A 68,289-nucleotide genomic window follows, 5' to 3' on the forward strand; every position below is an offset into this window, starting at 1 on the left:
TGTCTTGGCAAGGTGTCCTTTGATTAAAAAAAAAAAAAAAAAGGGCCTCCATCCCAATGGGTCTAACTGTGTAAATGAAGTGAGAGTACATCATACGCATGTAAAGAACAAAGACAAAGGGAGGTGTTTTTTTTTTTTTCCCCAGACAAAGACCTTGAATAAGAACACAAGGCCTTGTATTCAATCGCCTGCACTTCAAATATGCCAATCCCCCAAGTAGAAGTCAAAGAAAACTCTCCTTGTCCTAAAGCATCACTGTCTGTTCACACAGCGAGCAACATGGTTGATGGGTCGATTGTTGGCGGTGTGCGAGCCTCCGATTGCATCCATCTCATGCAGCTACAAGTTTTGAACAGGCGAATTATGAATATTTCACAGCTTTGGTGTTGCCTTTCATAACATCATTAGACAACAGAGGAACCCTCACATGGATTTGCTAGAGCATAAAAAGCCTCTTTTTTTTTTACTAAATAAATCAATTTCTTTCACACTGTAAAAGTCTTAGCTCTGAATTTGTGCATCTTCGTCTTGTGTTTATTCTGTCAGTGACACAGAATGAAACTGGATGATTTGCTTTCTTAAAATGTCTGGCCACAGGGGAGTTGGGTCAAACCTGCAGGTGGAACTTGTTCATTGATTTGAGTGCAGAGTTGGTGGTTAGTTTGACCAACATATTGAAGGCTGCAGAAGCAACTGAGCAGATAGATGACACTGGTGGAACTGCATGGAATCTTTTAATGTGGTATAAATGTGTTGACTTTAGCACAGCTTTGTGCTGGAGGTAAAGTGATGACAAGGAAAATAAAATTAAAATAAAATAAAATTCTCCTTCAGCTGGGAATGCAGGAATGCAAGGATGCCTCTAATGTTTCTTCCCCTGGAGTGAACAGAAAGAGGCAAATCAGCAAAAAGGTATTTTCTGATATCAGCAGCAGATAATAAATGCCAGTGTTTTCTGATCACATCCTTTATTTTTGTTGCTCGTAGGGCATCATGGGATGATTTTATTTGTTCTAAATCTAGGCTCTAGTCAAAGCTAAATTGAGAAAAACCATCAGCTTTTGTACATATTTGTGCGTAATGCGTAAAAATTGTGGACATTTTTAGCATACAAGAAGCAGAAGTTTCGATGGACTTGACAAAGTTTTGTATACTTCATATTAAACTTGATTCATATAATCATGAAAAGAAGTGAAATCAGACTGTGTAGCTTTAAAGATCATAAAAATATTCAAATAATTGTCATGACTGTGCCTTGTACTTGCAAGGTCATTTACAAAGTAACACAAGTAGTTCTATCAGGACTGTCAGGCCTGATGGGCTGAAACGTCTGCTGTAATTATTCTTCGCCATTTCACACTTTTTGAGCACCGTTTTGCACCATGTCTTATTAAAGGAACTTGTTTTGCTATCTCTCCCTGATTTCCTTTCTTGAGGCTTTTCATGCCCTTGCCAATCAGTGTGCAGGTTCTTCTGTCGCCTCTCTTGTATGATTCATCTGAACCTTCACACCTGACGCAACTAGCAGCTATTTTGGCAAGACAGGCGCAGTATGAAACCCTCCTATCCAACCTTTCAAAACATAATTTTCAGGAGTTAACATATAGCTAGCTAGCAAGCCTTTATGTAGCATTAATCCAAAATAAACAGAAAAAAACGTAGCACTTACCAACAATGGATGCAACCGTTCTCCAAGCATCGATTTTTAGATGTTTATTCCTGTAGTCTTTCAAATAAAAGCTGTAGAGAACTGGGAAGCTTTGAATGCCTGTAAGCAACTTCTCGTCCATTCTCCACTTGCCAGGTGGAACTAAGCAAAATCACATCAGTAGGGAAACAAGAAAACATGGAGATCTGATTGGCAGCTGACGGCCGCTGACCATGAAAAGTTCAGCCGTGTCCAACTTTTCTCAGCCGACAAGCTTTCTGACGTCTATCATCGGAGTTTCTTGGGTCGCTCAACTCTATAGGAAATATGGACCTGCAGTGACTTGTTGATTGTGCTGCTTGCAGTCTGAACACACAGTTCACAGACACAGACTCTCCTGGCAGTATCAAATTCAAAGCATCCACTTCTTCAAGGTGTTTCTGACGACTTCAAGTGGCCTTCTGTCATGAAGAAGTGTAGATTCCAAACATGAACATGAGGCAACAAGCTAGTCGAGTCTCAATTCTCTGAGGTTCATCATCACAGATCACAGCTCTATATGCATAATTTACAGGCTATCCAGGCTAGAAGGAAATGTCCTATGGAAAGATGTGTTAAAGTACAGAAATAGTTCCCCATCTACGTTGGATAAAATGTTTCAAAGCTGAATACAGTGGATCAGAGGGTGAAATTCTACTCTTTTTTTTTTAGCCTCACAAGCCAGAAAACCTTGCTAGTTGATGTGTTCAGCTCTCAAGATAATACGGCTCACAAGGCTACCACTATTACACAAAATCCAAATTAGTAATTTCAGAAGCATTTTGTGAGAGTGTATGGATGGTGGATGGTGCTACTATGGCTAAAAGATTTCTGAATGAGGCACAAGATGTGATGGTGATGACAACATCACCAATGTGCAGCCAGGAACTAGCCGCACCACATTAGGAAAGTGGTGTCTACTGCTTTTGTTGCCAAATGGATCAACAAAAACTGCACTGGCCAAGAGTGCAATTTTGTAGCGTCCACTTCCATAGATGGAAATAATGATTTTTCTTCTGGCAAGCTGCAGGAGCCTTGTTTTTTTTATTCTCTGCTTTAGTGTTTTTGGACTGCACTGCCCTGAGATCAGAACTTTGACGTCTTTTTCCTTGAATTTTCTGTTTCTGTAAAAAGTTTGAGTTTCTGTAGGTGGCGCTCTTTTCTTTGTCTGGTCAGCCATGGTGGCTACCGCTGCTCATTCCAACTACCCAGTTCGTCTTCTGTTTATTCTAAACAAACCACTGTTGCTGCTGCTGGAAACGTAAAACGCATCACTGCCTGTGCATCGGAGGATTTTTCCCGGATTTTTCCCGGATTTTTCCCAGAAGAGACCTACCCGACATCGAGAGGCGCAGCAACTAACGATTATTTTCGTTGTCGATTAATCTGTCGATTATTTTCTCAATTAATCGATTAGTTGTTTGGTCTATAAAATGTCAGAAAATGGTGAAAAATGTCGATCAGTGTTTCCCAAAGCCCAAGATGATGTCCTCAAATGTCTTGTTTTGTCCACAACCCAAAGATATTCAGTTTACTGTCATAGAGGAGTAAAGAAACCAGAAAATATTCACATTTAACATTTCAGGTTTTCACATATTTCAGGTTTTCACATATTTAAGAATCTGAGAATTTTGACTTATTTTTCTTAAAAAATTACTCAAACCGATTAATCGATTATCAAAATAGTTGGCGATTGATTTAATAGTTGATAACTAATTGATTAATCGTTCGCTCTATTCAGAACAGTAAATGTAAAACCTTTTATAAATTGGGTCCGGGCTGAATCACCATTGTGTCAATCGGGAACAGAGAGTACAATTTATTTATATGAAAATGTTGCAGATAAGTTGCTTTTTGTGCAAGCTAGAAGGCCCTGGAGGGTGAGTCAGAGTTCAAGCAATGAAGAAATACGAGCCAAACCCTGGCCATTACCAGCAGACTCAGACTAGCACTTCCTCTAAGAGAAAGAATGATCAAGGCTGTCTCACAGATTCTTCTCCACTGCTCTATTCAGAACAAATCTTTACCGTCAGTTTCTGGAGAGAGTACTATAGTGGCGGACCATATGAAACAAAGCATCCTGTCAAGTAGTCTTCTGCACTTTCTTTACCTTCTGACTGGCAGCTCATGCTCAGTCACCAGCAGACCCAGACAGAATGTACACAAGTTTACACAATTTCATGTGGCATGTTTGGCTGTGTTTTGTTTTGTTGTTTTTTTTGCTTCTAAAGCATACTACCTCTAATGCTAACATAAAAAAACCATGATTTGTATATATGAATGTAAATGTTCTAGGGGTCAGCAGGATTGGCTCCCGAAGAAGAAGATGGGGTGGCAGTCTGTGCCCTTTTTGCTTCTCATACAAAACCTCTAGAGATCAAAGTTATTTTTGAGACCGATTTATTATTAGATGGTACACCGTGGAAAGTGATAGGAAAGTTGGCAGAGGAAGACGGCGGGTTTGACATTCAACAAAAGGTCATGGCCTGGACCACCTAATGTGCTGCAAGTACATGGTACATGCCCTTAGCCTGCTGCGCTTGCAGGACGCCCAGGACAAAAGTTGCATTTCTGAGTGAGCAGGTCCTCATTAGTATGCAGAAAGACACATGTGGCCCAGATGGATTGTAGAGGCAATTATATTAATACTGAATCAACTGCTCATTCTCCTCCATTTTCTGCTGGGACGAAAAGGCTGTCAGAGAAAACTACTGCAACAGAGTAGAGATCAAAGGATGAAATGGAGTCTTGTGATGTGGCGATTGATGTTCCTGCCACTCACGGCTTATGTGCCCTCGCTGGCCAAGGATGAAATCCCACCAAGACTATCTCTGCAATGGCCTGCTCTATTTAACAAACAAACAAACACATAAACAAATAAATAACCGAACACCCTTCACACCTATTCAGTTACACATATTCACACCTTGGAGCTGCCCGGCGCTACTACAGCTTTCCACTGATGAATGCTTTGCTCAAAGGCACTTTAATGGTAAAGATTGTCTAGTTCACGTCCCCAGCCAAGTTTTTTCACAGTTGGGAATTCCAAACACAAGCTCTTTTCCATTAGCAGTAGGCCACTGCCTTTCCAGCTGTTTAAAATATACATATACATACATACATACTGAATGAGGGGAGAGTGAAGCCAACAAAAATAAAAAAGCAAAAAGGGATGGCAGAATTTTTGCTCTCCTAAGCCTCTCTGGATTAAGCTGAGTTGTCCTGAGTTTCAATCTTGCTGCTGAGATGGAAGAAAATATCTGTGGCAATAATAGCCGATATCAAACTGACAGTAAAAATTCTGCATGGCAGTTTCAGGTTTGCCCCTCCAGGCAGTAGCATGTTGAATAGGCTAAACAAGAGACTCACAAAAATGGCAATGTTAAAAGACTCATCTTTATACTTTAAACATTAAAAATTCTACATTAAAATATTTGCAGATCATAATCACATTTTTCTTTGGCATTCTGCTTAAGATTTAGTAGGCTATTTGTGGATTCTTAATTGGAGAGGGGATTTTGTATTTACTGGCATTCACAGAATTAATTACGCATCAAGTGTTTAATTAGGCTACAGCTGTATGCCTATTGCAATTACAAATTGATGCAGTACGGTGAAAAAGAAGAACATCTGGCTTGCAAAGTTAATTTACTACAAGCCACAGCAAATGCGCCGTTTCGGGGTGGTTTTCCTGTCAGTTCCTGGAACAATGTGGAATACACAGGACGCGCTAATTGCCTCTTCCTTTGTCAGGTATAGATGCTCAGCCAGAGCAGGAAATTGATCGAGATATCGCCTCTCATCCCGTAGAAAAGAGAGGGTCGGGCGGAGGGGGAGAGGGAAACAAACATCAGTTACCTTTTAAATTAGGTGAGTCCATTAGTTAATTGGGTTAGGACCACGTGGAGCAACGCGAGACTACACCCAAGTAACAATAGCCGAACATTTGTGCTGAAATGCTTTTGAGAAAAAGTTATTACCTTACCTTTTCGGTGAAAGATGAGGAGTGATGCGCTTCCTTACTGCCGACTATTACACGATGAACCGCAACACAGGTAAGTCAAAGCATTAATTTAGTTGATGCTGTAGAAAGGAGATCACTGTAGTCGCGTGCATGTGGAAAAAGCCGCACAAAGAGACGGATTTCTGCGCGTGACTGCTGTCCCTGTCCAGCGCCTCTGACAGCAGCAGAGCGGGGATGTGCAGCCAAGTCCCCGGCACGTATCAGCCCGGATCTGATGCTCAACTCTCTGTTTTTCTCCTTTCTTTTAGATCGTATGTGCTGTCACTGTCATGTGATCATTCCCCACCGTCCAATGCTCTCTCCGCCAGTGCTCCACACACACCACGTTACAATGCTGCAGCTCACTTATCGCTTTTCAACAGCTGAAAAAAAAAAAAAAAAAAAAAACGTACACAATCGCCCTACATAATTTACACATAATTGGTTACTCTGAACGCACAGCAAGCAAACACTAATTGCGATGAAAGTGGGGGATTTTAGACACCTGCCTCATTTTCACACTATTCACAGTAGCCTATCCTCTCTCTCTCTCTCTCTCTCTCTCTCTCTCTCTCTCTCTCTCTCTCTCTCCCTCTCTCCCTCGCACAATACTGTTTACACATTTATCATTTGGGAGATCCTCTCAAGAGCGCAGTATAACACTGTTATTCAGCAGGACTTTTTCTTAGAGGTAGTGTTCATTGATTTAGAAGAAAGAGCCAAGACCAACAAACTGAAAACCTCATTCATCCCAGTCTGGTCTGACCTATCTTCCACTTCGCTGTAGCTGGCTGGAGGAAAACAAGCCTTTTGTGATACAGACACACACTTTTTCTCCATCCTTGTAACATCAGCTTGATGTAACGGGTCTATCTTAAACACTATGCATCCCCTTCTAAAAGGCTCGTCCATCTTTTGTATGACTTTATGTCCATCAGCGATTGGTGTTTGGTTCTGTGTCCCTTCAGGCAGTGCTGATGTATGGCATTTGCTGTCTGAGGCTGTGTGAGGCTTTAAAATTGACATGGGACCCAGATATGTGCAGGCCCTTTACCGTCCTATAATGTCCTCCAGTCTGTTTTGTTTTTGTTTTGTTTTTTCTTGTGTAGAAAATTTTGCTTTGCCATCATCTTCAAGTCAGGGTAGGAAAATGTGACAATACGTATCATGGGGCCAGAAAAATGAATCGTGATATTAGCTACATTTTATTCTGCTGTAGTAATCACAAACGAGATGCCTTGCCCATCACAGTTTCACAAGCTCTCCATCGAAAGTTTATTATTTGCACTTTGTAATGACATTTTTATATTGTTGTTTACATTCTAGCAAGCCTGTGCCATTGCTAAAAACATATGTGGCTCAGATGTCATTGAACTTTTATTAATTACATTGTATCGTGGTGGTATCAAATCGTATCATGAGATAAGCATTTCATCCCATCCCTACTGCTTAAACTAGGGCACTGTCTCTCCATCCCACAGTATTATTTTCAGTGTGACAGCTTTGTTGAACCCCCATCCCACGTCTCAGCTGACTAGATAAAAAAAAATCAGAGGATGAAACACTACAAGGGAGGAGATTGTCAGTCATTTTTACAGCAGTTCTTGTTTTTGTTTTTTTCTACAATTGAGCAACGTAAAACACCTCCATGCAAGATATTATGCAAGGCCATTCATTCACTTTTTCAGCAAAACCTGCAACAGGAACAGCTTTTGCGGTCTTTCGCCTACACGGAGGCCGGCCTGTGACTCACATCATTAGCTCGCGTCTATTTTTATTTACAGGTGATTTAAAGGCAGAGTGGAGGGGGAAATCCTCTGTTGACAGTGTCCTCTATAATACAAGGCAAAAAGGCCTGCGGCAATTTAGCATCTCTTGTGTCATGGCATGGATTCGATGCAACTTAATGAAGAGCTTATTAGTTAGATCAGCCTCTTCACCTCACTGTGTGGTCCCACCTTTGCTGCTTGACGAGGCCTGGAGGGCTGCTTTGCTTAAACCCAGACCGGTTGTTGGGAAATGATTGCCTTGAGGTTCAGTGTGTGAAATGCAGGCTCTCTGGAGAATGTAGAAGGGGCTTTTACTGCAGTGCTGTGTGTGAAAGGTTTAAAAAAAAAAAAAAAGGTTTAAATCTATGCAGACTGCATGGACACAGAAATATCCGGACTTTGGAGGGGTTGAAATACCCTGGTGCTCTTCTTAATGACTTTGAGAACTCTCTGAGTGTGTGTATGTGTGTATGTGTGTGTGTGCGTGTGTGTGTGTGTGTGTGTGTGTGTGTGTGTGGACTTGGTGGGAGTCCAGACAGGTTGTGGCCTCACACTCCACAGCATTGCCTCTGGTAGGTTATTCCTCCTTTCTTGGTATTCTCTTGCTCTCTGTCCCATATCTTGTCTCTCATCTCTTATCTTTGATTCTCTTCCCCTCTCTCTCTCTCTCTCTCTCTCTCTCTCTCTCTCTCTCTCTCTCTCTCTTGCTCTCTCTCCCCCCCTCTCTCTCTCTGTCTTCATTTTCTTTGTTGTCTGCCAGCCAACCCGGCTCCCACAATTTCTGTTTGAGGTACACCATTGATCATCACTCACGGGAAAATCAATATACAGCCACCTATCAAAATGGATCTTCCAGCAGCAAGTCCTCTCTTCTTTCTCCTCTTCTAAACAGTATTCATTGCAGTACTCTGTCCTTGCAAGTTAGCTGATGGTAAACAACTTTAGAAATCAAATTAATTCAGCTCCAGATGAATAACAATCGATCTTTTTGACCAAGGCTTTTTCTTTTTCCAGACAAGGAGAATCCAAACTTCTCTACAGGCTGCTCTGATGTCAAGGGCTGAGTAAATCTTGGTGGGATACAAGCTGTGTATAGCTCACTCTCTTCTTCCTCCCACACACTGACCTTGTTGTAACCCTGACCTCCTCCCAAGCCATCTGTTTCACAAGGCTGCAGGGCTTTAAAGAGTCTAAATCAATCCCCCAAAAAGACAAGCTAATACAGCTAAAGTCTAAAATGTTTCTTAACTAGTAGAGCTGTATTGATTGGACAGTGTTAATAAAACAATGGAGGAGTTGCAATCCAAAATGAGATCTATTTTGAAAAAAAGAGACCCTAACCCTATTACAAATTGAGGGATAACTCAATATCAAAATTAAAACAGTGCTACTCTCTAACCGATGATATGGAACTGTAATCCATGCTTTACAAAATCATGACATTTGTACAGAGTGGATCATCTATATTTTAGAAACATTGAAATATAAACTTTGATCAGAACTAGACAGCTTCACACTTTGGCGCCCCCAAGTGGTAGTGAGAGAAAACTGTTTTAACTTTGGAGGACTTCATTACCTAGAAATCACGTAACGTGACATCAGTATACTGCACACTCCTTGGACAATTTTTTATTCTTCTGTAGTGGCTGGTGGGGATGGAGATGGTGTAGATGGTGGTTTTCACAGCAGGTTCAGCCATGTTAGTTTCTCTCATTCAGCTTTCTCTCAGTGGAGCGCTCACTCGCTGCTGTTTATGAGAAAGTTTTATATTTTGCTCTTAGGTTTCGATTTGTCACTTCCTGTGTGCTGCAAAGATTTCCTGCCTGTGACCATACCCAACACCCAAAATTAATTTGCGCAAACGTGAGCTTTTCAACAGCTAGAGAGTAATTGTGAATAATGGTGTAAATGTTGGTCTTTTCAGGTCACTTTAGGATCGTTTGGCTTCCGGAGACTTGGATTATGCTGGACGAGCTGCATGGAGCCATTTTATGGTTATCTTCTGTTATTTTTTGAACCGTGAAGTCAGGTCAAGTCAGCTCCCCACCAACTTCAGTTGTTTTGGAGAAGGCTTCTATGCCGTTCCTCTGTGGAGCTCAGGGCCTGATGTATGGGCTAACAAACTTCACCCGAGTTTCAGCTGGCATTGGGGTGAGTAGATAATGACTGAATTTTAATTTTTGGGTGAACTATTCCCTTAAGAGGCACGGGATACTCCTTTCTTGTTGCATTCCCAATTTGTGATTGAATAGATTGTATTTTAAGGGTGTATTTTTACATAAAAATGCCAAATGCAGCTTACAGGTAAGGTTTTTTTAGTGGAACAATTCATGCTCTATTGCTTCGCATATTTACATATAATGTGCTGTATCTACTCTACTGTCTTTGTGAAGAACTTATCTTATGTCACTTCACCTCCCAAGAGAGAGGTCAACCTTAAAACGAGGTTTAACACAATGTTTGTATTGGATAAAGCCATATTGGTCTAAGCCCAAATATTCAGCAAATGGGTATTGACTTTTGGAACACCGAAAGCCTATTGAAAGCAATTGACCCATCTCCTCTGACTCGATTGTCATTAGCTGGGAGGTTATTAGATTTCTGTGGACTGGGAAAATTCAATTTCAGAAATCATAGTGTGACATTCAGAGCACAGGTCGTGTTTATGGATGAATGTCATTCGAATGGAAGTTGTTGCCTGAGGAGAAACACACTCCATCACAATAACGGTCCAGTCAGTACACAGTTTGATTGCACTTCTTGACTCAAACAAGAAAAAAGTGATTGAGTCTTAAAGAGTTTTTACACATAATGCTATGGCATGAATTTGCAATTTGTGATGTTTTATACAGCCTTAGACATAATCCTATACAAATTAAGGAATTAGATTTTGATTAATGGTCTCTCTAAGTACTAGAGTAATAATGACAATATAGTTACTGCTTCTTTTATGACTCCCATTATCTTACAAGTGTATCTATTTAATTGCCATTACAGATGTCTTACTGTATAATGATATTGGTGGCTAACCTTTTCAATTGACCACAGTACTGTGACTCCTGTACAATTACAGCCAATTCAAATGGCCGATCTTATGGTCCGCATAATAAATAAGGACATTCATCACACTTCATCTTTATGTGGAATGGGAATTGTTTTCTGCACTAAGAAACGTGGTGCAGTGTTTTGAGGACATGAAGATGGCAGTCAGGCAGAGTCAGTGTCTAGCATTGGAATCGGTGGACAACACACACAACAGGCCCGCGTTCCAACGGGCCGAGCGAGGACACACTATCTGCCTGTCGGGAAAAGGGCATCAAGGCTGCCTAATAGATTTGTATTCATTATTCAGACCTTGGCTCAACACTGCACAGAAATTTGCCGAGAAATGTCAACATCATGTGCCTGTAACGAGCTGTGCTGTCACCCCATTTTTAGAGACAAGGCTTATGAGACAAGAAGAGAGATGGACGTTTTTGGTGTACCGTCATGTAGAACAAGCACATTTTCGTGTTTGGCTTTTTAAACACGCTTTGCTTTTTATAAATCAAAGATAATTATTCACTCTTCCTGTTATTCATTCCAACATATACAGCGCTATGGACTGATTAATAGACATGAGTCAGGATGCATGTGGGAGTGGGAGACAATTATCCCTTCTTCCTGTTACACATTCCCATATATACAGCACCACTGAATGTGCGACCACAGATAACCTCAGGTGTATCATACATTTTAGTTTTATTTTGCTGTTTTCATGTGAAAAACATGTAACAAATTAAGGTGTTACCTCGTCAGAATGGGGTTTTTCTCACGTTTTAACTTTAATGGAAGAATTACATGATTCTCTATGGGTTGAGAAAGTTGTATGACCCTTGGGCTTATGAAACCCTTTCAAAAGCTAAAAACAAAGCTGATTTTCATAGTTCCTGGAGATGCAAGGTTTTCATCTATCTATCTATGTGTCAATGTATAGGAAGCTCATTTTACATGCATAAACAAATGTGACTTTTGGGAATTATGCAAAGGCTGTTCCTCCAACACCTGACAAACATGCAACACATTGGCTAGTGAGTGGAGGCTGCAGTTAGTTCAGACTAATGATCTCCTGCACAAGGGAACCTTAATCAATTCATCTTAGTGACCTAATTCAGAACTATGCCATTCGCGAGCACTATCTAATGAGGAGAAAAACCTCTTATCCAGCTAAATCAGAGATGCACGTATGAGTCATACTTCTCCATAAGTCAGGTCCAGCCACTCCTCTAAACCAGAGAACATTATGTCCCATTCAGCATTGGTAGCTACAGTATTAATAGACTCTCCTCTCTACATGAGTCAGGATGCACTCGCATTCAAGGGTGAAAGACAGCACACCCCCGAGGAAGACTAACGTCGAAACGTGAGGTGTGATTGTTGTGTGCTTTAGCTTTTCAATAAACGTGGACTGGAGCAGCATTACTGCCTCTCAGCATGTGCTTTCACTGGTTCATATCATCCCACGTTAGCGACGGGGCTTATGAAATGAGAAAATAGATGTATGGTTTCTTTTTTTTTGTACTGACATGTAGAAGAAGCACATTTTCAGGCAGGCTTTGCCATCGGATTTGGAAAACATCTTTCTAAAAACCCTTCTCATCTTTTAAATGAGAGATAATCATTAATTCATTCCAACATATACAGTGCCATTGATTGATTAATAGACTCTTTTCTCTACATGAGTCAAGATGCTGTCACATGTGGGAGCGGGAGACAGCACAACCCTGGAGGAAGACTAATGTCGAAACGATGGGTGATGTTTTGTGTGCTGGCTTTTCAATAAGCATGGGCTGGAGCAGCATTAATGTCTGCATGTGATTTCATTGGTCTATATGTACAGTAATCTGCTGGGGGGTTTTTTGGACTGCACTGCAAACAATCTACATGCAAGAGAGGCCTAGTTACAGTTTTCCTTGGCTTCTGTCTCATCTATGGATCAGAAAGCATTTGTAGCTTTATCCTTTGTGGGGAAAAAAGACATTTCATTTTTAGTGTTGCTTTCAGTCTGCTTTGGATGTAGAAAATGGGAGGTGAAGGAATTTCTTCACCACTGCTTTCTGTGCAATTCTCCTTTTCACCTCAGGTTCATCAGTGGTGCTACCAGACGCTGTATGCATTGATTTTCACTGCACTGCAATATGTTGTCAATGAAGGCACTTTGCTATTGATAAGATGGATGTGCAAATTGATTCATCTGCTCTGGGGCTATAATTTCAGTTCACAGCAGACACACGATATTGAGCAATGCTGCTAATGCTCCTTCGAATAGATGGTAGAGGACAATAGAGGCTGAGAATACGTGGGTGGAACGCCAATCCTGCCTTTGAAAATACAGTTGTGCCATCAGTAACATACACAGCTCTTTATCTACAGAAGTAAAAAAAAAAAAAAAAAAAAAAAAAAAGCTTATCTGCACTGATTTTTTTCCACTGTTGAAGACACAATCCCCTGTAAACGGCTCAAGGACACCACAGTTACAAACCGTCTTCAGTCTGATGGTTACTAGACGATTTCAGCAGATTACTGTGGTTTTTCCTAGATGCTTCATCTCTCCTATTTTCAGTGCTGGAGAAGCATTGTAATCCTATTCTCCAGGGGGCCATGGCTGGATGATCTGTGTCTGCTGGTCAGTGCTGCAAGCTCCATTCAGGCCGGGATCGATATAACCCAGTTTAATCTGGGTGCTGCTGGTGTAATAAACCAGAGCATTAGCGTTGGGTGCCCACGAGCAAAGAGCCTAACTGCAAACCAGGTGGGAGGAGGACAGGATGGCAGAGAGACAGAGAAGGAGTCTGTATAGGGTGAGAGTGTGTATGTGTGTGTGTGTTTGTGTGTGTGTGTGTGTGTGTGTGTGTGTGTGTGGGCATGTGTGGGCATGTGTGCGTGCGTATGCATTGTTTGTTGGGATAATAGCATTTTCTTCAGGGTTGAGTTACCGGGTATTTGTCCTGTCAAGATAAATCTCAGCACTGAAATCTGATAAATAATATTGTTTATAGGCAACAGGTAACTGCTAGTAAAGCCACCGTAATTGCAGTTCCATAAGGCACCATAACGCCCACATGACCCTGCAGTATCTTAAAGTTATTTACACAGAGAGGCTCCTAAATTCTCTTTTTTTCCAGTTTTGAATTTAATTTACTAACCAACCACTGGGGAGCCCAAAAGCCAACAGAAGGTCTCTTCCACAGCTTTCCGCTAAGAAAACAAGAGAAAAACAGAATGCTAATTCTACAGCTTCTGCTGCTTCTGTTCGTCTAAAATTTATTCCAACAACTCCGCTGAGGCTACAGCAGCACCGTGTCTGTTCCCACTGCTCCTGTAACTGCTGGCCTCATCCATGAAGAACACATGTCTGTGAGGAGTCAGTGAGTTCATCTATCAAGTCGGTTCATTCTTGGTGAACATCTATCACACATGAGGACTTATTGATCAGGCTGGACAGCATGGGACACTGGGTGTTTTACAGATGGTCAGAGGAGGTGGCAACTGAAGACCTAGGAGGAGCACAAAGGCACATCAGTATGATTTCTGTGCTTCCACCTCTGCCATTATGGTGTCAGAAAAGATGGACTGTACACCTCCTACCTTTTCACACCGGCAGTTTTTCATTCAATCAATCATGTGCAACATGCTCATTCATACACATTTTCAACATATCTACATGTGGAGGTCGACACAATATTCAGTATGTTAATAATGGAATATATATGTTATGTCAATATACTGTTTGTATATTGATATAGCATATATCCCAAAGTAGACACACAGAAATGTTGAAAAAGCTTTTTAAGAGTGTAGTTAATCTTGTCTCCTTCCACTTCCACTTCCTAATATCCATAGCCTGTATCAACAAATAGCACCAGTGTGTGTGTCTGTGTGTGTGTGTGTGTGTGTGTGTGTGTGTGTGTGTGTGTGTGTGTGGCTTTGCACCAAACAATTTAAAAGGGAAGCGAAGGATATAAGTAATTACTTTGCAGAGAGACCTTGGTTAATTACAGCTTTCTTTCTAAGTTCTTGTCTTTTAAATGAGATACATTGGTGTGTGTGTGTGTGTGTGTGCGTGCATCTGTGCTTGGGCGTGTGTGTGCGTGTGTGGGTGTGTGTGCATGTATGCATTCCTGCTTGCGGGCGTAAGTGCATTTATTGTATTAAAACAGCAAAGTACTTTGTTAATTTTGATTACTTTGGTTTGAAAAACTGCATGTAGCACCACATCAGCACATTCAATAGAAAGCTCATTCTTTGCAATTGCCATCCCAAATACACAGGAGATTCAATGAAGACGAGGGTTCTTAATCATTCATGTCTCATTTGTATCCATAGATTCAAATTAATGCTGATCTCATTTTGACTGTGTAATCCATGAGCGCTCAGCTGCACCTGTGTTTTTTTCATCTAATGAGCTCTATGTAGACTACTCTAGATCTGTAGATATCTATATTGACGTAACGTTAGTGCTTTGCAATTATCTGAAATGGAACCTAATATTTTTTTGCTTAGCCCGCAATTTATTTTGCATTACATTTACATTTAAAGTATTTAGCTGACACTCTCATTCAAATCAGCTTACAGCAGAGTATACTTAAGTTCCTAGATTGCCAACTAATACTTCCCCTGCCATTAGTGTGCTGCATGTTAATGGTACAGTACACTGTTCTTTCTGCACAGGGATTGAATTTGGGCATGGGCAGCTTTGTCCAGGTTGTCATGGCGGCAGAAAGTGGCGGCCTCTGGTGCATGTTGGGTCCCGGGGCCACAGCGATTTCCCGGCAGTCGGCCGGTCACCTCAGGACCTGAAGTGCCCCGCGTGTTCCTCCGCTCCCCCGGAGCGCTGCGCACCAGTGGATATGCGCTGAGCTGTACTACAAGCCCACTATGCCTCCTGTGGGACAGAGGCTGGTGGGGTGGAGGATGGGAAGCCTGGGCTCACTGTGGTGGGGTTGTTGAATTATGCATATCCTCCGCCCTGCCTGCTTCCATCCCTCCCTGCAGCACATCGACCGAGACCTCCATAACACTGTGAATGAAACCAGCTTGATATCTTTCTCTCCACCTCACTAAATCGTAAGTGGGGCGTTTTTTTGTTGGTTTTTGCAGCAATTTGTATGGAAATAGCTACTAGATTCATCCACCGTGATATCCTCAAAATATTAGAGGCGGTGGGTATTTAGCACAAAGAATGTGGGCCAGAAGCTGTAAGTAATTTAGCTTTCTAATTTGGAGTATTACTCTATTGTCCCAAAATAGGACAGAATCACCTCATCAGCAAAGAGAATATTTCATTTCTAACTTTTAGAGGTAAGATGAAAATATTGTGTCTTAGTTGAGATCATATTTCTTGACAGACACACACACACATACACTCACACATTGACACACACCCGACAAGCCAAGTCAAGAGTATTTATATAGCCCTTTATCACAAGCATGTCTCAAAGGGCTTTACATACCATATCATATACATCATGTACCATGCTGCATTACTAGTTATTATATACCATGCTACATCATATACATATTGCATATACATCATGTACGACCAGTAGATGCATACTGCATACACATATACTGTAGCTCCACTCACACATACACAAGTACATATGCAGACAAACAAACAAACATACACACACACACTCAACAGCACAACTTTGCTGAGAGGTAATGTTAAACACGGGTCCAGCCATCCTTTGTGTAAATACGAGGCTCTAAAATTGTCTGACCTTAGATACTGAGGAGAAATTGGATATGCTTGAGGGAACACTTGTACTCTTGTAACTCAGTTTCCTCCCCCCGTCAGCCTCCTTCAAAATGTCAAATGCGCTTTGCACCTCACGGACACAAAGCGTCTCGTCTACTGTATTTCCACCAGCTCAGTATTAGGAATGCTAATGAGGATTAGCCTCTCCCTTCATTGGCATTCTCCAGAGTCCTGAGGAGCCAAGTCTAATTAAGACTCGCCACAGGACACGCTTTCTCAAGTTGAGTAACAGGTGAGATAGAGAGATAAGATGGATGAATAGATAGATAGATAGATAGATAGACAGACAGACAGACAGACAGATAGATAGATAGGCAGACAGACAGACAGACAGACAGATAGATAGATAGGCAGACAGACAGATAGATAGATAGATATGTAATAAAGTGTATGTAACCCAGGAATTTTGGCTAATTCACATGCAAATAGTAACAGTAGAATAAGACTGATCTCCATATTGTGTCTGTCTCTCAGCAATTGTAACCCGAGAAACATTGTGTCTGATTGAACATGAGCTAATCTGCATAATAGTGATGGCACATGGGGAATCCCACCTGTTCCTGTTAGGCATTCAGTATGCAGCCTGACTGAGGTCAGAATGAGGTTTTGACAGTTTTGGAAACCATCTAATCGTCCTCATCTTTAACCACAACTTTTTCCTAATGTTTCTTTTTGTAGCCCATGACTCAAACCAAAGCACAAGGCAAATGGGACAGTTTGCGCCTCCTGCTTTGCTTTCAATGCATCATAATTTCCCTCCATACAGCCTTGACTGTGTTTCCCACCCCCCTCCGCACCCTTTTATGTCCGCTTCACCTCCTCGTAGTTCATCCACCGATGCCCTACCGCTGTTTGGCTGTTTGCTCCTGACGCTTCGCTGTCTTGTTCACTCTCTCTCTCTCTCTCTCTCTCTCTCTGTCTCTCTCTCTCTCCCCCTCTCCCCATTTATCTCAAGGTTCATTTCGTTGTCACGTTGCTCAGACTGTGTCACTCCTGAATGTCTCAAGCTGTCACAGTTTGTCACAGTTGATGTACAATGTCAGAAAAAATAGCTCAGGCTTTAAAATGAATTGAGCCACGTTTTAGGGGCATCTCTCTCTCTCTCTCTCTCTCTCTCTCTCTCTCTCTCTCTCTCTCTTTCTTTACGGTGAACTTTTCCTTGCCAGATTTGCCTCTGGCATGAACATATAAAATCAGATGTCCATGCACATCAGAGAGCCGTCTCGTTTTTTATGCCTCTCAGACAGCATCCGAGTTAAGTTTCCTTCCATATCTCCATGTTTTAAATATTGCTGTTTAATTTGTCTTCTTCCTTTAGGGGAAGTTCACCCACAAGCCCACTGGGATCTCTCCTAACTCTCATGCACATTACTTTTTCAATATTTCAACTAAATTAAACAGCCCAAACACAAAGACTCAGTACTTTTTTATTTTCTGTCTTTTTGTTGTTGTTGTTGTTATAGTCTTTGGAGCCAGACAGTCTGGCATCAGCAAGTCAGAGGAGAGAAGGAACTCCAAAAAGTAGCTGCATGTTGGCTGAAGCCACTGGAGCATGGCTTTGACCCTGAGGGATCAGTCATCTCTACCTGATTTGCATAACAGAGCCTTGATTACACACAGTGACTGCTATCAGGAGAAGACTATGCAATTGATAAATGCAAGCTGTTTATGAAAGATACAAACCCAGGCAAAGTATACAATGCTCTCGATCTTAGCCTCCACCCTGCCTGATGTATTGGCTCCTATATAACATGCTGTTATCTGGGTTGAAACAATTAAACACTATGTGTGGACTCACTGTGCACGGTTTGCTAGAAATGATGACTCAAAAATGTAGTACATTTTCAATTATAAAACAGCAGGACATTAACTCCAGCTGGCATTTGTACCCAGAGCTGTCTGTTTGATGTAAAGTCATGGTGCATGTACTTTTTTGTCCAGTACAATTATTTTATTAACATGCCTTTCCTTTTTCCTGTTTTTTTTTTTAGTCCTGTTGAAAAGAACACAGTGGCACAGTAGTATTCAGTCAGTCAGAAAGGGATTTCTTTTTTCAGATTTCATACTTATCCCTGCTTCACACAAAGGTGCACACATTCATACCTGGGAGCATCACTGCAGTTTCTGCTGCTGGCTGCTGAACAGCTCCACTGGAGTTTCCAAGCCAGTGTAATGGGAGGGAATGGGAAAAATAGCACCATTTAGCTTTTTGTTGCGTAAATAATATGAACAGTGGCCCATGTTTATTAAAAAATATTCCTTGTTCCTGCTCCTAAATGAGGAGCGCTGTCTTCCTCATCATGACAAGCCAGGTTCTGGCTGGATTGAACACATTGCTCGGTCATCTTTGACTTGGTCATTTTTAAATTTCTGACCAATATTACTGCCATTTTACATACTAAAAGAACCGTACTTTCTAATTTTTTTTTTTTTTTTACCTTGCCCTACCATCTCCACACTTTCTATTATCTTATCTACAGTATCAGAATCAAGCTTTATTGGCCAAGTATGCAACACATACAGGGAATTTGACTTCGGTATCTAAGTATCTAAACCATTTCCACATATATTCTGTGGCTACACCAGCTTCACCCGGGCCATCTACAGACCCCATATGATTGACTATCCTCACATCATCCTGGAATCATATATCAGTTTAAAAACTCCCCAGGTCATGGTGATGGTGGCAGTGTGCCAGAGAGCAGATAGAGCCTGGAGGGAGGGAGGGAGGGAGGGAGAGCAGGGAAGGAAACTGGGAGATGGCATGATCACCAGGGGCGCCGGGCTAATGAACACGCCACAGGAGCAACAATAACAATAACAACAGGAGGGCTCCGCCCCGCGGCTCTTAGTAGAACGCAATAGGATTACTTACATTGAATGTACAAAATATTAGGGACGTCTTCCTGATGTTGAGTTGCAGCCTCTTTTGCACAATCCACATCTCAACTGTCTCAAAGCTTAAAAATCCTTCTGTAACTCGTCTGCTTCGGTTTATCTACATCTCCTCCTTTGTGATTGATGTAGATTTAATACGGGAAATAAATGAAGGTTAATGGCTTTTACCTGGATTCACCTCATTAGTGCACTTCATGAAAAGAGGAAGTGTCCCTAATATTTTGTGTATTCAGTGTATATTTGTTTGTCTGTTTGTTCTTGCTTTTGTACTATATATAATTGAAATATTGATGTAGTCGTTTGTCTGTTTGTTCTTGCTTTTGTACTATATATAAATGAAATATCGATGTAGTCGTTTGAGCTCACATCTCCATTTCATGCTGCATGTTTGTACCTTAATTGTTTTTTGTTTGCTTGGTTATTATATAGTGCCTGTTATCATTAATCAATTGCTGTGTAGCAACTTTCTTAATACACCCGAACCCCCTCAAATAAAACTTCAGCAGTAGCTGAATGGTTTTTCTTGCTGTGAAATAATAGGCACTGTTCCCTTAGGTGAATTAATCCATCCATGTGTGTCTTTGCAGCTTGTATTAGTGTTATACTTTCCTTGCCTGGAGAGAAAATACATTGGGGATGCTGTTAGAGGTTGGGGTCAATTCTAACAGAATCTAGGGAGCAGAGTGCAGTGACTATAAAAGGTTCTGTGCAATATCCCCTTCAACTCTTTACGGTATGAGGGTTTGCTGAGAAAGCAAGACGAGAGTAGGTCATGTTTGCAGAGCGGTGGACAATGCAGTGAAGAGCCAGCAAAGCATCACAGTTTAAAGGTGTCGCTTAATGCAATTCGTAAATCCTTTCCATAGTGAATAGGTCAAGATTCTGAGCATGTGAATTGCTCCTGGCTGCAACATAATTGGTATGGATGAGAGTTATCATTATGTCTGTCTATGGCCTAATGTTGCTGTGCCAAGATGTCCTTAATGGAAAGGCAGGCTATTGAAAGGTTTAAGAACACTAATTATTTGTTAAAGTTGAAGCCAGAATAAGAAAATGACTAGGCAGTAATTGCTGTATTTTGCTGGGGACCTCTATATATTCAGCAAAGTCAAGTTTCAGTGCAAAGTAAAGTAATCACTCTAAGAGACGTGATGCTGCAGCAAATATTGTAATGCAGCATGAAGCCCTGGAAACCTCTATCCTCTTTCTGCGATGATGTCTCTTAGTCTTTGTCTCTTATATCACATCACATCTCTGTCCCACCACACCTGCCCATCAATCACACATCACTTTCTGCTGCTGGTGGATTGATTATTGTTAAAAATCCTTAGTTTTAGTTCTTGCACCCCATTCTCTCCCTATTTTCTACCCATTTATTTATTTATTTATTTATTTATTTATTTATTAGCAGTTTCTTTGATAGGGACAGTGCAGTTAACATAATCACGCTTCACAATTGAAATATAAAAGATGTGTGCACATGGAGTTTGTAGCGACTGCTAATTTCCAACCCTAGTCCCTAGTTGGGCTTTTATAGACTACAACTATCTAAAATGTCTTGTAGGCTAATAAAGAGTACAGAAATTTTGAAAATAGCCTACATTATACATCATCGCAATTGCATAATATCACATAATGTATATACATATAATATCACATGACACAACAAACAAGAGATTTAGAAATGCATTTATAATCAAATTAATTGGGTGTTTTACGCCGTAATCATCTTAAAATTAGCTATGATAATATAAAGACTGGATACAAGTGAGTACAAGCCTGATTAGATTTCAGCCAGCTCTTGACTTTTGAGTGAAAACATTTTTGTATCCTTAATGAGTTTTATTTCATTTGGTAGTTTATTCCAGAGATTGGTACCATTTACAGAGAATGCTGATTGCGCAAAAGCAGTCTAGTATGGTGTGGTTCCCTGCAGTCGCCATCAGTTACACTCAATTGCCCTCTTTAATACATCTACTTAAGTTCTCTGGAACTTATTTAAGCATTTGAAGTTAGCTCCAGAGAGCCAGAGTAAATGTATGCCATTTCTCTCTCCCTCAACCTCTCCCTTCTCTGGCCCTAACCTTTCTTTCTCCAGGGAAGGTTTGCCGTGTAAGCATTCTCATTTCAGCATCAAACTGTTTCATATTTATTCTCCCGTACAGCCGCAGACTCCTCATGTTGGCCGCTGAGCAGTTTCCCGAGAGCAATGCGGGTCAAGTTTCTCGCTCACAGGCAAATCGGCAGTGGCTGGGATAACCCTACACACACACACACACACACACACACTCCCTCCCAGTCTTTGCTGTATGGCTTCCCTCAATTGATTCTGCCCGCTAATACTCCAGTGCTAGATCGACTTCAGTCAACCACAGGTCATTTCCTCACGTACATCTTACCACATCAATATTCATGTATCAATTCCATCCTCTATCTCAATCTTATGAGCAGGAAAATCGTATTCCCCCTCATCCGTGGAGGTGTGGGGTTTTACTCGTGAAATATGGGTTTATCACCTTGAATGCCTCATCTAATCTATTTATAAGCAGCAGGAAAGCTTGTTCCATAATTCGTCATCTCTGTGTGGCTTTATGCATGGAGCATACACTGAATGTAAATGTTGAGCACATGTTCCTCATGTTGAGTAGCAGTTTTTTTTGTTGTTTTTTTTTGCACAATCGACATCGCAGTTGTCTCAAAGCTTAAAAATCCTTCTCTAACTCATCTGCATCTCTTTATCTACATCTCCTCCTTTGTGATTGATATAGATTTAATAAGGGAAATGAATAAGAGATTATGACTTTTACCTGGATTCTCCTCATCAGTGTACTTCATGAAAAAAATGTGACTGTAATATTTTATAAATTCATTGTATATGACAGTAATGACGCATGAATCTCTTATTATACCTCTAAGGTGATCTGCTACTTGGACTTTATTCTTGTACTTTTTTTTTTTTTTATAGATTTATGCACTTTTCTATTTATGGGGTGGGTTGGGAGGGTGTCATGTGTTTTTGTCATGTATCTTATCATGTATCTTTTATGCTATATTATGCTTGAAGTCCTTGTTGTTAATGCTGTCCTGTTATGAGCACACTGAGACAAATTTCTAACAGTTAAATTGGTATGGCAATAAAGTATTGAATCTTGAGTTTGTCACAACACGGATACTATAGAAGTAAATCCTACACATAATTTTCTAGTCATAAACCCACAGTGTGAATATGCTTAATAGCATATAAGCGTGGGATTAGGGAACAAAGAAGACAATCAAACACAGAGGCACCAGTGGTCACAACAATTATGCATGTACAAAACACAGAGGTAATCCATGGAAATCGCAACAACATGCTTTTTAATAGGGGTCAGCTAACCTTGTGTACTGTATATCTCTTCCCTCCTGAGGTTTTCTAGCCCCTCCCTCCTTTCTCCTCGCTCGAATCAATAATGGCAGGACGTGTAGCAACATCACAGCTGAATTTAATGCCAAACATGCCTTTGAACCGCTTGATCCCTTCCATCTTTTTGTTTGTATAGCGGGTGAGTGAGAGATGGAAGCCGAGCCCAGGGTCCCGGTGGTGAAGACTGCTCTGCTTTGCTCTACCCTGGAGCTTCTGGCGGTCTAAAGCTACAAACGCTCGTGTGCCACAGCATGATCAAACACATTCAAATGCCTGTGTTTGCCCGGGCCCCTCCTGTATCTCATTAGATGGTATATTGCTCTCAGCGACCTTGAGAACGGTTTAAAATTCACAGGAACACACCAGGGCCGACTCAGAATGTGTTTTTGGTTGTTTGCTTTCTGCTTCAAAAGAGGTATTTGCAAACAGTTAAAATTTTAAAAGGTCACAGATGATTAGGATGAATATTTCACTGTATTGCCCGCAGGTCTGTGGCTACAGTTCTGGAGAGCCGATCAGATGAGTGCAACATGAGAGATTATTAGGCTGAGATTTAACAGATGGAAAAGCGTGCTGTGGCATTCCTACCAGCATCGGTGAATAAAGCACAAGTGAGGTGACACTCTTATCTCCTTGCCCTTTAGGTGAGCAGGAGGACACAGGTGGAGTAAAGCGTGTCTCCAACATGATAGACCTGCTCTCATTCACTTGGAGGTCAATATGAACTCATTGACTTGGACTCACACAGGAGAGAATAAGCCAAGGGCATCTAATTCTATACAGAGGTACAGTTTTTAGGTACTGGCGCTTTACTTGAGTATTTCCATTTTGTGAGACTTTATACTTTTACTCCGCTACATTTCAGTGGGAAATATTGTACTTTTTACTCTACTACATTTATCTGACGGCTGTAGCCACTAGTTACTTTGCAGAATAAGGTTTTACATGCAAAACATACAATAAGCATCAATAATTTAACACTCTGAAACAGACTGTTCTTCAGAATGAGTACTTTTACTTTTGATACTGAAGCACATTTTACTGCTAATACTTCTGTACTTTCACTTAAGTAAACTTTTGAATGCAGAACTTTTAATGAAGTATTTTTACTTTTACTTAAGTAAAGGCTTTGAGCACTTTTTCCACCACTGTATACAAATGCAGTGCATCACCTTCAGACTTAACATTTTGCCTATCAAAGGGAAAGCTGGTACATTAACCCAGTCTTCCTATATCACGTCTGTTGTGTTACAGGTTAAAGGGAAAGGCGAAGGGTTTCATTTGCAACTGAGATAAGAGAGACAGAGTGGATTTGGGTGAAGTCTAAGGGAGAGCTGTTTAGGAAGGGGAGAAATAGTAGATCCAGTCATTCTGGGATCAGATTATCTTTTTGACTTTGCCATCTTCAAAGCCTGCTTTGAAGCCAGAGGATCACATCTGGCCTGTCACACAGTGAAACATGCACACACACACACACACACACACACACACACACACACACACACACACACACAGTTTTGTTTCCCTGGTAACTGCTTGCAGGCACTAAGAAATCAATAGAAATCAAAACATTTTCTTTTTTCCTGATTTTTTTTTCTCTCAAAAACTCTACTCCTATGCTCAGCAATATGTGCAATAAAAGTCTCTTATTGTTAGTTCCAACAATAGAAACAGACAGACAGAAAAAAATAAAGAAGATCTGTACAAAGCATTCCCGTGTGCATAATTTGTTTTATTCAGCCATCCAACCACATATATCTTACACAAGAGGGAAGAACCGTCAAGGACATCCAGCACATTTTGCATCCCTCTTGTAGAGGTTCACATTCCAACACCATACACACAGGTGCTTTATTTATTACAAACATTTTAATATATACTGTGCACTAAAATGCATGAACACTAGTGAATGCATCTATTTACTGTAACGCAATCCTTCCTTGGTTGATATAAAATCTGAATTAAAATTGTTAGTTCTTTCTCACAACTTATCTTCAGGTATCAAATCTGAGGGAATAGAAGGCAAGTGTGGATGCTAGATGCATGTAGAGATGTACAGCGCTTGGTGCTAATCATTAATTTAGCTATCTAAAAGTTAAATATTCTTATATATTTGGGGTGGGTGTGGGTGGGGCTGTAGTATGTGAGTAGTATTTACATCATGTGGCTTTTTTTTAGACCACCAATCTGTGCTGCAATGAGTGGATTTCAGAGGTTGCAGGATGCTTCATCATCCTTATAGGCTTCATGTGTTTAAAATTAAATGCCCAAACTGCATTGTGAAACTATGTACAGAAAATACAGTTTTGTTATTTGCAATAGATGTCAGTCGGTACTGTAAGTGCATCTTTTTTTGTCCACTGTCATGGCAATCGTCGGTGCCATTACATAATCTTGCTGGTGAAGATATAAGAAGGCCACACAAAGTCAGCTGTTCTTGTAACAAAGAATGGATTGTTACCATATTATATACTATATACAATAACTAATAACTAATCATGGAATGATTACAATGGATGTTGACTACTGGGTTGGGTTTGGATCAATGTCCCCATTAGACCATGAATATTACCATATACACTTAGGACTGGCCTGCATGTATTAGACCAAAGAAAACTTCTGCCTTGTAATATGCTTTTATACAACATCTCAATAGATATGAACAAATCATACAATTCCTTTTCAAAAATTTTAACATCAAGTAATCCATCAGCAGTACTTCAGTCTCTCGTCAGTAACTGTGTCAAAAGCTACTGAAACGCGCTCAAGGTTTTCAGTGACAAAACAACTATCATTGAGAATAATAAAGTGCTGCTAAAAAGATAATTTTCCTCAAACAACACATTTAAAGAAAAGAAAAGCTCTCCAGGTGAGACAGCAGTCGTAGACAGTAACTTGTGCAGGTAACAGGAAGTGTTGGTAGGCAGAGCTGAAAAAACTATAGAGGTTTCACCAGCTACGCAGTACAATGCACCACCAAAAGAGTGAGCTAGTCAATGACGCATAATTGAGTGCACAAAGCACAAATCAAACTTTACACCAAAACGACAAGTGTCCACTTCTGAAAACACATAATGGACATTGTAGAGTGCGAGGAACACTGGGAGCCTGACCCTGACAGATAAAAAGCACTTTCAGGATAATGAAAACCTGGCAAAAGGCTGAAAACCACATTCATTTTGGTCCCTATTGTTTTTTTTTTTTTTTTTAATATGCTTTCTGCTCTATGGATGTCACACAAGAGCAGCTTGCAGCTCACATTTGTGTGAAAAGATCCAGACAGCCTTCAGGCCGATTTCACCGGACTTCGGCCGCTCTGTAGGTAACTTAAAAAAACACTTCAGCAACGATCCTCCGTTGAAAGTAGCTTTCAGTCTAGACCAGGGTAAATCTAACCTGTAACCGGCTACAACAAGATAAGGCTAAAAGGAAGATATTGCTTTACAGGAGGGTTGATTATTTTGGACAGGCAACTTGTTTCACCTCAAAAATGTACTGGTTTTGTGAGTCGGTTTGGTTTTGTGTTGACATGAGCCTGCAGTCAGATTGGCTGCTGATTCTGACTGAGTGCATAGTTATCTCATACGATGGTAAGAGGATAAGTGATTCGATTAATCAACTTCCCCGCCATGTTCAGTGCTCTGAGACTGATCTGAGCAGATATTGATCTTGCACAGTCCCATAATTCCATTGCCAAATAAAATTCATCAAGCGTATGGCTACAAGGGAATGGAATAAAAACGCATGAATGAGTTTTCTTGATATATTATGTGGACACACGGTAACTGCTCTGTATTTATGCCCAAAAATACATCTCATAAAAAACTACACTTTATCATGTGATTTTTTTTTTTTTTCAGTAAGAAATATCTTTTTTTTTTTTCTTTAAAATTATTAAAATCTGACAGGAGCAAAGAAGTAAAAAAATATATATATATTTACATGACGTGTAGTGCTTTGATGGTCTTGATTGTTCCAATAATATCATTAAGGAAACAAACAGATCCTCACAGCAATACACCAACATATCACAGCCCATAAACTCCTCCTGAAGAGAGACATAACCATTCCTCATGACTGGAGCACAGGGACTTTTTTGAGGGAAGTGCTCCCTCTGCTGGAGAAAAACAAGGAAAATTTCATCATCAAAGGCTAGCTCTGCAGAATCTTCAGCGCTACAGCAGTACAGTATGACTGATCTGATCTATTAAAAAAGCTATTTTGCACAGTGAAATTCATCTCTAGCTTCAGGGCTCTTCAGCGAGACTACAAGAAACTGACTGCACTGTAACAGGCAACAGAGAAAAGAAAGGTAACATAGCAAGTAGCAGTGTGCTCCATGAAAAGAATTTAGTTAAAAAAAAAAAGGCTGGTTGATTGACACCGACACCCCTCTTCCTTCTTTAAAATATTAAAAAGTATCCCAATCTAGCCTCAACTCCCCTCTCCACACCCGCCACAGGTCCTAGTGCCCATCAAGTTTACGTTTACTTGTGTGACATGAGAGGGGCAGCAGCAGACGTCAAGTCAGGGAATCATGCAGGGCTGCTCTGTGACGCCCGAAATGTGCTGACAGTGTGAAAATTACTCTACCAGTGTATACGTCTACTTCTAGTCAGTAGACCCCTCTAGTTCCCCCTTGGTCTGAGAGAGAGTTTATGGGGTACAGGAGTTCTTGTCAGGGCATGTGCAGATTAGGGAAGGTGTTGAGAAATAAAAGCCAGTCCCTCAGAGCTGAGAATCAGCTCCCAGGCTGTTGAGCTCTTCCGGCGAGTGCTTTTCTCCCCCAGTGGCGGCCGACTGGCGGAAACCGGCGGATATCTCGTCAAACGTCCGGCCTCTGGTCTCCGGCACTTTGAAGTAGGTGAAGACGAAGAACAAGAGCAGAAACACTGTGAAGATGACAAAGACGTAGGGGCCGCACAAGTCCTGTGGACAGAGGTAAGGAGAGAGACAGTGTCAATAAAATTATTAAGGTTGTAAAATTAGTAAAGTAGTAAAATTGGTTAGGTAAGTCCATGTCATAACTGGTTCTATGTAACAGGTAAATGCTGTTCTTGTTTGCACAAAGGTTAAATCTACTACAGGCTGTCTTTCTCACATTCATTTTAAACATCAAGAACACAGTGCATCCCAGGCAGACCTGGGTCAAACAGTATTTGCTGATAATAATTCTCTAATAAAAACTCAGCTATCTGGTTCTACAAGCAGTCAAAACAAGCACTAACAATTGTTACAACTATTTTTGGACCCAGATGTGATCCCTGGTCGTTTATCTACTCACCGCTACATACTGGAAGCACATGCCCACTATGAAGTTGGCAGTCCAGTTGGAGAAGCCTGCGACTGCGAAGGCTGAAGGCCTGGGTCCCTGGGAGAACAGCTCTGCCACGATGAACCAGGGGATGGGACCCGGTCCAATCTCAAAGAACGCCACAAAGGCAAAGATGGCCATGATGCTCACATATGACATCCACGCTAGCTGGTCCTAAGAGAAAAGACACCAAGAATTAGGTTACTTACGCTATGACAACAATTTCATAATCTTTAGCATAATCACCATTAATTGAATAAGGCTGGTAGATAGCTAGGACAACTTAAAACTTAAAACATGTGCTTGATTATGAGAAACCTACTTGCAGAGCCAGGGCGATGGTCATCAGGACGGCAGAGCCGGCCATTCCCAGCAGTCCCACCAGGTGCAGAGACCTGCGTCCAGCTCGCTCCACGATAAACAGCTATGGGAAAAGACAAACAAGATGAGGGATAAGGTCTATGTACAACAAAATAATAAACCATAGATACTAAACAATAAACAAAGTGCTGCTGTGGTTTGATTGACAGGTGATCTCTGGGAAGTGTGGTGCAGAAACACCACAGCAGTGAGCACTTAGCACCAAAGATGTCTCCAAATTCAAAAACTGAGAATCTCTCAGATTACCACATTAAATATTAACTTCATTTCTGAGTAAAAGTCTCTCCACAGCTTGAGGCGCCCTAGTCTCCCTTTTATCTGTAATGATGATTCCACATCAAAAGTTAAAAAGTTTAAACTGTACTCACCGAGACCACGGTGAACGCTGTGTTAACCACACCGGCTCCGATGGTGGCATACACAGGCTGCGCCACTTTGGCCTTCTCAAAGATACTGGTGGAGTAGTAGAATACCTAAAGCATGGCAACAACAAAATTTGAACATGAGTGTTACACATAGTTCAGCAACTTAAATGTGTCCAGGATAGCTGCTTTGTAAGAGAACGTTTGTGTATTTATGAAGTAAGGAAGAGCCACAGTATGCAAATGTGATCTCGCTATTTGGCTCCTGTGACTGTCCTCAGCATCTTAATGGCGGTTCTCAGGGTGAACAATGGCGTAATGTGTGGGCCTGGAAACTCACAGCGTTGATGCCAGACAGCTGCTGGGAGAGCTGCAGGATGATGGCAATGATGATGGGCTGGCGGTAGAGGGGCGAGCGGAACAGCTCCAGGATGGTTACCTTCTTCTCCCTCATCATCTGCCGGCTCTCCTCCTTCATCTCCTGCATGTCGGCGCTCACATCTGTGGTCCCTCGCAGCTTCTTCAGCACTGGGAGGGGCAGAGCGATGGAGGATCAATACTACTACAATCTGAAGGGGGGGATTCCTATCTTATAAGCTGTTCTCCTCGCTGGGTTTTGTTGACATTTAGTTTCTGTTGCCCAGGTCAGTTGCATTTTTCTCTGTCATCTTGTTTCTTTTTTGTTTGTTTCTTTGGAGGTGAGATGTTTTTATAAGCCCCTTGGATTTCACCTGCACAGTTTGTCATTTTGTTTTCCTCTTTGTTCAGCGTTTTCTAATTCTTACATGTGCAAACACTCTTGTCACCAGAAAGGCTAAGCCACAGTCAGTTGACAGTTGTTAGTTTTCAAAATATTACTCCATGACTTTTTCTAAACATTCTGTAAAAAGCAATGTTAGATTTTCAAATCAGCTACAACAGCTTCCCCCTCTTCAATTGACAACTTCACGACCTTTCATTAATTATTTGTGTGTGTGTGGACTCACCTGTCTTGGCCTTGTTCTCCTCATTCTTGTTGATGAGCAAGAAGCGGGGGCTCTCGGGGCAGAAAGGCAGCAGGATACATTGCAGCAGAGCGGGGATGAAGGTGAAGCCCAAGAGGAACGGCCACAAGTGGGCGTTGCCCATGATAGACTCCATACCAAACACCTGAAATCAACCCAGACACAACACACATGAACCACCAGCACAGTTTGTAGCTTATATCACATATAAATTTTCAGCATGCATGGCCCCAGTAGGACTACAATACATGACTTTGTACAAAAAGCTGCAAAGTGATACCATTACATCGTATGATAATGTGAAAGATTTAATTTACTATCCCAACTTACAGTATTATGAAGGTCTAACACAACAACTACTTGCCATCTCTTTACAGTTTAAGTAGGCCAACAGTTTTTCAGCAATGGCCTCACCGCCATTTCATTTGTTATCCACCAACCTGTGCCGCGAGGATGCCAATGACGATGCCCAGCTGGTGCAGGGTGCCCAGGGCTCCTCGCAGGGCTGTGGGGGCAACCTCACCCACATACATGGGCACAAAGCCTGTGGAGAGGCCCGAGTAGAGGCCCACCACAAAGCGGCCAATGATCAGCATTTCCCAGGAGCTGCCGATCTTGGACAAGCCCATCAGAGCGGCAGCGATGAAGGCCAGAATATTGGCCATCAGCATAGAGTTCTTCCTGCAGGCAACACAGAACAGTCACAGGCTTTAGGGTTAAATTCAGACAGGTCACACAATAAAAACATCTAAACCCGAAAATAAAAGATCCATATGTTTCCCAAGTTATCAAGGAACAACACAAATTTTTGGCATCAAAATGTAACAAACTGCTTCAAAATGTTGTATTCTTACAAGCACAGCTCAAATTTTTGACTTCTCTCTCTGCATTTTATTGAGAAAATTAATCAAATGTGGTCTGATTCTATTTATAAAAAAAAGCCCAAGGAATGTGCAAAAATAATAGCGGCAAGGATTTCCACAGTGTTAGACATTAGTGTGTGTTTACGGTTTACCTTCCAAAGCGGTTGACAAAGAGTCCGACAGAGAAGGAGCCGAAGATCCCACCGACGGAGAAGATGGCAACAGAGATGGACCAGAGAGTCGTGAGCGAGGACTTGGTGATGGGCTCCTGGTAGCGCTCAAACCAAGTCTCATTGATGAAGGCCTCAATGGTCTATCACAGGGAGAAAATAAACAAATACAAATAAATGTTTTAAATATTTATAAATAATTTGTAAGTGAGAATCTTGAAATATTTTCTGAGCTGGCCTTGCAAACTGGATTTCCCACAGGACAATAATAGGATCATATTGTATCATGTCACATTGTAACACAGTCACATTTACAACAATGTAAAGGCAGCACAGCAATCTCAGCCCCGTGGAATAAAGACATTAGCTGATGAGAATTTCCAGGGATTAATTAATCAAGAATCACATTATTATTATTCATGCTAGTAGTAGTAATAGTACTATTGTCATTGTTGTTGTTATAGTTACATAAGCTGTTCAGTTAAGCACATACAGGCAGCTGAACTGTCACTGTTTGGCCAGTGGATGGCAGTACTGTATAATTATATCAATTACAGAGGCAACCAGGAAGTTAACTAGCCCGGTTTCAAGTGTCTGCTCTCCCATGGTGGATGACTCTGTTGACAAACACACGCCCTAGTGACAGGTGTTAAGTTGCAAAGTCTGCGTCTGCATCTGCGTGTGTGTGGTGTGTACGTTTGTGTCTGTGGTGAGTAATTTTAATACCCCCCACCCTCGCTCTGAGTCTGCTTGATGGCACAGTGACACGTCTCAGATGATTCAGAACGGTCACCACCCTATGTGACTTCACAGGTATTCTACTGACCCCGCCACCATCCCCCGCCAACAAACACACGCACGTACGCTAGCTCCTGTCATGTGCCTTGGTGATAATATAACATCACCCCTGTATCTAACAATATTTGTTATGCAACACTTAGCAGTTAGCCTAATATAGAAGCTCTTATATGTCCTCGAGCTCAATGGTGGCATGTGGGATCAAGTATGTATGAAAGCCGATGACAAGTCATGATTGTCCTTGCCCCACAGCGGCCTCATTAACCTCATTAACCACTTGTGTATGTTGCGGCTATCGTATGTCAAGGGCTTTCCTATGGCTAAGGGATACGTACCTCATGACCCACTGAGGCTCTTAACGCAAGACTCGGGTCATGTCCACTATCAACTTACACTCACAAGACCTTACCCCCCTCATGATATCACAAGTTTGTAATCATACACTGTACCCTTGCCCTTTATGTCATCCACACTAAAATGTATGTCAGCAGGAGAGGCAGAGGCACCAACATGGGATTTGGATGTTTTTATGCACAGCTAAACAGGAGCTGTTTATCAACAAATCTCACCCATCCTCTAAAGAAATCTCTTTTAGTTTGAAGAAGTCTAGGATGTCAGAAAGATCTACAGGTGTGTGAGCACCACAAAAGCCCAAAGTAAGTGCCACTGATGTCTGGGTTTGCACATGGGCAAATCATAAGCACTGGCTCACCAAAGTACACCCATTTTTAGCACAACCATAGACAAGAGGCTATTGATGACATAACCCTGACTATAACGCGTAGTGAAAAAAGGGCCCTTATACTGCAAAAATAACCTTGACTAAGTATATTCCAGCTGGTAGAGACAGAATTGAATGGCACGGCTGCTCCTGATAAGTTACATAATCATTTCATGTTCTCTCCGCAGTCTCAGTAGGCTGTGCAGTCCAAACCACCAGCTGGCTCTGGCCACACAATGAAACAAACCGTCCATTCATGCTATCAGGCCGACTGCATGTGTTGACTGAGCTGGCTGGTGACTGGGTTGCCGAGGTGCGCAGAGTACTCAGCATGCACAGGGACAAACATCCATTTTAACAAGTGAAATAATCTGCAACACTTACTTTTCTTAAAACAAGTGAAAAAAATGAAGGAATAAAGTAATCTATCTTGTTTTCAGGGCAGTTTTACCAGAGAAAATTCAGACGATTCCACTGGTATCAAGATTATATCCTTTAATTGTTGATGTCGCAGATTATCACTCTTTAGATTCAATTACTTTTGTAAGATGGATATTTTTTGCAGTGTGGAGCTGGCACAGTTAAAACAGGAAGGAGTATAGGACAGCGAGCTGGAGAAAGGCCCTTGACGGAGCATATCTAATCAGACTCTCTCGTCGGTGCATGGCCTGCGTCACAGGCAGCGCCAGCATCACTCCGGCCTTTATCGCACACTGATGCAGAGGGGGAGAGGAGTCGGCGATAATCAGAGGTGTTGTTGCTATATAAAAGTTCTATTAGTAATAGTATAGCCTATTAAGTGGTCATCAACTAGGAAAGGAGTAGGAGCCTGTGTTGAGCAACACCACTGTGAACTGTTTCTCTGTACTCTCCCATTCTTTCTCCGAAACAGCTGTTGCATTGATTGAACTGTGGGCATGTGACACTTCTTACAACTGTGTTTGTGAGAGAGAGAGAGAGAGAGAGAGAGAGAGAGAGAGAGAGAGAGAGAGAGAGAGAGAGAGAGAGAGAGAGAGAGAGAGAGAGAGAGACCTAGGCAGGGAGTTGGGAGGGGGGATAAAGAGCCGATATGGCAGGTTTATACTAGCCCAGTGTGTGAATGCTAACAAACCAACATATTTACCCTCTCCCTCTCAAACTGCAGCCCCTCACCCAGCCTGAAGGCACTTTGTGGCTCCCCAGCTGAGCTCCAGGAAGCTGAACACGTGGAGTTTTCATGGTGGAATCCAGGAAAAACCTATTACACCTATATTACCATATTTCCTATATATTACCATTAAACCTATATTATTTTTCAGCACCTAAGAACATTTATATGAGTGCTGCAGTGTTTATAAACTACAACCAGTTTAGAAAATATCAGGAATGGGATCATATCATTCACCTAGATTCACCTGGTCAGTCTACTTAATGGAAAACTTGTTTTTACTCTCAGTGGAAACGATGAGCAGCTGTATTATATCATCAAAGTCTGTGATGGCTCTGACTGACAGTGTGATGATAGAGAACGAGACGTCCAGATTAAAGTCTCTGTCTGTGATGGAGCAAAAAGAGGCTGGCCTGACAGAGAGAGAGCACAGCAGACAGCTGCAACTGTAGATCAGTGTGACAGAGGCAGTCAGTCACCGGCACACAGAGACGAGCCCTCATATGTCAAAGGTAAATGAAAAGGGCCGGAAGAGCTCCTGACCGCCTGGCAACACACCTGTGACCTGTGGAGAGGTCTGGCTAACCGCAGGGTGTGTTCAGACAAAGGCTAATATGTGTATGCCTCGGCTTAACCCTTTTAGTAGACGGGGCGGGCATTAGTTATTGACACGTGATGCACTATAGACCATATCCCCGGGATATGAAAGTTCTTTTGTGCCGCTTTCTGTCAATAAATCCTATTGTAGCTTTAGTCCTGAGGGGAATGAAAAGCTACCTTCATATTACCTCAGGTTGTTACGGGAATAGGGAACTTCCTTCATCCGTCATTTGATCTCCTCTTTAGTCAGAAAACTCACGTGCAATACAGAAATAATCGATCTCACTTCACATATATACAGTAAACTGCTGCTTTGTTTCCTTGTTTAGCTTTACCCAGCCTGTTCCTGGTCGGCAGTCTACCAAGTCAGGGGCCATTTTTGGGCATGGAAACACTCTTTTACGCGGGGATCACTGGGAGTTTTTAAAATGGAGATGTCCTTGGACCCGATAGGCCTAAATGCAACTATTATTAGCCCATGCTTTCTGTCTTGTTCTCCCATCCTCCAGGCAGCGAACATCTCAACCAGCACTGGGACCCGCAGGTTGACAGGGAAATTTACCTATCTAGCAGAGAGTTCAGTACACCGTGTAGTGGGGCTATATATATAAATATACTGTATATGTACCTGCGCTTGCCTAGCCTAGACTCTCTCATCTACTGCATATAGCCCTGTCCCATTACATCTCTCTTTTTCCAATCCCACCACACCAAGATCAAATCATATTTGCAAATAATTCTCACTGTTTGTTTTAAACTTCTTGTAGTACCGGATGGTTGAAGCTTAAAGAAAGAGGACAATTCAGATTATCTCAAGTTATCAATCACAGAAAAGTGTACTAAACTGTCTTTCAAATACTTGACTGTCTGGCACTCACTGTACTCACTGATCTGCACTCATCCTATGTGGCAAACCCCAGATATCTGGCACCTTGGTAGGCTTGATAGCAAACCATTTAAAGTATTTGGAAATACTATTTAACCAAGGTCTGCATGACATGCACACACACACACACACACACACACAACTCACCTTTTGAGGGGCATTGATGACACCTGTGTTGTAGCCAAACTGGAGAGAACCAATCACAGCTGTTCCCACAGCCAGCATCAGCTGGAGCGTCACTTGCTACAAGGAAAGAGGAAGAAAAGATCAGGAAAGAGATTAGAGTTAGGGCAAGTTCTATTCACCACTTTATCATTTAGACATACAATAGGAGCTGGGAGCACAAAACAATATGTTGACAGTTGTATCACCTTTCTGGTTGGACAGTAACAAGTGTCTCCTGACTACTTATCCATTTATAAACAGAAAATGTGATAGACTGCCAATTATTCTTTCTATTTATTTGAACAAAGCATTAACTATCTTGCTCCATCACTGACTGATTAAGTAACTTCTGTGCATTTCACACTTGGAGAGCTTCAGCAGCTCTGGAAATAACTGACTTAACAAAATGTTCAGGTTCTCCAGAGTCAAATTTTACAGATCCCCAGGGCTTGTACATAAAGAGTATAATGAATGCATTGTTGAGTAATGATTCTCAGTAAATGCTTGAGATCAGGTCTAGTGGGCTATGTTATGCAACATGGTGAAACTGGACCGCCCATAACGGATGCCACACAACATCCAAAGGGGGCGGTCCCAAGACAAACAGAGAGGAGCTGGAGGAAGGCATCCTCAAACTCTCAAGCCAGTAGTAGGGGGCAGTAAGCTGTGGTGCGTTAGGACCCGCATCCCACAGCCAGCTCTCATGGGAGGGGGCCGGGTTAAGCCTAGCCCTAACCCACGTTATTGTCCATGTTCCTGTTATTACAGAAGTCATTGGATGCCTGATCTCAGTAGAGCCCGGAGATTGGCAGAGATTTTCCTCATACCACGAAGCTAACAAACCAGAGCAGACTATGACTGAGTGTTGTCTCTGTCCATTTCCCCCTCTCCAGACAGGAAAACAGCAGCTTCAAACACATGGCAACAACTTCCCTTTTTCACTTCATACAAAACTAACTAACTTTACAAAGTGCAATGAAGAAACAAGCAAATCAAACAAAAAGGATGAGTAGAAAGTAGAAATCAGTGGGTTCAAATTTAGATTGTTTTTGATTTGGATACAGAGCGGACAGCAGAGGCATTTGGTTACAGGACTTTTCCTGTCTGACAGTCATCTACATATATATCTGTCGTGTGTCATCACCAGGCATCGCGTTTTGATGATCAGCGTGTTGTTAGCCACAGTAAGACCACTTCCTCATATTTTGGTAACAAAAAAGCTGGTAAAACTGTGTCGGTAGTTTAACCCATTAAAAACAGAATCAAAATAGACTAGTCACCTCTGAATCCATTTCACTTTAACTAAGTGAGCAGGTAGAACTTCAGTGTCTTTGACAGGACACACTGCTGCTGTTGCAGGGATCAAACCTGTGACCCTTCGGTTATGTGATCACGGGTTTGAGCCCTACACATCCATCCTGGTGAAGTCTCATTGAAGACACTGAACTCATCCCTGCTTCTCTCTCTCTCTCTCTCTCTCTCTCTCTCTCTCTCTCTGGACTCCCACATCAAAATGCAGCTTTCCAAGTGAGTCTGCAGTTGTGACACTGGCACTAGTATCTCTATCTATGCATGCACTCATTTTACAAAGACTAAATAGTGATTCCTGCCTCTATATCTCAGTAAACTAGAGTGTCCTTGAGAAGACAGCTTCATCTGAGCTACCAAAAAGGAAGATAAACATTAGAGAAACTATTTGAAAAGGCTGTCCATGCTCCAGGCTACTTTTAAATAGTTAATAATAGTTAAAATAGTTAATAATTTTCTTGGTGAGAAAGGTAGCCAAGGCAACACAAGACTATAACATTTTTGTGAATGCTAGAATTCCTCCCCTCGTGGCGGAGGGGGAGGGGAGCTGAAAAAAAAAGCCCTGTGTGTCCCTGTGTGTTTGGAGGCAATCACTCCAGCATGTTCAGCCAGTGCCATGCTCATTTGTGGAGACCTAAAAAATGGGCTGGGCCGAGAGACTCAAGGGCCCGCCTAGAGTTACATCTGAGCCAATAAGGACTTGTGAGTCTTCCAGGGTCACCAAGTCCATGACAGGGGCTGCTTAACCACAGGATATAAACACGAGCATGCACACATACACACACACACACAAACACACACTCAGACACACTTTTCAATATTGTGGGTTGGGCTCTTAAAGGAACCACGTTGCCTTTGCATAGACCTACCAGAGCTGATCTCATTCTCAGAAGTCACTGCTTCCTCTGAGACGCCAAATTAACAACAGCACTGGATTCCAGTGAACTCTCTGCTACCATTTAGTTCCTCCAAAGAAACACTGCCTATCGTCTCTGAGGAAAGTTTGAAAGGTAATTACTAGAGTCTGGTGGAGTCTGGTAGAGTCTGGTGCCCTTTAAGGCAAACAGCTGAAACGACTTGCAAATACACCCTAAATATGGATGCTTGAGTCCAGCAGCTAAGGGCTGTCAGACTGGGGAAGGCAGTGTGTGTTAAAGGGGCATGAAACACTCCTCTGTGACATCTTTACCTTTAACCTACATACCAGGAGACCGCCCTCACTCTCGCCTCAATGTATACAAACAGACCAAGGTGTTAAAAGACCAACATGTTGCCATCACAAAGGCTGGGAGTCAGTTAAGTCTGAATTCACTTAATTCCGCGAGTGGATATTCTTAAATTTAAGATTTGAAAAAAAAAATGTCATAAAAGATTTGTTGCCTTCATTTAAGATGTAAGGAAATAAATGTTCTATCGTTAATAAATGTGTATTACTTTAATTGTAGCCTACATTTTAGATTTATTCAGTTCACAACACAAACTGACTCCAACCAAAACACAGCGTCACAGACAGAGACAGAAACAGTTTTGCCCCCACCCACACTCTTCTTCTCTTATCTTTCAAAGTAAGATAGTGGGGTCTAGTATGCGGAAAACATTGTGAATAGCAGCAGCGGTGGCATGCTATACGTCTTCCTCACTGAGGAAACAATGAAGTCACACCCAAAAAAAATATTTCATGATCATAGCCCCAAAGCCACCAAATGTAATAGGTTGTTTTACTCAGCTGCAGCTGCCAGTTGTGTTTACATTACTAAATGGAGTTTTTTATCTGTTTACTCACAGATGATGGCTGGTTAGCCACTCACAAGGGCCTGGCGTCACACTGATCATATTTACACACATTAATCTACATACAAATGTAATTCTTGATCTGATTACAGAAGTATGTGTTGATGAGAATGTGATGGAGGCCTTACTGTGATGATAACTGAGTACTCTGAACGCCTCGCTCTGACTAATAACTGACTACTGAGCATGCTCTGTAGAGTGGAAAAAAACTACAACGAAATGAGCAATAGCATAATTTAAAAGTTATACTGAACTATTTTGACAACTGAAGACAACTAAAAGATGGCCAAGATTTCACCATCTAGACTTTACTTCAAATATTACTTATCAACTTGCATTAGCTTACAATTCCCAGCAGTAAGAGGCTTATTTCTGAATAACATGTAGTGTTTGCAACAGGAAAATTCATTATCTGGCTATGTAACAAATAATAATAAATTCAGTAGAACGTTGAATCACAGAATGAGCCAGATTTGGAGAACTGGTTGTCAATTTCATGTAGTTAACAATGACTCACAGCCTTTTGTATACATTAAAAGCTCAGGCATGAGACATTCACTAGGCCTGGGATTGATAAAATTGTCCATAACAAGGAAGTGACAACAGTTTACTGCACTATTTTACCATCCAACTAAAAATGTAAAATAGAGGAGGCTGGTAGAGTAGACAAACGCTGCCAAGGCCAGAACTTAGCAGCATTTGGTTAGCAGTTGGTAGTAATTTCCCACTCTTCTCATGAAAACCCACTTGTTCTACTCCTAGACTGAATCAATGCTCAGTGGCACCGCTGGAGCATTTTCCTAAATAAATAAATATAGAAAATACAGGGTCAAGAAGGAAAAAAAGGGTCTTTTCACTTGACCTCAGCAGTTCATTAAAGCTTCTGACATATTGCATCAGCACCCGGTGTGAGGGACTTTTCAGTGTGACATCCTTTTTGTCATCTCCTGACTTTAGTTTATTAAAATGTTTCCTCTCTAGATTCTGAGAAAAGCTAAAATGGCCCATGCAAATGTTTCCTCTCTGCCTGTGAACAGTGAAACATGTCACGAAGGCAGCGGCTGAATTTTAGCCTAGTCACTGTGATAAGGCTTAAATACTAATGCTGTTGGCTGTAGCTTTAATCAATAGGTACCACAGTCTCTCTGCTCTTATTGAGGCCCATGGTAAACACTGACAACAGGCAGCATGACTGATATGGATATTTTATTCAGATACATGTTTTGGTTAAAGTCATTATGCTATAAAATTAAGGCCTGTGCAAATTTACAGAGCAGCACACCCGTGCTACCAGCTAATTAACTTTTCCGATCACATAGATTAGGCCTAGGCATTTTTATTGGATTACTGACAATAAAGGATAATGAGGTTGAATTTTAAGAACAGTTTTTTTCCAAATTAGGGTTTAACACAACCATAACCAGCTAAATATTTGGACCTTCGTTTCAGTGTTTATGTTTTGAGCTGTGCTTCATCCAACATCCCAACGGTGGTGAAACCTCTTCACATGAAGTTGATCTATGAGATGAGCCTGAGCTTGAGTAAACATATAAAGTAATCCTGAGTCCTCTCTCGCTAACCCGGAGTGTACACACACCACCACCGAGTTATTACCTGCGACTCCTCCGAGGGTAAATGACATCTACTAGGACACACAGAACCCTACCAGGAAGCAGCAACTTAAGATGTGACGTGTAAAGTCAGCTGACGATGGGGTCAAACCTATTCTTTGGAGAACAAGGGAAAGGGTTGGGTCACAACAAAGGAGAGAGGAATGCCACTGTGCTGAAATAGACACTTCCACGCACTGTAAATATGAGGAAGAGTATATAAACAGAAATTATCCAACCACACACTGTGAGGCTTTGCTGACAATATAATCACATCTTTATTTTTGTCTTGTAGCACTTGCAAATACGCTTATAAAAGCAGCGAACAACAATTACATGACTTCATGACTTCATGTAATCTGTGTAGTTCTACAGATCCAAATTACATTACTGAGTTTAAACACCTGTGATGTATTGGTGCAACCAGTAAGCGAACCTGAGGAAGCAAGCGAAACGCGTTGTTTGCTCCTTTTATAAGCCTATTCCAAAAATAAAGATGTGGTTATACTGTCAGCAAAGCCTCACAGTGTGTAGTTGGATAATTTCTTTATATGGACTATTTTGTATTCCTGTGACCAAGCAGCACCTGATTATAAGTGGCTGTGGCGGAGTGGCTGAGGTAGAGTATCTTCATCGCAACCTCAACACCATGGATCAGATGCGAGTAGTCACACAGACGCTATGAGGTGCTATTTCATCAGTAGTCCCTTCAAACATGGTTAGTCATCTGGCCACTACTGACCACAGGCTGGTAATGGAGAACATCTGTAATTCTGAATTCATCTGAATGCTGAATTCATCTTACGGTAAGCCTAAGCAGCCCAATTCCATGGACGAGACATGACAGCTGAGGTGAATCAGCCACGCAATTCCTAAAGTACTTGACCGAATTCCCACGTGAGGAGTGACATGCCATTTTCCTCTGTAAAGTAGTAAAAATAACAGCGGCTGAAAAGGAAAAAAAGAGAAGAGATCTACTGAGATACATGTGAAATGAAACATTGGGAGGTGCTATTTAGTGAGGCATTGCTCTGTTTAACATTTATAAATTTGATCACATGCCTTCATCAGGGAGTGTCAGTAATGTGCACATTCACACTGTTGCTCCTCTTGTTTTCTGACACACGGCCACTCTTGACACGCCCTTGTTATCTGCGATTATAACTGTATACACTCTGTGAATCACCAAAGCCAGACGAACAGAGGATTTCCTCTGAGTAAAGTAAAAATCACCAGGTCAGGAGGTGGTGCATTGTTTAAAAAGGAGAAGCCAATAAAGCTCCGTAGTTCAGGTCGGATCGCTTCCTCCCAGCCCTGTGAGTACCAGGGTCTTAGTGATGGCCTACGCAGCCGGCATCACATCCCCGCAAACATCACCTCTCTCGTCTCAGGTTACACAGCTCTGGGGAATCCAATCTCCCTCCTCATCCTGCACTATGTAGTTCTACAGCTGAGAACGCACCTGGGTAAAATAGTACACACAAATAAGTCTTAGCAGTTGTTTTAGCCTGTTTGTGTAATTTACTGCATTAGAATAATTCAGATTGAAGGAGATTATCAGTGTTATTTAGTGTTACAGCCCATTTACTAGTCTACTGTCCCTAATCATTTTGCAATGCATTTTAAAATTAACACTTTTAACGCACAAGACGCCCCCAAATAAGAAGATATGGATGTGAGAGTAAAGTTTCTAAAATGACATGTTTTTGAGGGATTATTTCCTGGTGGAGACTTATTTAGTAAATTATTTACTCATTTATTATAGGCTAATACGATTTCTTCCTCTGGGTGTGACTGACAGTAAGCAGGGCGCGACATAATGCGCGCACTGATATAAAACCACTCAACTTGGGCACAATGAAATAACGATGAAACAGAAACTTTAATAAAACCAAATTAAGGCTTTGTGTTTACTGTGATGAATTATCTAGCTGGGGCAATTTTCAAGTCTGTTTAAGTTGTTTTTTTATACTGTACAAGAATGAATGACAGCAAATGGCTTCTTCTGGGAGGGAGGAAAACGAGCGCTGATATCTCCAACTATGCTGAGTGTGTGCAGACACCACCAGGAATATTGTAAAGGACAACCTAGACGACTGACACCATCATTGAACAAGATTGTGTCTGGTAAATTGTCAATCACAGAAAAGTACTGGAAACAAACTTTAAAATGCCGTCCTGCGATTGTCTAAACTTTCTGGTACTTTCTGGCACCTAAGCAGCCTAAAACAAACTACAAAGTAGTGTTTGTATTTGGCCCAAGTCTGGCACACACCATCACATTATGTAATATACTACCAAAGAACAAATCAACAGTCCATTTGACTTCACAAAGATCTCCATGAAAAGGATAGAGGACAGCCAGAGGTGGTTAAACCGAACTTCTAGAGGTCTGACGTAAAACAGAATATTCCATGTCAGTTCTGATTCATTAAACCTAGATAATCTCAACTGAAACATGAAGTCAAAAAACCCAGGAGGACAGCGCTAGGCCCTGTACGTCGGAAAGTTTTATCCAACCTTTACCTCCACGTGAATAGCGATTAGTAACGTTGGTCAGTACAATGCGCACAATGCCATCCAGTTTCTCAAGAAAGTGAATTAAGCCCTGGCTCTTGGTTTCTTGCCCATTTCAATTAAAGCCCTCCTAGATCTCTCTTAATCCCAAACTTTTGAAGCAAAGTCTCATTAGGCATCATTAGAACACAGCTGACAGTTACACTGAAGGACATACTGAAGAGGGGTAGTCAAGCAGAGAAAAATAAACCTACTGGACTGTCTTGAGGAAGGCAGTGGATGGAGACGAATTAAGCCTGTACAAGACAGGCAGGAGCTGGTTGTCGGCTCAGGACCCCAATCAAAATGCCTGAGCTGTCAAGTCTGTCAGGAGTCAAGCGGCTAGGGGCTGTTTCCCTCACCATGGATCAGGTCAACTGTACGCTCGACCCCAATTACCATTTTTTATTCCTTATGCAGGAAAATAAGACGACTGAGGTGGGTTTTCAGTCCCAAACAAAAGCCTTCTGTTGTTCAGAATGAAGCTCTTTAAGAGGGCTAACGATGTGAGGATAGGCATTATATCATCATATTGATGGAGAAGCGGTGCGATTAAGGTAAAATAACTACATTATTATTGGAACATAACTGAACTGGAGGAATGAGAATTCAAAATTTTAAATTCACGGTGCTGTTAAGAAGAAAAGGTGCCTGAATCTCTACTTCTACCTGAGCAGATGCAGAGCGTGTAGACCTGGACGGAGTCTATTGCATGAGACCAACAGGACAACGCCTTACTGAAACAATTTGCCAAGTTTTCAGACGGGTATTACAAATTAAACATGAGCACCTCGCGTAAACACACCTCTGAATCTACAGTAAGTTACTTCGCCTAAAATCAAACCAGTGAAAATTCGTTTTGACGCACTGAGCCGGGGTGAGAGCTTTTTCGTGTATTTTGCGTATTCCACCACTCAAACTCTGGTGTGAACTACTTGCTGAAGTTTCCACTTTCTTGACTTCCGCACACATACCTAGGCATCACTTAACACAAGCCAGGTATGAAAATCCTGACCACGAGATGTTAATTAGCCCGTGTCTAAGTAGACTGCGCTCCGCTACTGCAATAAGCCCAGACACACACACAAACAGCTCAACGCTGCTGGAAGCAACAAAACACGGAGGGGGATGATGCAAATGGCCAGGGAAAGAAAGGGTCAAGGCTCTGACCCCCCTGGCTCTTGGGCTACTGCGTGTTCCCTTGGCGGTCTCTCACTCTCTCTGGAAATCTGCAGTGTCGGTGTCACAGTGGGAACTGGGAACAGAGAAACCCTTTCCAGTCACGTCCACAACCAATCCTGCCAGCTGAGGGGCCATGACAGCACAGCATGCATGGTGAAAAATAGCATGTAAGGCGGATGGATGGAGAGAACAAAACAACAGCAAAGGGAACATGGGTCTGACCACCATGTCAAACTGCTCTGTTGTGTTCAGCTCTATTACATCAAAGAGACAGTTAGAGGGGGAAGAAGAGTGACGTTTTAGGCCTACATGCTTCACTCTACTGTATGTCTGTGTATGTAAATGGAAACCACAAGCCAGCACCAGGATGGAGTCAGCCATATCAGACACCAGATAAGTCAGGTTTACTCTCTGAACAATGAGCATCATCCTTTTTTCTAGATACAATAAAAGATACAATGTGTGAAGCCTGATATTCTTGGCTTTTGATCATTATATCCACAGTAGATGACATTAGCTATTGTCTGGATCAAGAATGGCAAGTTTGGAATGATGCCGGATTAGGATCAGCATATTAATGGTATTATGTGAGAATATATGGAAAAATCACTATTATTTTCCTATAGGGACTTACAGTGAGTCTGTGATACTCAACAGTGAGTTTATAGAGACCTTATTGCACTCAATGGTATTTTTCCTCTTCTATGGTATCACTATATTATTGGGACTCACAGTTTTGTTGCGATGTCTGTATATTATCCTTCTTAAATTTATTACAGGATTACTGTGGTTCTATTTTGTAAGGTCATAGCAGAAACTTAATACTAACGAATTTATTAGTGTGGAGACCTGGGCTGTCTGGATGAGAATAAAGGACCTCACAGGACCTTATTATAACAGTGTCTCAGATATAAATAGCTCATCTCAGACCTGGACTTGGGGCACGTAACACACGTACCCCAGGAACAGAGCAGCGTAACACTTGGCTGTGGGTAGTGTGTGACATATTACTGGCATCACACCCTCCACCCCCACAATACACACACACACACACACACACACACACACAACGGCGCGCAATGTGACAAAGCCATTGCAGTCTATACCCACCCACCATGACATAAGAGAATTATATGATGCATTTTAGATGGAGACTATATGAATATTATAGGAATATTATAGTGATACCATAGGAGATGCCATAAGCTCACTATAAACTCACTGTTGAGCACCACATAGCCTACACACTTTAAGTCCCTATAGTAATAATATAGGAATATTACAGAAATATTATAGCGATGCCGTACGAGGTAAAACACTATCACAAAGTACCACAAACTCACTGTTGAGCACCACAGACACACTATAAGTATCCATAGCGATATTACATCAGTTGTATAACGTTAGTGATTTTTCGTCAGAGCACGTGCAAATGCCTCAAAGCTAAAAAATATTTCTTTCATGAACCCGCTGAACTCGTTCGCTGCTTGACTCACACACTGACAGCGCTGTGATCGCAGGACAACCACCAAAACTGGCAACCCAACCCAACTGGTTTGACAGGACTGAAGCACTCTTTGTTTATATATGACTCTGAAAGTATTACCTTTCCTGAGTCCATGGCGGCGTCGTAAGTCTATGGAGCGATGTTCTTTCTTTATTCTTTCTTTGTCCTCTTCTCTATTTTTTTTTTTTGTCAAAGTTGAAGGCGGTGGAAGAACTTCCTTGGGATCTCCCCTTTTCTTTTTAGCCGCTCACAAGTCACTCATTTTGTAGTTCCCCGCTGAAAATGACTTCAAACTTCACTGATGCAGTCGCGTTTTAAAGGGCTTCACAAGCTATTCTTCTTCTTCTTTTTCCGCAGCTTTTAGTTGAGGTTGACTCTTTCCCGCGCGGTATTATTTTCGGAGCTCAATTCACAGCTTCATGGCTATTTAAAAGTCTTGTTGGGTTGTTGAAGTAGTACGGCCCGCGTGTCTGTCTAGAAATGGCTCTTTGGGGACATAAAGCCGGTTAAGGTTAATATATTTCGTTCAGCTGACGCAATTTTAGTGGGGTGTGCCTGGGAGGCCCGTCCCTCCAGTCAGCCAATGAAAGCGCTGCATCTCTGCACCAAAACCATGCTTACTTAAAGCTTGGCACCACGCACATAGGAGAGGGGCGGTGCACAGGAGTTAATGCAAACTTGGCTGCCTGCACGCAGACACACACTGCAAAAAATATCCATCTCAACAGGTCGTTTTTATCTAGAATTGACTCTAAAAATCTTTTTTTTTTTGAGTGAGTGTAAGTGAAGAATCTGCAAATGGTTTGAGATAATTTTACTTGTCTCCAATGCAAAGCAACTTTAGTATTTTCAAGTATTTGGGTTTTTTTTTTGGTTTTTTTTAATTATTTATTGACTTTTCTCAGACACAGAGCAGTTTACAGGAGAAAACACAGAATTGAAGTATTGAGGTATCAAGGATATAAAAAAACAAATAAGATCAAGTAATAATCCCACAAGACCAGTCCCCCCCACCCCTACCTCCAGACAAGGGCCATAGTAAACCAATTATTTCAAGATGCTGGCACTTCCTGAAATAGCTGCATTGGAAACAAGTGGAACTGTCTCATCCCATTGGCAGAAATTTGCACTTGTTTTTAAGGAAAATAAAATTTTAACAATGACTTTGAGATAGCATGGCTTGTTAAAATGGACGTTTTTGGCAGTGCAGATAGGCTACATGAAATGTTCACACACAGACAGACATATGAAACACTTAATATGCACTATGCATGCTATATTACATGGCACATATAAAGTACATTTATATGTACAAGTGTTTCATATATTTATGTGAATATTGTGTGTGTGTGTGTGCGCACGCACATGTTTGTCTGTGTGTCTGTCTGTGTGTCTATGTGTGTTGTCTGTGTGTCTGTGTCTGTGTCTATGTGTGTTTGTCTGTGTGTGTGTGTGTGTGTGTGTGTGTCTGTGTGAACATCTCATATGTGTGTGTGTCCACAGCAAAGTTTGTCCAAAGTCCAAACAGCCTCTCATAGAAATGTGAAAAGTGGAAACTGCTTACAATGTCTGTTACATTTATTAGAGTGGGAATGAAAAATAATTCATCCACCATTCTAGTTATTTACCTTTTGTGCAATAACTTAAGCGTTTATACCTGGGATTGTTTTAAAGAACACTTTCTAAGAATATTTTTCGACTTTTCCACTTAAAGACGTATTTGGAATATGGTGAATTGATATAATTAATTTTTGTATTGAATGTGGTATTTTTTTATGACCATGTTGCTCTCAAATGTAAACATCTGTTCAGTTACCTTTGATTCTCAGCCTTCTAACAATAAGTTATTCAAACCATCCACATCTGTGATCCGATGATCTCTTACAAACTAAGTGATTCGACATGGCTGCCCTCCATTCAACCCCTCCACTGTGATCTGCGCTGTTTGTTATGCAAGGCGTGTAAAAACAAATATTTAAATGAAAACTGTGCACTACCTTTTGTTTGGGATAGAGGGGAGGTGTCCGGTCTGGGTGCGTGTAAAACAATTAGGAAAATAATCGTGAGCACCAAAAGGGAAATGCATGTGTTTGTACAGCGCATGAAAGCAACAGGGAAAAGGGGGGGAAAGGGGTAAAATTTGTAGAGATTTGTTCCCTTCTCATTTCATCTATTGCCTTTGAAACCTTGGGAAAACAATAACAGGCGAATACTGAGTCTGTCCAGTGTGTCCAGTGTCCAGTGCGTACAGACTGAACAGACAAACACACAAAATGCCCAAAATCGAGAATTGGTCAGAAACAACATTGTATTACAAGTTTCAGTTTGCACTAAAACTAAACTACCGTATCACTTAAGTCACAACAATATTTCCAGGGACTGCTCCCATCATTTCCATTCTATATCAATCATAAATTTATTGCAATAATCTACTATTTCATCCTCAGGGAAGACTTAATGCTACAGCAGTTAAATTGCTTTTTTACTTTCCTTTAAGGGCATGTACACTTCTTGCACATGTCATTACAGATGAAGAATAATGCTATAAGCAGTTATACCATATGGAGTTTACCCAGCATGCAGGACAAATCGATGAACTAACGCAAAAGTAAAAAAAAAACGCTGAAACAATAAAGTGTGTTCCTCCCCATATCCTCTCCCTCTCCAGGATCACAATATCCAAGACACGGGATGAGAGGAGGAGGAAGGCTGACTTCATTACATTGCACATGATGCGCATACCTTTTGTTGCAGGTGGCGGGGAGGCATGGAAGGAAAATAATCAATATGGTAGAGGAGGAAGAAAGCCTGCATTCACACAATAACAGTGAGGGGACACCGGGAAAGACTGACACATTATGGAACAGTATGCTTTTCTTTGGTTTTAGCCTGAAAATCCTTTGAAACCTTATGAAAACAATAACAGACATTTTACTGGAACAAAGAGTTGGGTGGATGTTGGTATTGTGCGCCGAATCAAACGCTCAGGATGGCAGTCACGAGAGGTCCAAGTTTTGTCCTGTTATCTGATGTTTAGTTCAGGCCTTTACTGTATAAAAGCATAGCTGAAACTTGATTATGGTTATATTTCGTAATGCACAATGAGTTTTTCCCCAGTCAGAAAAGAATCCTCTTTGATGCACAAGCAATCAGGCATGCAGCCAAAAAGCATTTTAAAGGGCGGAGCAGTGACAGATTTAATCACGGTGTCATCGTTTTGTTTCTATTTGTTGTGTATTTCATTTCTGGAAATGAAATGTAATGGTCTTTGCTATGTATTGAACTTGCTGGGCTGAACTAAAACTGCAGACTTTATGAGGCTGACTTCGCTGTTGGCTGGTCTATGTTGACCTCCCAGACACCTGACAGCTCTACTGAAACACTGGGCTAATTGGCAGCAGAGCCAAAGGCCAGCTCAAATGCTCTTATTCACAATGAGGCCCTGTGAGTCCTGCATTCGGTACATGGGCTCGTACACGTAGGCTCCCCGACTACACAACTCTCAAGAGTCAGTTTCCATCACCAGCCTTTGTCGTGGTAACGCTTTTCTCAGGAAATCTCTTGACTGGGTTCAACTTATTGAGTTTCCTCTTTCAGTGAAAGCTCTGCTTAACCACAATGAGTTACGCAAGCCCTTTGCCATTCAGTAATGATCAGCTGTGAGCATCTTGATCACGCAACCTTGAGTCATCCATCATGTGGAGTTCTAGTACATACCTTTTATTTGGACGGATGCTCAAATGAATGTTATTGTGCACTAAGCATAATTGGCAACAATCCTTGGCACTGTGCAGAAGAGAAGCGACACAGTGTCTGAGCTCACTATCTCATATTTTAGATTCTTTAAAGTAGCCGCCCTTTGCCTCGATGGAAAGCAAAGGCTTTGGAAAGAAATTCATACATAGGCATCAACTTCACTATATTTATATTTGTCTACAAATCTAATTTCAAGCATTTAAGCATAAGCCTTTAGATCAAAATGGATTTAAGATCATGAAAAACAGTACATTCACTCAGGTGTGTCCAACTTTTTGACTGGTAGTGTACACATCAACTATTAGGTGCAGGGAAAATTGCATATTCTTATCTTTAGTTTTTTTTATGAAGATTAAAATGAATAGCACAGTGAATGCCTTGAATTTATGAAATGACACATGAAAGAGTCTTTATTTACATGTTACATTTACATTTTAGGCTGTCATCCAGAGACTTAAAATGAGTGCAACAGTAGAATAAAGATCACCAACATTGCAGGCAGCCTTATGCTCTAAATAAAGCTTTTCCTGGGTTTTGCACATCATGAGGAACTATCAGCGCTCAAACAGGAGTCACACCTTTAAACTGTCACAACACAAAGGCCAGACATTCATGTCGAGAGCCCCAGAGGACTTGTCCTTTCATTTCATTCTCTGCTGGTATGTGTGTTGGGAGGCAGGGCTCTGTTGAGATGAGGGTGGTGGAAGTGTTAAAACCAGAAAGGTTGTTTAATAGGCCTGTTGCCTATTAAACAAGTCACTACTGCTCCTACTGTACAGATCATGGCCTCTTACCACCACTGGCACAAAAGCAGACAAGTTATTTACTCCAATTGCATTACTCTTTAGCCTCTTATTTATCTACTTTTGGCTCAGCATAGTAACAGTTCTTAAATTGACCGCGCCACGCTGACTTGGTATTGATAACGTACAAAGATTAGGGACTCAGTGTATGAGCGGAAATGCGACAATAGGAAGCGGCTTACGGCATCCACCTGTTCGGCACACTTTGCATCTTTGCTGGAGCTTTTCCGCAAACTGAGCTTGCAGACGCAATACGGACACTCCCAAGAGCCTGGACGTAGCCGGGCCTATTAAAAAAAAAAAGATTTGTTTCTTGTCCTTCATATCCTGGGCTGTGGCCCTGTAAAACACAAACGCATCAAAGGCCTTCTTTCATCATGGGGCCATAATACATCACTGGTGCCTGTTGTTCTTCTCGCTGCCCTAGGTGTCTACATACAAGGTTAGACCCCAGGCTGTCCTCGAGATCTGGCCAGACAAATTTAAATCACCAAAAAAAGATGTCTCCAAATATAGACTTTGACAGAGTTTGATAACTAATATTTCTTATGCCACAAAGCATTGGGGTATGATTTAATTTCACTTTTTTTGGTAGTCAGAGATGTTGGCTTTCACCTAGTATGGAGACTACATACACCTCAGATTGTAATAAACACAGAAGCTGTGTAATGGACCACTGACCTTCCTTTAGACCTTGCTTTCTGTCACTGGCAGAAGAGTTATGGACTTGGCTACCTCGTTGAAAGTTCTCCCTTGGCTCACTACAAACGTGTCTGGTAGGCCAAGGCCATAAGCTGACCTGTCATTCATCGTTTCGGACACTTGAATTGTAATTGCCCAACTGGAACTCATGCCAAGGCATGCCCAGCGCTGGCTGTTAAAATAGTGAGGGATGTCTGTGCTCTGAAAGGGGGTTTAGAGGGTAATAATTAGTCCCTGGTGCCTTGGTACCAAAACCATGGATACAATAACATGAGAGAAACACACTCTGGGAAAAAAAGGAATGAGCCAAAAGAGAACTACAACCATTTGGACCACTACTTTTGTGAGTTTCTCTCATTTCATTGCAACAGTGACAGTCCCCAGTTCTCACTACATATTTCTGTCTGGTCACTCTGGTCACTGGATATAGCTGTTTCAGGCCTTTGTCACTTGAGACAATGTCAGTGTGGGTCACCGTCATAGCTCAGAGTTGCCAGGTCATCCAGACAGACACAACCTGGCTCCACCATCTCTTTCATTCAGTGAAAAGCAACAGGTCGTCCTTGCCCATGATGATGGTGTGCCTCAGTATAATAGTCTGCCATGGGACTTCATCCAGACGCCCCTGGGCTCTGAAACCGGAGCCTCCTCAGGGTCACGCCGACATGTCTAAAATCTGGACAAATGTTTGGCTAATCTTTTGTGCCATGCCTAGCAGTGGGGACTGATAGCCTGTATTGAATGTGAGCACAGACTCACTCATTCTTGTTGAAACATCCAGTATCTGTCATTGTTGAAGAGATTAACTTATTGGGTGTATTGCACGTACCTCTTTGGCAACACAATAGGCTATATCTACAGTCAACAAGATTATAAATTGTTTAGGACTGTCTCCTGAAATTACCTCGACACAATACATTCCACTGCAGGCTCTATTGCAGGACGACAGTTCCTCTAGTACTGAACAAAAAGGTCATAACGAGGATATTTTCAGGGCAACATGAAAAAAAAAAGTCTGACCTCTCATTTTGCAAGTTGCTTGACTGACATTTCTTTGCAAGGAATGTTCCACAGGTGTTGCAAAATCCAGATGGAGGCCACCTCCTGTTTGTGGTGCTATTTCTCACAGCACTCCAGGGCAGTCCAGTCTTAATTATCTGTATTTTCACAGGGTTATAACATCCTCAACCTCAACAGCCAACCAACCTGCCCAATGACCACTGCCATCTTCAACAACCACAATCAAAAATGGTTAGTGTTTAGTTGCAGAAGCATTAAATAGTTTGAACATCTACACTATTTTTTTTTTTTTTTAGCTTAATCTTATTTCCCTGTCCATTTGAACACTACAGAGCTTTGCATTGAAACATGCACAGAGGCAACAATGAGCTGAATGAGTAGAAGAGCTTCTAATTACATTTGACAGGTCAGCATAACCAGTGATTACTGCTCACCCTTTACCCAGTGACCTCTGCCCTTGCCTCAGCTGACAATGTTTGCATACTTTCACAGCTTTTAGCATACAAAAAATAAGAAAGGATCCTCCAAAAAAGCTCTCTTTGATTTAATCCCCTACTCTTCCCAGTAGCGCCATACAATTGGACCTCTGTTGTGACCTCTAAAGCCACGGCCAAGCAGATCTGAATCCCTCTCAACTGCTTATAACTGTGGCCCTCTTCCAAGAATCCTTTCCCAGCCATCTTGAAGTTAATGCAGGGTAAAATTGAATATATTGTTTTAAATTGATGACTCTTCCAATAAAGGAACAAAGTGCAAAAGAGGTTATTCTGCTACACCTGGAAATTAGTTAATGGAGAGAGATCAACCTGCAGGCTTTTGTCAAGTCTGCTTTGCTTGTTTATTTTGCTACTGGTATAATTCTAGTTAAAGGATTAACACTATGTTACATAACTGAGGTGGAATTCAGACTCTCCAGAAAACAATGTAAGCTTGCATTCACCCAACATATTTGTGTGAGAAGAAACAAAGCCTATAAACTATTGAGATAACTCTCTCATTGTCAATTGGTTATTTTAGATGAAGACTCATTGACAACATTGTAATTGGTTGTGCAAATGATTCTTGGTGGCATATCAAGATTCTCCTTTTGTTCAACATTGTTCATAAAGAGTAGTACAGTTCTCACACTCCCATTAACATTTACATTGGAAAACACTTTAGCACATCTGTAATTGAGATAATGGTCTAATTTAGGAGGGATCAGTTAGAGCATATATCACCTACAAAAACGATTTTGATTTTGATCATTTGTGCCAAAGGTTTATGACATAAGAGGTTCTGATCCTGTTCCTTGGCAAGGTTACTTCTCTCTCCTTTTGTCAAAGTCTTTGCTGTTGGTTACTTACCCAGTGAATGGTCATGTGATTTCCCAGTGGTTTGTCATGCTTCATTGGTTGGCTGAATCACAGTCATGTATATGTATGTACAACCTGTGCATTCTGTTCCTAGGAATATTAGCTCATGGGCTGTTACTACTTCTCATTAATTATTGCAGTGTACACAATTCTGGGGATAATTTAAATTTGTAATTTTGCAACTTTCCAGGCAATATGGCAGATTTCTTGCACTGAAGTGAAATGACAAACAGATTTCCTCATCCCTATAGTGTATTGTCAATGTAACTTCCTTCTTCCATTCTACCTGACACGGATCATTAACTGATAGTGTGGACAGATCTCATACACAGTTATTTAAAATCTTCTCCAATCTTGTATGAAGACAAAAGCCTTCTTTGTATTTGTGAAATAAGAGCTTAGCAGACTTTGGAGTTAACAAATACTCAAACAATGCCCATGTGTTTTCCTTGTAAATATGTTCCTCAATCCACTCTGCGCTTTTTTTCTAAGATGAATTACAGCAACTGATATCCAGGAACATTTCACCTAAATGGCTCTCCGGACAGATTCTTTAACCAATCATATACTGGGATGCTTTGGGGAAATAGTACACTTTCATTTTATCTTGAAATCTGTTAGCAGTTTAACATCAATAAATCGTTACCACATTCATTTTGAGACATTACTATAATTACAAACAAATTATAAACAAACAAGAACATTGATAGGACGCCATGCTGCATTTTACATTCTCTGCCACCAGGTCGGATTTTGCGGGAAATCTGCTATATTGCTTTATGGCACAAAACAGGGAGAGGTTCTGTTCTTCCAGTGAGTTTTTTTTTTTGCAATGGCAGCTGGCGGACTGTGTGAAAGGCTGATGGAAAAAAAACTTCCAACCTGTTTATCCTCTTCAGTAAAGTGAAAGAGAAAACCTTTCACCAAAGAAAGACAAAGATCTTTTTTGCAATAGGAAGGAACAAGGTTTACGGGAAATGTGGTCGTAATTTTTAGAAACACTTTTATATTTTTAATCTAAAATAATTTAATTTTAGTTTTTTTTATTTTAATTTTTCACATCATTTAGCAGTGGATGATATGATGTAGCTATTTTTCAGACCTATCTTGGCAATATGCAATGTATATGATATTGTATCATGTTGTTAAGTATATGCTTAGATAATTGTTTAGATTATTGTAATTTACTGTCAGTAGGTTCCCTGATATATTTAAACCACCTTACTGTTTTTGTAATCCACCATGTTATTTGAAGGATTTCATTGCAAAATGCTTTATATCTATTTTGGGGGAAAAATGCTACATGAAACTACATGGAAAATGTAGACCATTCCATCCTCATAAATGTTGGTGTTTTTAAGCAAACATAGCAACATAACAAAAACGTACACAAAATTACTTACCAAAAAGTTTTACTTTCAAGCCAGCAATTATTTTATCAGCCTACGCATGACTTTTTCCACATGGTAGACATCTTGTCTTGGAATAAAACTCCTCATCATATACAGTGTGCATTCCTGGTTATTGCCCAACGTTTCTATTTATTCAGTATGCTCTTTGTGACTGACTGTGTACTCGCCCTGTGTGGAAGTAAAAAAAAAGATCCGGAAATGCTGCAGGACTATTGTGTAAAATATTTATTTGTTCACCACTTTTACACAAATTACCACCAGTTTCTAAATACCTAAATGTCAGCATCACAGATTATTTCTACGGAAGGGCAAATGTCTTGTGAAACAGGTTTTATGAGATTTTATGTGACACAAGGTGTGGCAAAAATTAACATGCATGCATTGGCACAGGACAAATATAAATAATGTGGACATTCTCCCAGGCAACAGACAACAGTGTAGTGTAGTATGCCAAAGTGTGTGGTGGCCTTTAAGACACTTGGCGTGTAACACCAATGCTGGTCCAACTGTGGTCACTAGAAGTTTCTCAATTCAATTCATTTCACTTCCACAATAGCCAAACATTGTGAAATTGACAGATAAAGCACACTAACGAACAAAAGACCATGATAAAAAGTCAAAAGCTCATAGCTGATCAATTGTATCATTTTCACATTTTGTCTTATAATGATTTTTTGTCACATATATCTGTCCTTAAGTATACTTTTCACTGGCGCTGAATCTTTTTATTCCTTCACCCTCTCACCCTTTCAGTCATACTGGGATAAAATGGCAACGTTACAGTAAATAGGGAGCTAGATTCAGGTTTGAATGAGGTTGTGCAAGGTGTTGGTTGTTTTCTTTCAGGTGTGTATAATCCTAAGTAGAAAATTACCGGTAGAAAGGCTGGACATTTATTGGACAGCACATTCAATTGAACAGAAAGACTGTCCAAGGCCAAAGTCTTGGCTGCATGCAAAGGGATGATTCAACCTATGCAAATATTACTTCCCACATTATTCATTTACATGGCAGATTCCAGTCAGTGAGGAGCAACTTTGAGAGAAATTCTCAGTCTATTTCCATGTGTCACGTAAACTGGACTGGAAGAAGCAGCCTTAGCTGGTTCTGTGTAGCTTGCACAACAGTAATACATCTGCCAGCTCTGTCACCACAGAGGGGAGAACATTGCCAGATGAAGCTTCCAGTGACCCATACAAATCCCAATTGTCTCATATAGCAGCTTAGCAACCTCAGTACAGAGTCTGAAAATGTGTGAAGGGTCCTACATCATTCTTCTTTTACTTTTGTGCGGGCCACAGAAAGTGTAAATGTTCTCTTAACCTAAAAATTAAACAAATAATTTGCCAATTTGGACTCAGGTAATCAGAGCGTTCTTTGTGTTTTCCTCATGAGCCGATGCAATTTTCTAGTATTGTCCTTTTGAAGATGAAAAACTGGCCCATGCCAACCTAATGCCAATCAGACCATGTAAATGAGCCCATCGACCAAATGGCTTCCAGCATTACTTCAGCTTCTGGCACTGTGTTCCTGTTTTCCCAGTACTGGTCACCGAGTTCCTTCCAGAGTTAACCAGAATGAACCAGCTACATACCTGCGTTTACCCTCTCTATCTCCCCTCACCTATCTTCCCAAACTCACCTAGGTCCACCAACGTCTTGAGTCATTGAAGCTGGCAGCAGAAACTCAGTTGGCCAGGCAGCAGGCATGAGGCCAAAGAGGGCTGTAGCTCCCTGCTAAATCGCTGACACACTCCTTTCCTTTCTTTGCAGGGCCCACGAAGGCTGCGCCCCTGGTGCCATGGGGCCCCTAAGTCCGTCCTGATTAAGATGCCCATGAGGTAGGGGGGAGGAGAGGGGAGGAGAGGTGGGGATTTGGGGAGAGCTAAATGTGTTTAATCCCACAGTAATTAAATGGTCAGAAACAAAGGAAGGCAGTATGAAATATTAGACTTTAATGTAAATGTTTAGTGGTAAACTTTCCCATGACCCCCTTGCCATTGTTTGACTCATCTCCTAACTTATCTTGCTGAAAGTTATTGGTTAAAAGGCATTTCAGTTTCTGTATTCTACTGTGTATCTGATGGCTGGGTGAAGAGCTGTTACAGTAGACCAAGGAGTCGGGATTCATTTATGTTGATTTATAAGTATCCGTAAAGGAAAGGCATTCTATAGAGTGCCCACTAGTGTCAATTTAATGCATGTGGTCAGCACCATTACACACAGTTAGTATGCTTAGTTTCCATGGTGTATGACGAGATCCTATGTGCAAACCCATAGAAAAGGGAATACCTTAGATACTGAAAGCATCTCTTAGGTGTTGCCCGAATAGCACGCCCCCTCAAAACACACAAACTTGTATGTGAAGTAGGGTAGGAGTGGTAATTATTCAAACATATTATACGTGTAAGCTTAAATGCTTCAAGAGGAAGGAGTGCAAGGGTCAAACACACCCGGAAAGAGCGAATTCGGATACAAATAGAAGAGGAAGGGAGAGGGGAGGGGGATGTGTTACACATAGCAGCCCAGATATATTTACGTCTGACTGATCAGTACGCAGGAATAATGCAGCTGAAAAGTGTGATATTAGACCAATATTATGATTCTTCTCCCAAGCTAATAGACGACTGGCAGCAGTTATGTATCATCACAGAGTTAACACACGTGGAAGATGACCTTCATCAAGAGGGAGAGGTGATTCACATTATGAGCTCAAACACAGAACCCGACTGCTCGGATGCAAGCCTTGGAAATCCCTCTCTCTCCATCGTTAAGTCCAATTAGAAAAATGTCACTCCCACTGCTCCCTCCAAAACCGTGCAAAATAGGAAAACAGACTGTCACATGGCATTAGAGCACTGCTGCAGTGTTTGCTAAAATCCACCGGAGCATCTCTGTGGTCCGGAGGCCCGGCCAAATGAGGGAAGAGGGCAGTGAAGCCAAACAGAGGACATGCAAGCCTGCTCTCCTCTTTTGAAGCCCTCTTCTCTTCGGTCAGGGGCTATCTACCCACTTTGCTGACCTGTTACATGGCCCGCAAGTTTGTGAATACAGCTTGTTATTGAAGCTAATATTTATTATGTATTTTAGAGTAAAAATACTGGTCTAAGATCAGTTTTCTCCTTCTGATGATTATAGAGAATTTATTAGCCATTTAAATGAAAGATCTACCCTGGGATACTCTTAGACTGTTAGATATCATCAATCTGTGATGTTCACTGTGTTCCAAGAGTTATTTTGTGATGAAGTGTTGTTTACTTTTTTGGAGTACATCAAAAAACAAAGTGGAGTCTGCACACTGCAATGCTCCCTAATGCATGTTTATTACCAGCTAGTGACTTTCCCAGCTCCCATGTACCCACTTTCCCTTTCCCTCAACCTGTCTAGTCTACTTCTACTTCAGTTAGAAGATATAGATGATTTCCTACATTTCCAAGAATGACTTTTGTCCCCAGTAAAGGTGGTTCTCTGTGTTTTTCCAGTCAAGAAAAAGAGAGAGTGGATAGAGAACAATGGCTTGGTGTGCCATGCCTGGTTGTTCAAATTACAAAATAGCAGTCGAAAGGTCATTGTATTTCACACGCTACCGATGACAGATCCACAAATATCAAAGCTGCGGCTGCATTGCGTTATGGATTTCTACCTTGTTGGACGTGGCCGTACAAAGAAGCCCTTGCTCTTTGATTCTGAGGGACTGACACCAAAACCTGATGTTTTACCATTGATGTTCTAGATAGCTGAAAAACGTTCTGCTATCAAACTCCATTGTAACCAAGTGGCGTCACATCGTCTATATTTGTCTATGTTATCCACGGGAATAAGAAAAATTCACCAACAAACTACAAAATGGACCCAGAAATGAATCACCAATAGCTGTTTTTTAATACTATTAAAATGTTTTTGGGTGGATTTTTACTTTAACACACGGGATATGATGTAACTATCTTGTGTGCTAATTTGAGAGAGCGCCAAGATGTAATATGTAGTAGTGAAGCTTGGTAGTTCGAGGAAAAAGGTGGGTGAGAGCGGATGGGTGCTTCCCATCACTGATGATTCAGTAAATTCAGCCCACAATGCCTCCAGAAGGCTCAACAGTGAGTCCTGGTGTCCCAGAGCCAGCCACACTACCTCCATTAGAGATCAGCACCTCTACTCTATGATGCTTGATGTGTAGGAACCAGGATGTTTCCCTTGTAGCCATTAGAAAAGTATGAGACTAGAATTGTATGACCAAAAAAAGGGAGTTCTTCTAAACATTAATATAAACTTTTGAGGAAGCACTATCTTGCATGCGATGTGAGCAGATTCTCAACTGAATGCTTGTCCGGGAATAATCTCAGTTTAGAGCTCTGTCCCTGGATGTGTCATCCTTTCCAACAACTATTTAAATCAAAATCATATGTATTTTTGTATTTAAATGACCCTGTGATTGCATTTTGTCACAAGGCCAGGTTACCATGTAGCTGTGGTTGTCAGGGGAAACACGAGGCCGGCTATCCCTTTCAGGAAGAGGATGCATTATTAAAACATTGCAAGTGCATGAGGAGCGATGCAACAGCCAGCGCAGGCGAGATCTTGCTGGTTCTGCCTAACGCACTGCCATGTGAGGATGACTAGTCACAAACTGAGCCCCCCCCTCCCTCTCTCTCTCTCTCTCTCGCTCTCTCTCTCTCTCTCTCCTCTCTGTCCCCCTCTTTCTACCTCTACCTCTATTTCGCTCACTCTATCTTCTATTCTCTACTCTATTCTCTATTCTCTCTACTCTTCATTTCTCTCTGTTTGTCTGTCTCTCTCTCTCTCTCTCTCTCTCTCTCTCTCTCTCTCTCTCTCCTCTTAATCTCTCTCTCTATCTCTCTGTAACCCCTCCCTCCCTTCCTGCTCTGATACCTCCATCTCTCCCCCCCCTCTCAGCCATTCATTGCAGACGTGCGCAGTGTCTCATTTAGTGCTCTCATTCTTTCTGTGTGAGTCAGTGACGGCAACCAGGCAGCGTCACTCTCTCTATCCTTTTGTATCACTCCTCTCCTCTTCACAGTACGCGAGCCACTGCGGTCCACAGCCTCAACACACTTCTCTCACTCTGACAGACTGTAAAAAGAAGCCGTGTACGTGCTAGGAAGCATGCAGCACACAAAACCACCTCTGGTCCATGTGAGCCACTGTGAACACTGTGAGACACTTTTCTCTTTAACTGAGAGACCAAGTGTGTCATTTTTTTTGCACCTGTGTGGTTTCCAGTAAGAAAAAAAAGAAATAAATTGAGTTTAGAAGTAGGTCAAACCACTACATCATGCCTGGCAGTGCGAGGCTGCTCTCAAGCTCCGCCCACTTTTCCTCTTGTGTCACCTCAGATGACCCCCTGATACTCAAATACACACACACACACACACATACAGAAAGATAGCACCAATTACTTTCTAATGATAACACTATATAATTAATAAATCTCTGACAAAATATTCAATCATGTTAACTTTTGTTTAGTGATTATTTTCTTTTTGTTTTATATATATATATATATATATATATATATATATATTAACTCTGTAGCACTTTGAAATTCACTGTGCATTATTATTATTATTATTATTGTTGTTGTTATTATTGTTATTATCATTATATGTATTATTATTATTATTATCATCATCATTATGAATACATCTAGCTTGGCTTATGCAATACAACTATAGTAGTCTTCTGCTCTGGGTGGTTTACATGGACTCTAAAATGCATGACTAACCCAAACTAAAAACAACTGTTGTTTCCTACCATCCTCACCAACTCACTTAAAGGATAAGGCTGGTGTTTTTGTAATGCATTGCTTACCATCAACAAATCCTATGAAAATAACAAAATCAGCAATGATTTTGTTTTGCCAACAAGTCTCATCCATGTAGCTGGTGCCCAATGAAGCCATGTCCCAGGAGCCATAGAACTCCATTGTATTAAAAAAAAAATTAAAAACACGTCAAAGAGCCATGCCGTTGCTCTGGGCAACATATTTCATCATCACAATGCACCGGGCCAGCCAACTTTTTCCTCAAACAACTTAATAAACCGGCTGTAAATCTCAGGAAAGTAGTTCCGTAGCACCGAACCGGCGTAATGAAGAATTTGTTCCCATTTGAATTTGATTTGGTAATAACTACAACAGCCTGACTTTTCGTGGTAACAGTTAGCGATTTTTAAAATTGAAACTATGTCTTTGTGAGCTGTATTTCAAGGTTTTTAGCTTACAATTGGAGCCAATGACTTCTGGGTTGACGGCTAAAAACGGTACGTGGGATGTCAGAAAGTAACGGGAGTAGAGCAAACGCATTGATTTTGTTATTTTCATAGGATTTGTTGACGGTAAGCAATGGATTAAAAAACACCAGCCTTATCCTTTAAATATCATCATTTTATTTAATTCATCTTTCATTTAAAAATACATTTAACACTTTTTTGTGACATATAAGACAGATGAGAAGCAGCTTGATGAACTTGACTGACAACCTAAATTTCTGCCAACTATTACCACCCAGGACCAACTGATACTCACTGAGTTCCATAATAACCACATGGTCACACCAAAAGCCTCAACCTTTGCCAAGTTTTCTCCAACCAGCATTTATGACTACACACCCTTATGGTACTGGGATGCTTTCGATTTACATTGTTTAGCTTCCCATAACTATGTTATGAATCATTTCTTAGCAGTGAAACATGCTATTTTGCATAATGAGAGGAAGAGAGAAAATGACCACCCTACTATTAGTAAAACAATATTTACTTCAATATCGCTTGTTGTTTACCTACTATAGCTGTTAAATGGCAAGACTTACATAATACAATGGTCACATTCCTCCAAGGAGATTTCAACAGGACTTATTTTCAGGCCTCTTGTGAGGTAATTACTTGTGGATTATATGGGAATAGTTAATCATCCGCTCACAGGAACAAAAACATTGACAGGTTCAATAAGACTTTGCGTCATTGGAATGAAGTTATACGTTATTGAGTGAAAATGAATGGCTGGTATTTAACAAGCGGCATTTAGGTATCAAAACATATGGGATGTCAGGAAAATAAATACGAGTAGAGAGGAACTAAAAAGTATTCTTGTATTATCATATTGTTCAATACTTGTGGTGTACAAATATAACCCTCAACGGTGAACATCATAGCACTGATTGTGTAAATTGTATATTTCAATACGTTCACTATAGAAGGGGAGGGGGGAAGGTTAGCTGGATGACTGTGCACTGTAAGTATATATTACTTATATGGACAATTCATACTTTTATTGTACAAGTATGTCATACTTTAATATCTATTTGTAAATCCAATAATGATAATTGGGGGAAAAAATTCAATATAGCTTTGTTGACTATATATTTATTTTCCAATATACTGTAGATTATTCATCTACAGTTGGAATTGGCACGACATTGACATTCGTCTTTTCCGAAGAGAGCAAGGTGTGCCAACGAGGCCAAACAGAGGCACGGGCAGCACAGTACAGAACCAGCAAAGGCCATTCAAGGCCACGCTGCCACACACAGGACCCTTGTTCTTATTATACACACTGCACTGCACACCACACAGCGCACTGTAATTTCGATGGCAAAAATCCTATTATTTTGATTGGGTGTGGGGGAATTGAAGTAATGAGTGTGTTCAATGTATTTGGTCGTTCAGCTGCTCCTGGGAAGGCGGAGACTCTCTTAAGCTGCTGCTCACAAACCCAGTCAGACTTCAACAACTCGTGCTGAGGTTTTCCACTAACAGCACTCAGAGGCACATGTTCATAAAGAAAAAAAAATACAAGGAGAGGGCGTGAGGCTGCTCGAATACAAGAATGAGGAATCAGAAAAGGACATGGTATAGAGGAAATCCTTCTCAGAACTTATGAGGATGCCACAAAGGAGTCTTTGACATGTCAAGGAAATTATGTGAATGCCAAAAGGTGATGTTTCAGTTGACATATATCAGCCTGTGGGCAGCTGAACATCCTCCTGTGCCTTATTGGGTCATGTGGGTTTGGCATTCTTATCATTGCTAATCACTACGCAAGTGTAAATATTAGGATTAGTGATGCAAGTGTATTGCGGTAAGGTATCTGACGCAGAAGTCAGTGCACAGGATGTCTGTCATCTGCGATGTCCTCTTATGCCTCAGGGTGGGGATGTCTGCTGGGGGCTGAATTAGACTAAATATCCTTCCTCACAATAGTCATCCCTGCTGTACAAACACTCAGTGAGACAAATTGGAGAACTACGCAAAACAATGAGGAGAAAACTGAAAATTTCTTGAACTAATAAGCAAACTTTGATCCCAGAGGCCATTCTATCGTCATTCCCAAGCTCTTTTATGCAGAAAACAGTTCCAAAAGGCATCAAGGTGGTGGCTAAAGGCTCTTTGAAGCATAAAAGCAAACACAACAGGACAGACCAGAGAGAGCGTCTAACCAGGAAACAACCACACACAGCTTTTGACTTCAGGAATTTTCATTGTTTAGGGGAACAATTAACTGGATGCTATTTTGAACACCTTTGACAACCAAGAAATGATGACAATCTCCAAAGGAATTCTCACATGCATTTTCAGATTTTTCTCTGGATTTTATTAAAGCCAAGCTACCTGGCTTAACCTTTGTTTTTCAGGTAATTCTTTTAATCTCTGTGTTGAGTGCCAAAAGATTACTGGATTTTGTAAATTGTGCTCACGCGATCACACACGCGAGGGTGGACTGCAGGGCCCCTTATCAGAGACTTATGTATGTTTAGCCACAAGATCATACTCTACTACTTAAAAAACCACTAAACTAGGGCCTCAAGATGTTAGAGTCAATAGTGTTAGTGTAAGATAGTTTTTTTTTATGGTTGTTTGTCCTCGGTTGTAAGTGTTTACTTTTTGTTGTATAATTCTGTCTGTGCGAGTGTATAGTTTGAGCCAAGAATGGAGATATGGTCCCTTATAGATCAGTAACATATTGGCACCCCCTTGTGGAGAATTATAACATAACACAACAATACTCACAAAATCAGACCAGTATCAGATTTATGCTGCAATACAGCAGTGAATGATTTAGTAAGAACTTGAAGCAGAAATGAAAGGTTCATTTAATGCACCACAATTTTCTGGACTACACCCCCCCCCCAGCAGAGCGACCGTCTTTCATTACAGGTTCAAGGCACAACGTCAAACATACACCTTACTGAAGTGTCTTTGAGCCAGACACACATTATTTCTCAAGTATCACATTATTATCATACTTAGAAAGCAAAAAGGAGACTTTTTTCTTCAACAAATCTGCATATAAATTTGCTCTTTGCTCTTCAACCTGGTGGAGTAGCCTCTTGGCCTTGAACGTTCATGTCTGAGGGGATAATTGTTCCAAAGATACACAGCAGAACTCACTACACAAATATCTACAAACATGGCCAAAGTAAATCACAGCTCTGTGTGCCTTGTAAGGTGACCTCTACATGCTATCTGAATGTTCATACAAAACTGCTGCATGAGCAGACACACAAATCAAGTTAACCACCAGGAGGGGGAGTGATTGACATGTCAGTAACTTAATTATAAGTAAGCTTGATTATAAAGAGTAGATAGAATAGAAATACTCAAGAATGCTGAAGTCATATAGCCTATATATGAATAAATATAACTTTTTTGTATCTGCATCATGCCCATTTTCTTAATTGTTATGCAGAATTAATCTTCGCATGCATGAACATCACGTTACCAATCATGACACAAAGACCCACACTGTGGGCATTGTTTCTCTTGTCCTGCTTTTACCACCAAAATAACACTGAATTAGTCTCTCCATTTTTGCTGCGTGAATCTGTTTGACCTTATTTAATAAAGCAAACTGGAAATATCTTTTTCTGTATACAATTTGTTAATGCCTAACAAAGGTTTTTTGTTTGCTCTTGACAGAGGGAATAACCAGGGCTCAAAACTTGTGGTTATTTTTGAATAGAGTATCTATCAGCATACTAATGCTTACCAAAAACAACAGGGGAAAAAAAGAAAAAAGAAAAATGTTACTCACCTCGGTGCCATGAACTCCTTTCAAAAGAGCGGTATTCTCTGTTGGGAAAATCCGTGTCTGTGGAATAACGGTCATTGATCCTTAGCTGTCTCTCATCAAAATAATGGAAAATATTAAAAACAATAACATTGGTTATTGTTGACACTGTGGAGACAGAAGTGCAAAGAAAGAGCAAAGAAAGCCGAAGGAAGAAATTAACGATGTTTTAGCATCCCAGCTTGTCACAGTTTACTCTCCCTCAGCAGTTCCTCCCTTTTTCTCCCATCACCTGATTTCATAATGCTATGAAGTCATTATCTGTCCTAGGAAAACGCCGACCCATCATGGGTTTTCAGGCGAATTCCTTCAAACTTCATCTAAAGTAACTCAGTGAAGCTGCACACAGTCGCTTATAGGTTGTAAATTGACTCACATGCAGGCCTCTTCAAATATGCCACACTAGATTGGGCTGAAGATGGTACTGTGATTTACAGTAAATAGGACCTGATGTTATTTCTTTGCTTCAGGCAAATCATGACCCTGATTGAAAATGACTCTGTATCGATGTATATAATGTTAAGATGCAGCAGATAGAGAAGAGCACACACTCAAATAGTCCAGATGTTTCAAATCCTTTTGAAACATCTGTCCATGATGACTGAAGGATATTTACGATGGTTTGACTAATGTGTACTGGTGTTTCACACACAATTCATATTAACAATACTTAAAATACTTATCACAACTAATACTAATTAATATTTTTTGTTTTAAGTTGACGATGGGCGATATTTTGTGGCAATATGCTGTGACATCATTTTAATCATTGTCACGCCAAAAATATCAAGGATTCAGTGTTTCCATCAGAATGTTGTTCTTTACAGAGTGGGAAAGCCTCTGAAACAGCATTTCAACCATCATGGGACACTAATAAAACTGCTAATTTGGGTTAGCAGCTGCTTCAGGCAGGGAGAGGCGAGATTACAGACTAACTTGACATCCACTTTCACTACTTTATCAGTCAACTCCATTTTTAGAGTGAAAAAGGACTCCAAATGAAAGTGTTTTAGACTAGCTTATTTGGCATTGCCTTTAAACATCAAAGAAGAAGAAATTTGACTACCTCTCTCTACAGTGGCTGCTCCCATGCAGTCACAGAGACTGCAGATGGCTCCTCTATGGATCTCTGTGGTTTTGTTGAGCAGCTCAGTATCAAGTAAAGGCAACTCTCTGGTTCCACCTGCTGGACTGAAGAAGTAAGCACACCAAAATATCCTACTCGTGTAGAAGTACTGTTGCCTTGCAGAGAAGGAGGAGAAGGAGGGCCTCCTCCAAAACATGGAGAACCTGAAGATGCTCCAGAAAGACAAGGCCTTGAGCATCCAGGAGCTTTCAATCAAGCTCAAGACAGAGAAGGAGATTCTCTTCGAAGAAATGGAGGAGCAGGCCATGAAGCTCAAGGCCTGCAACATGGAGAAAGAGACCTTCAACTGGAACACCAGAGAGGCAGAGGTGGGAGGCTCTGGAGAGCGAGACGAGCAAGAGGTTGGAGGAAAACTGCACAAAAAGTCCAGGAGGCCTTCCATGCTCAGAAGATTCATAAAGCTCCTGACTCCAAAACAGAGGAAGGAGAAGAAAAAGGAGAAGAAACAGGAGAAGATGGAGTCTCATTACAACAATGACTCCAACATTTGACTTTTCCTGAAGTACTTCAAGCCAAGAGAACCTGAGCACCCCACCCTCCTTTGCCTCCCTCAATAGAACATATTATATCAATGATATGTCTAAAATAATGAATAAAATATAAAATACTGCTCTGCCTGTATTGTTTTATTCCTGTAGAGAATTGTAAGTGGCACTGCAGTCAATGTTGTATGCAGAGTAGCAAAGACAGCTGGACAGAGACAGTGTTGTAGAGAAAATATAGACTAAAAGCTGTAGTGGATCTATAGTTGTTTTTCTGTTTTTAACGTATGTATTTCCTGTTGAAACAGGATGTTGGGGTGGGACATAACACAGGGAGGGATAATTCAAAAGTCTTAAACCAATGGGATATCAGTTAGGGAGAGAAAGGCAGTTTTATTTGATAGGAGGGGTGGGACTGTTCAAAAATCTCTGATGATCTGTTTTGGTACAACATAGATCACCATTAAATATACTGTGTTTAGTAATGGGAGTTAATTTCATGGGGACTGTAAAGGGTACTTTTCAGTCCAGTGGATTTAACCAAACAATATTTACCCCCTAAATTCACAACACATTAGTAATGTATTCCTGCTAAACAGCTGTTGTTTCAGTGTTGGCATTACGTCATTCATGGCAACAGCAACCACTAGGTAATCTGGGGCATGTTCAATGTTGGCACTGTTTTGCTATACTTCCTGTTTGCTACGTTTTGGGGCAATTGAACATGCCCCTGCTCTCCATTAAAGGAATAGTTCACCCAAAACTGAAAATTCTGTCATTATCTACTCATCCTCATGCCAGTTGAAACACAGTTCGTTTGTTGTTAGTTCATTTAACACACAGTGAGGTTGCCAGCACAACTTCGTAGCAACATTCTCCAAAACAACTGAAGTCAGTGGGGACCGGTTCTTTAGAGTTCCAAAAACAGCAAAAGATTACCATGGCCAAGGCCGATATTTACACCATTATTTAGTGTGAATCTTCACTACAGCCGTTGTTTTCGAAAAACCGTCAGTTCTGTGTTTTCCACACAGCAAAAACTTCAGAGTTAATTTAACTCTGACAATGTAAAAATCAACACTATGCCAGTGTCATAGTGTTAAGGCAGAGAGAGCCAGAGCAAGTATTTCATTGTATTTTAATACACATGACAATAAAGTTGAAAGTTGAAAGTTGTCTCTATCAGTCCACACCATCACACAGTTAATTTAACAGTTTTGCTCTGTGAGCGGACAAACAACTCTCCAATCAACACTTGTCAACTCCAAATAATTGTCGCTGACAAATTATCAACACTGAAAAATTGCTGTGTTAGGACAAGGAATGTTTCCTGTAGTTTCATCACTCATAGAAGATTTTATGTTTTTTTCCCTCAATCTTATCTCTCCTGCTCATTAATTCACCTCATTTGATACAGCTTATCTATTTTCTGCCAGCAGGTGGCTGTGTTATAGTGCATTCAGAGAGATCACTCCCTCAAGCTTTCTCCCCCAGATTAGGGCTAATTAAATTAGAGAATTAGAACTATACAACATCTGGGTGGCTGCTCTGGAACAAACTATTCTATAATAAGTAATAACCCAGTTTTTTCTTCCTCTGTGGTACTGGTTTAAATAAATGATAAACACTAAGAGGATTAAAAAGTATTTCTCGATAAAACATCTGGGCAAAACATCCACCACCGACCACAAATAGTGTGATTTTACAAGAGCTCGACAACATTGTGCCAGAGTCGACCACAATAATCACAGTTCAAGAGTGTGTTTCTCATTGTTTTCAGACATATTAAAATTCTTTGTCATGGTGATTCATTTTCAGGTTTGCATTTGCCTTCTCAGCTCATAATGTTGTGCTTGAAAGCGCTGTAGGAAGACAGGGACACTTGTGAACAGATCGCCCCCAATCCTGATTTTGTTAAAACAGTGGATCAACCGAGCTGAAAGGGAGTCTTCATAAATATTCCATTAGGGTTCTCATGTATTATACACACACCATTACATTTGGCTCATGATATTGTGTAAACATGACTTTGAAGGTATGTTCCAGCCCAACAGAGCGGCGTTTGAGCTCGGCGTTACCGCTCTCTGAGAGGTGATTTCAAATATAGAGCATTAATATCATGTTGCCTGCCTAATATCATGGCTGCTAGCCCATAACAGGTCTTTAGGGATTAGCCAAGTTACTGGAATGATGCTGTGTTCATGCTGATGCTGGGAGCGTGGCGTCGAGGGAGCTATGAAAGACCAGATAATTAACTCAAGGGCCAACCAAATAAGTCATATTCTGATAAATTATTCAGTATTTGCAGGCGGATGAATACACGTCCTCCTCATATTGCAGGCAACACAATAGCGGCTCCCTGAAACATTAGCAATTCATTGCTGTCTGTTTTATTACCATGCTGGGTCATTTCCATCTGGATACACATTAAGAATTCAAAGCTTGTACACTGTTGTCTTGTACACTTTTAAAGGTGTTGAGAGCTGATAGTGCTGCACAAGAAGTTGAGAATATACTTAACTGGAATAAGTCAAATTTCAACAAAATCAGCCAACAAAGTAAGAGAGAAACCCGTATCTCTTGTATTGTGTGGAGGGGATGAGTTCA

General features: G+C 41.1%; 1 protein-coding gene across 3 annotated transcripts; it reads right to left on the reverse strand.

Moving 5' to 3' along the window:
* Positions 1-24,279: 24,279 nt before the first annotated feature.
* On the reverse strand, positions 24,280-45,402 carry slc2a1b (solute carrier family 2 member 1b). Of its 3 annotated transcripts, none has more exons than XM_071519106.1 (10): positions 45,025-45,402; positions 34,954-35,049; positions 30,637-30,797; positions 30,062-30,302; positions 29,604-29,766; positions 28,958-29,145; positions 28,624-28,728; positions 28,197-28,298; positions 27,845-28,048; positions 24,280-27,489 (listed from the first exon to the last, which is right to left on the reverse strand). In XM_071519106.1, the coding sequence occupies exons 1-10, from the start codon at positions 45,037-45,039 to the stop codon at positions 27,289-27,291; spliced, it is 1,476 nt and encodes a 491-aa protein (XP_071375207.1). In that variant the 5' UTR covers positions 45,040-45,402; the 3' UTR covers positions 24,280-27,288. The 3 variants fall into 3 exon arrangements, with proteins under 3 accessions (XP_071375207.1, XP_071375209.1, XP_071375208.1); XM_071519108.1 differs by lacking the exon at positions 45,025-45,402 and adding an exon at positions 37,791-37,808 and having other exon boundaries at positions 34,954-35,034; XM_071519107.1 differs by lacking the exon at positions 45,025-45,402 and adding an exon at positions 36,293-36,301.
* Positions 45,403-68,289: the final 22,887 nt, after the last annotated feature.

Source organism: Centroberyx affinis, unplaced genomic scaffold (assembly GCF_046629955.1).
Source record: "Centroberyx affinis isolate AG114_WGS23_722 - 3 ecotype Tasmania unplaced genomic scaffold, CSIRO-AGI_Caff_v1 ptg000659l_1, whole genome shotgun sequence".
In the NCBI taxonomy this organism is placed as follows: domain Eukaryota; kingdom Metazoa; phylum Chordata; class Actinopteri; order Beryciformes; family Berycidae; genus Centroberyx; species Centroberyx affinis.

Excerpts from the sequence above, each read along its gene's own strand:
- slc2a1b (XM_071519106.1), bottom strand. Across the intron at positions 28,729-28,957 it reads AGCTGTCTGGCATCAACGCT|GTATTCTACTACTCCACCAG; the intron begins GTGAGTTTCCAG and ends GCCATGCTTTAG. Across the intron at positions 28,299-28,623 it reads CAGCGTTCACCGTGGTCTCG|CTGTTTATCGTGGAGCGAGC; the intron begins GTGAGTACAGTT and ends CTTTTCCCATAG.